Below are 72,089 nucleotides of genomic sequence, written 5' to 3'. Positions count from 1 at the left end.
ACAAAATCTTGACAAATTAGCTAAATTATTTTTCCTATTTAACAATTGAGGGAACAAAAATTCAGCTTGCCCAAGTTTTCACTGGAATTAAATGATAAAGCTGTATTTCTTATATGTTTTTGCAAGTGATAGAAAAGTATGAAAGGTAACTATATATATTCAAGCTTAACTTTTAAATTCACTTGCATTCTTGCTAGATTTCTTATGGTCTGCCCCTTTAGACTGCGAGTTCTTCATGAGCAGAGTAGAGTGGTTTTGTGTGGGATTTATATTGCTTTTTCATTTGTTTGTTTTTTTTTTTTTTTAGCAGTGATAATTAGAACACTCTATGGAAAGCATTTGTTTATTTTGAATTGCTGATATTCACATTTGTTAGAATGTATAGCATTACTTTGGAACTATAAGGAAGGTTCCAAATCTTTCTTCCTAACTCAGCCATTTTAGTGGATAAACTGAGATCCAAAAATAATTGTCATCTTCAACATCATTTAGCTATAAGTAGCAGAATGAAATTTTGAACATATGTATTTTAATACCAATTCTAGTGAAATTCTCACCCCCCGAAGGTGGTGGGAATTTCCTATAGAAGGTGGCCTATGATAAAAAAGCAGTACTTTAAAAAATACTGCTTTTATTTTACAATCAGGGAGTATATGTGCAGGTTTGTTACGTGGGTATATTAAGTGATGCTGAAGTTTGGAGTATGATTGATTCCATCACGCTGGTAGTGATCATAGACCCCAATAGGTAGTTTTTCAACTTTTATTCTCCTCTCTTCCTCCCCCTACTAGAAGTCTGTGGTGCCTATTGTGCCCATCTTTATACCCATGTGTACCCAATGTTTAGTTAACACCTGTAAGTGAGAACATGCAGTTTTTTTTGTGTGTCTACATTAATTCGCTTGGGATAATGGCTTTCTGCTACATCCATGTTGTTGCAAAGGACGTGGTTTTGTTCTTTATTTGCCTGTGTAGTATTCCATGGTGTGTATGTACCATATTTTCTTCATCCAGTTCACTATTTATGGTCATGTAGGTTGATTCCATGTCTTTGCTATTGTGAATGGTACTGCAATGAACATAAAAGGGAATGTGTCTTTTTGGTAGAAGAACTTATTTTCCTTTGGGTATATGCCCAGTAATGGGATTGCTGGGTCCAAGAGTAGTTGTTTTAAGTTCTTTGAGAAATCTTCAGTTTTCAAAACTGAAGAGTAATACTTTTAACCTGCTTATTATTTTATAACTTCTGCCTTCACTAGCTTTAAGAGTATCTTTTCTCATTGGGAGGCCAAGGTGGTATGATCACTTGAGGCCAAAAATTCAAGACCAGCCTAGGCAACATAGCAAGACTCTGTCTCTATAAAAAAAAAAATTAAAATTATCCAAGCATGGTGGCATGAACCTGTAGTCCTAGCTACTCAGGAGATGAGGTGGGAGGATTGCTTGAGCCTAAGAGTCCGAGGTTGCAGTGAGCTATGTTTTTACCACTGCACTCCAGCCTAGGTGACAAAGAGAGATCCTGTCTCTAAATTTTATTTTTTTGAAAGAGTGATGTTTAAATTTGGTCTTTCAATTGCCTTTGCCTATGAGAAACTCATCAACTCAAATTTCAGAGAGCTCCAGAAATATTTTCTAAGACAGGTTCTTGACCTTTAAATTATCTTCACTTTCCTTCTGTCAAAATTCAAGTTTATCAATTTTCAGGAGGTTGCCCCAGGCTAAATATAAGGGAAATATTTCTGCTTTAAACAGTTATTTTTTCCTTTTTGTTGTAAGAAACCTCAAGAGAAACATCACACAAACCCGGAGAAAAAGAAAATAAAATTTTCAAGTAAAATATTAGTTTTCCTAATAATTTTTACTTCTATTTCTATATAAATATTCACAAATGTGTATAGTAGACAAGAAGCTTATATATGTATAGTATACATACATGATATATGTGCAGTTAATTCTTGAGTAAAATGAGTTTGAACTGCATGGATCCACTCATACCTAGATTTTTTCAATAAAAGTTACACTGAATGTGCCTGCTTCTCCTACCTTCCTACCTTCTCTACCTCTTCCATCTCTGCCACCCCTGAGACAGCAAAAGCAACCTGTTCTCTTTGTCCTCCTACTCAGCCTACTCAACATTACAACCACGAGGATGAAGACTTTTGTGACTATTCACTTCCACTTAATATATATTTTCTTTTCTTAAAATATAATTTCTCTTCCTTATGATTTTCTTAATAACATTTTATTTTATTTATTATAATAATACATTATATAGTACATGTAACATACAAAATGTGTGTTAATCAACTGTTTATGTTATTGGTAAGTCTTTCAGTCAACAGTAGGGTATTAGTAGTTAAAGTTTTGGGGAGTCAGAGTTATATATGAATTTTTGACTAAGCAATTGATCAGCACTCCTAACACCTGCATTGTTCAAGTATCAAATGTATATCTATTTATCTAGTTTGTATATGTAAAATGTATGTATACTATACATATACAATTGCACATAAACTTTATATGTACATTTGTATGTACACATATATGTATATGTACTATATATAATCATGTTTCTTGCACTTATGTCATTATACGTCATCATGAACAAAATCTAACAGCATTATAATTGTATTTTCAGGTTTCAAGTGCAGAAAACTAAGAGAATGTATATAAGCTCAGTCTCTCAGATCCCAATCCCAATAACAACTTCAAGTCTGAAAAGATTTTTCAGTATTCACCTTTTTTCTTCTGTATAGTCATCAACCCAGGATATTCCTCTAGATAATAATAATGTTTCCAGACTATAATATTGAAAATTTTGAAAGGAGCACTTAAGTTTTTCAGTATCTATAGCACATAAATTCTACATATATTTAGCTATGGTGTTATCAACGATGATGAGAAAGCCTTATCAGAAATATTCAAGCTCCTCACAGGTGATCATAGCTGAGAAGGAACAGCCTGAAGCTCATTTCCTGAAGGTCTGCAGACTACAGGTGAAGGAAATGATTTACATTCATTCAAGTTTGAAAAACAAATGAAAAAGAGAAGATGTGATTTTTGGCTAAGCTTAAATTGTGTACTTATTTTCCTCACATTATTTTAGCCATATAACTTAAACAAATGATATACTAAAAAAAAAAAAAAAAAAAAAAACTGGGAGAAGATGAACTGAATGTAGTCCATGTAGCCGTGTGCGTCATTAAGTGAATGTCATATTAGAGCAAAATAAGCAAGGAAAAAAGGACAATAAGAATCTCACTTTAAAGTGTTTTCCTCATAAGGAAGTTTCTATTATTATTTAATGCTATGTTGTGCACTTGTTACACAAAATATAAGCAATCAGTAAGTATTTGTGGTATTAAGTAATACTTTTTTACAAAATATTGTTGACAAGAGAGAGGGAGTGATATATTTTCAACTAGAGAAATATTCCTTTCCAGGGAATTTGGTTATTTCAGTTGTTTTTCATGATAGGATTCAGATATCTACAAGAAACTGAATATAAAGAATTATCACAAGGCAGCATTTAAACACATAGGTAACATGCTTCTTGATTTGATTTGGTTGGTGGTATATGTATATGGTACAGGGTACATGTAAATGTATATGGCACAAACACAGGCATTATATTGTTTAATGACCCTTATATTTTTGAAAAAGAGAAAAAAATAGAGTAAGATTCTCTCAGAATTAAGAGCTAGTAAAAAGTTTGATCCGTATTCTAATATGCCTTATTATATGAGGTAAAAAACAAAATAAAATAAAAAAAAACAAACAAACAAGCCTGTATTCCATTGTGTTTCTCTCATAATGTTCTTTCAAAAATTTTAGAGCTTAGTTTTGTGCTTTAAATGGCTGTGTTTAGTGCAGCATCTCAAATAGAATAATCTCACTTCTGCCTTCATTACCACAGTCCTGTTCTTTCACCCACATAATATGATATAGACACTGGTTAAAAATGTAAATGAGTGAATGAGGAAAGCATTCTTGCCTACCTTGCAAAGAGTCCCAAGGAATCTTTTACTTGGAATAGTCAAGTGTTTATGAAGTGATAGAAAATGTATTAGTGTTATTCTGTTAACAATTATGAAAAGAGTAATCAGTTCGATTTCCAACTAAATATTTACTGAAGTATAATAGCACATATACAGAAAGGTAGGCAAATTGCAATAATTTTGTAAAGTACGCATTCTTGTGTAAAACCATCCAGATCAAGGAAGAGAAAATCACCACCTTTCTAGAAGCCTCTCTCATGACCTCCTTCAGTCAATACCTCTCCTAAAGGTATTGCTGTTTCTGCCTCCATAAACTAGTTTTGACTGCTTTTGAACTTTATATAAATAAAATTAAATTATAATATTTACTTGTTTAGTTTCTTTTTGTATATATATTTTTACACAGTGTGTTGCTCTGTTGCTCAGGCTGGAGTGAAGTGGTGCCTATCAGGGAAACCTGCCCCCAATATTTCAACATAGGTTCCTTCTATTTTCCCTAAGTGTTGGCTGGTCCATGAAATAAAGAGAAAGAGTACAAAGAGAGGAATTTTACAGCTGGGCTGCCAGGGGTGACATCACATATCGGTAGGATGGTGATGCCCATCTAAGCCACAAACCAGCAGGATTTATTAAGGACTTCAAAAGGGGAGGGGGTGTATGAACAGGGAGTAGGTCACAAAGATCACATGCTTCAAAGGGCAAAAAGGAGAACAAAGATCACATGCTTCTGAGGCCAATAAAGATCACAAGGCAAAGGGCAAAGCAAAGATCACAAGGTAAAGGGCAAAATCAAAAACTCCTGATAAGGGTCCATGTTCAGCTGTGCATGTATTGTCTTGATAAACATCTTAAACAACAGAAAACAGGGTTCAAGAGCAGAGAACCGGTCTGACCTCAAATTTACCAGGGAGTGGTTTTTTCCCCACCCTAATAAGCCTGAGGGTACTGCAGGAGACCAGGGAGTATTTCAGTCCTTATCTCAACCGCATAAGACAGACACTCCCAGAGCAGCCATTTATAGACCTCCCCCTAGGAATGCACTTCCTTTCCCAGGGTCTTAATTATTAATATTCTTTGCTAGGAAAAGAATTTATTGATATCTTCCCTACTTGCATGTCTGTTTATAGGCTTTCTGCAAGAAGAAAAATATGGCTCTATTCTGCCCGACCCCGCAGGCAGTCACCTTATGGTTGTCTTCCCTTGTTCCCTAAAATCGCGGTTATTCTGTTCTTTTTCAAGGTGCACTGATTTCATATTGTTCAAACACACATGTTTTACAATCAATTTGTACAGTTAGATACAATTATCACAGTGGTCCTGAGGTGACGTACATCCTCAGCTTACGAAGATAACAGGATTAAGAGATTAAAATAAGACAGGCATGGCCGGGCGCGGTGGCTCACACCTGTAATCCCAGCACTTTGGGAGGCCAAGGCGGGCAGATCACGAGGTCAGGAGATCGAGACCATCCTGGCTAACACAGTGAAACCCTGTCTCTACTAAAAATACAAAAAAATCAGCCAGGCACAGTGGTGGGTGCCTGTAGTCCCAGCTACTTGGGAGGCTGAGGCAGGAGAATGGCATGAACCCGGGAGGCCGACCTTGCAGTAAGCCAAGATAGCGCCACTGCACTCTGGCCTGGGCGAAAGAGCGAGACTCCATCTCAAAAAAATAAAAATAAAATAAGACAGGCATAAGAAATTATAAGAGTATTATTTGGGAAGTGATAAATGTCCATGGAATCTTTACAGTTTATCTTCCTCTGCCACAGCTCCAGCCAGTCCCTCCATTCGGGGTCCCTGACTTCCCACAACAGGTGCCATCATGACTCATCGCAACACCTACCTCGTGGGTTCAAGCGATTCTCCTGCCTCAGCCTCTGGAGTAGCTGGGACTACAGGTGCGCACCACCGTGGCCCAGCTTTTATTTTCTTTTATTTATTTATTTTTTTTTTTGGAGAGACAGTGTTTCTTCATACTGACCAGACTGGTGTCAAACTCCTGGCCTCAAGCAATCCTCCCACGCTGGTATCCCAAGGTGCTGGGTTTACAGGCATCAGCCACTGCACCCGGCCTCAATATAATCTGTAATGCATTCATGTTGTTGCATGTAGCAAGAGGTCATTCTTTTTCATTGCTGTATTCTTTGTATGAATATTCTACAATGTATTCATTCTTTCTTTCATAAATGAACATTTGGATTGTTTCTAGTATAGCGTTTTTACAAATAACACTGTAGATGAAATTCTGATGCATATCTTTTGGTATACACGTGTATATGCAATTGTTTTGGATAGGTACCTAGGAAAGAAACTACCGGGTCATAAGGTTTGCAGACGTTCAGCTTTAAAAGATACTTCCAACCAGTTTTGCAAGATGGTTGTAACAATGCACACTTCCATCAAATCTGAGTGAGGGTTCCTGTTGCTCCACAGTATGGTTTTTAAATTTTAGACATTATGGTGGGTATATAGTGATTTCATTTTTATTTCTCTAATGACGAATATTGGTGAGCATTTTTTCATATGTTTACTGACTATTTAATATATTCCCTATATATGCTGCATGCACAACTTCAGTCAGATTAAGTATTGCAAATATTTTCTCCAACTCTGTGTCTTGTACGTCCTCTCACCCAATGAGTTTTATTTTTTTTATTTATTTATTTATTTGAGACAGAGTCTTTCTCTGTTGCCCAAGCTGGAATGCAGTGACATGACCTCGGCTCATTGCAAGCTCAATCTCTCAGGCTTGAGTGAAACTTCCACTACAGCCTCCTGAGTAGCTGGGACTACAGGTGCTTGCCACCACACTGGGGTAATTTTTAAATTTTTGGTGAGGTGGTATTTCACTTTGTTGCCCAGGCTAGTCTCAAACTCCTGGGTCAATGCAATCCTCCCACCTTGGCCTCCCAAAGTGCTGGGATCACCACACCCAGTTGAATTTATTTTTTTCAATTATTTTATACGTAGAAAAAGAGAAAAAAAAACCTTCTTTACATGGCAACAGATAGCCATAGTAAAAAAAAAAGAAGACATCTTAAATTAATGATCTCTAGTAGGAGCTCAATAAATATATGTTGAATTAATCAATAAATGATGGCACACCTTTTAGTTCTGTTCAATAAAACCCTTATCAAAATATTTTGCCTCATTATTTTGTCCAACATAGTAACAGCAATTTTCTAGAAAAAATAATCATGATTAGGAGAATTTTTAAATATCTCAGAGGTCTATGAATTTCCCACTGACCAAAGAAGAGAAGCATGATATCATTCTTGAAAGTTTTAAACACCTGTTCGCAGGTATTTTTGAAACTATAAATCCATGTAAATATAACATATATTGTTTATTTTTAACATAATTTTAATTCTGAAAGATACAATTAAGGAAATAAACATTGATAAAAAATATTAAGTAGTAGAATAAAAAATGGAAAACAATTGTATTTCATTGGAGGTACTTAGGACTTTGGAACAAGAATATTTACGTTAAAATCAATGTTCACAATCATTCTTAAAAGATATAAGATTATGACTACTCAATTACCATTTATAATTTAAAAAATAAAACTCTTTTCAAACTGCCTGGGAATTGTACTGCATTAAACTAAATTGATTGAAACCTGGATAAATGTCTCCATAGCAAGCATGAATGTGAATAAAACACTGTATGTATGAACAATTTCTTTTGCACTTTGAAAATTGCATCGTTGGAGGAATATACATAAATCTGTATAAACAAAGCAACCATTTTAAAAAGTCATTTTAATTTGAATACTTCCTATAGCCCTTAAATTTCAATAGTTTCAGTGTATTAGGGAATCTATTAACATTTCGTCTTGTCAACTCTATCATATCATAATATATATTACTTCTCAAGGTAAAATAATAAAAAGGATCATTTAAGAAATGAGACACTCCTTAGAGACTAGCCTTTTAAGAGTGGCGTAAAATAAGTGTATCTGCAATAATTTCCCTCATATGGTCAACCACTGACATCTATTGGCAAAAGTAAGCAGGCAGGGTTTGGTTAACTTATGAAAGCAGATAAGATTTTTTTTTTAATTTTTTGTGGGAACATAGTAGATGTATATATTTATGGAGTACATGAGATATTTTGATACAGGCATAGTTTCATTTTTTCATGAATATCCACAGGCTTTTCATTCCCCTTATGCCATCCTTTCTCCCTAACTTCCCTCTCCCACTGAGTACTGCTTCCTTGACTTTTTATCTAGTGACCTCTGTCCAGTATTTTAATACTTCTAGACAATAATGCATTATCAAGTTGCCATTACATTAGCCAGCTTCTGGGGGTAACATATTTCATTTATACATTTAATAAATATTTTTAAGAATCTCTACATGCTGTAAACTGTTTTAGGTGCTATGATACAAAAGTAAACAATACAAACAAAAATCTAAGCTTACCTGGAGTTTTCCATTCAAGTAGTCAAGTAGTAAGAGAGAAAATAAACAGAAAAATAAAATAAATGGTATAGTATACCAGTTGGTAATAAGAGCTATTATATGTTATGGATAAAATAAACTGGGGAAGGGGGAAAAAAACAATTAGGAAGGAGAAGCTGCAGTGTGTTAGCCATGTTAAGTGTACTGGTCAGAGAAGCCTTCATTTGACATTTAAGTAAATTAGGTGCTGTAGTAAGCCATGGGAATAGCTAGCTGGGGAAGGAATACTCAGAAAGAAGGAAAAGCAAGTGTAAAGATGCTTAGGAATAAGGGTGCTTGGACAGGTAGGAAGGCAGCAAGTAGACCAATGTGCCAAGAGTGGAGCAAGCAAAAAGTTGTGTAATGGGAAACCATATCAGAGAGGTGGATGGGGACATATTCTGTAGGGATGCTCAGGCCACTCCAGGACATGTTTTTTTTGTTTGTTCGTTTGTTTGTTTTTAGATGGAGTCTCACTCTGCTGCCCAGGCTGGAGTGCAGTGGCATGATCTCGGGTCACTGCAACCTCCACCTCACAGGTTCAAGCAATTGTCCTGCCTCAGTAGCTGGTGGCTGGGATTACAGGTGCCTGCCACTACACTTGGCTAATTTTTTTGTATTTTTAGTAGAAAAAGGGTTTCACCAGGTTGGCCAGGCTGGTCTCATACTCCTGACCTCAAGTGATCCACCCACTTCGGCCTCCCAAAGTGCTGGGATTACCGGTGTGAGCCCATGCCCAGCTGACATGGCTTTAACTCTGAGCAAGATGTAAAGCCAAGGGAAGGTGTGAGTGGAAGAGTGATATGATCTGACTTGCATTTTAAAAGTATCCCGCAATTGGCCACACTGAGAATACACTACAGGATTAAAACCCGAAAAGCACAGAGGTAGCTCAGAGACAACTGTAGTAATCCAGGGAAGAGGCAGTTTAGGCTTGAATCAATATAATGAAGATAGAGGTGAGTGAGTAAAGACATGATTATATTTTGAAAGTAGAATCAAATAGGTTTGATAAGTGAATGGAAGGGGGAAATGAAAGAAAAAGAAGGGGAAAAGAAAAAGACTGTTAACAAAGCCAAAATTATGTCCTCTCTGCAAGTAAAGAAAAACCATAATGGGAAAGCCCGAGATTATTCTTTACTTTTCTGCACTTACATATGTGATAAGTTAATATAATAAAATAATCTTGTAACATTCTGAACTCAAAGGCACTGAATTACTTTTTCATAAGATTTTTATGGCCATGGGTGTTACAAATGGAAAAGTCCATTATCTTTTCAAGTATATTTCAGATACATTACAAAACACACGATTTGAATTTATTGTAACACTATAGTATTGAATTGTTTCCCATGAGCGTCTGATAAATATGTTTTCCAAAGCCTCTTCCTCAAGTCATAAGACATTAATTATTAGATCCCCAATTAACTATAAAATTCTAATTGATAAGACTACTTAGAAAAAATATGATATGGTATTCTAATTAGAGCATCAATACTATATCCAGATTTAAATCACTAAGGAGGTATAGACCTTCAATAACATATTTCAATACTGTTTGTAATTTGGATGCTTGATTTATTTCAAAAGTGTCTGTTGGCTAAGTTAACTGATAGCCACCTCTGCATCAATTATGAGATCCGGACATGCAATCAGCAGCTCCACATGAGACACTCTGGGTGGCACACTCTAATTTCCTTGTATTTCCTCCAACTCTTTTTATATATCTAAAATTGGCCATATATCTTCTGGCAAGTTATTGCTTTATCTACCACACACAGAACTTCTTAGAACAGTTCTAAAGTCTATCCTTCAAAACATTTTCTTGAACTTTTTGGCAAAATAATTTTTATTCAAAAATCTATCTCTTTACTGTTTTTATTATACCTTTTTTTTTATGATATTGTTTCCTTAGACAATCCAAATTCATTCTTTCCTCACCCCGACCACTATATTCACTTTAACTATATGTGCTTAAATTATTCAATTCTAAGTGAAGCTACCTTAGAAATCAATAAACTTAGTTTACAGAGTACTTCCTATGAAAATAATTGTTTAAAACTGTAGTGTATATGTGCATGTGTGTGTAGTCTTGTAAGAAGCATTCAAATTTCATTTTTCCTTTCTTGTTTCTGACCTTCCATTTCCAATATCCTTTGCCTCTCACTGGTTTGTGAATGTGCCCTTTCCCTACATCTGAAAATCTTTCAGCCTTCACCATTCATTCTAAGAATCAGCAATATGTTACATTTTTATAGAACCTTTCTTCCAGGGAACAGAGAGTGTTTCATATATATTACCACATTCATCCTTAAAATTTCTCTCACAACACCCATAGCCCTGCTTAAACTATGCTTCAGTTGAAACCTCAATCTGTATCTTTAGTTCTTTCTTCTTTGACTGCCTTTCCTATAAACTCTGTAAATCACATTTTTAGAATCCTGCATCTGTAGAAAATATGCATAATTCTGTCATTCAGGTGACCTTTCTTTCTAACCCTGTGCTCAGAATTCACCATTTCTATTTCAAAACTTTGCCACAGGCTAGCTAGCAGGCTTTAGGTTACTAAGGTCTAAATACTTCTCTCTGTAACTTCACTTTTTCTTCGTAATAGTGAAATAATCTGACTTGATTATCATACTGTGATTACCTCCTTTTTTTAACTACGTCACTTAAATTTGCTCTAAACTACATTTGTGTCCCTTTTACACTTGACCTTAGCCAAAAGGCTGAGAAGTGATTGTGTATTTTAAATGTATTTTCTATTTTCAATAACGATTAAGAGAATCATCTTCTAAATTTTATTTTTATGGTCATATGAAATTTAAGTATTAAAATAGTTTCCTTAGCAGTAATAGCTAACATGTGTTAATGTTTACCATGTAGTGATCACTTTGATAAATGCTTAGATGGTACCTCATTTAATTCTTAGTGTAATAGGTATAAGAACTCAATCCTATTTTCAATATATTACTGAGAGAAAAATAAAGGGTTTTAAAGGTTATCTTGCACAAGAATGTACATAGTGTGTAGCCGAACTCAGACTTTGACTAAAGTAACCAAAGCACATCCCTATTTGTCATTTCTGTAAACATTTTTTCTAAACAATTACCATAAATTGAGAGTTTTTAAAAAAACCTGCAACATTACTTTTTCTCAGAATTTACCAGTTGCCTATAAAAAACACTGTATTTGGTAACTTAGCTTTAGATTTGAACTGGTTCAGAAAAGTAGTATAAAATCTGTTTACTTGGACTAGACTACCACTACTCATAGGTTAAAAAAAAATCAGACTTAAAAGTAAGTCATTACCTCTAATCAGAATTAAAATAATTCATTACATTCAATATGCGTTTCAAAATGAAATCAAAATCATTACAGAGAACTTAAGAAGTAAGAGCTATTATTCCATAGAGGATTTGTTTTCTATTTTTTTCCCTGAGCTATCTAATGCCCCATTTTGTTTTTGTTTTGTTTTGCTTAATGAAATGGCATATTTATACAGTCATGTATCGATTAACAAAAGGGATACATTCTGAGAAATATGTCATTAGGTGATTTCAATGTATGAACATCATGGAATGAACTTACAAACCTAAGTGGCATAACTTACTACACATCTAGGCAATATGGCATAGCCTATTGCTCCTAGGCTGTAAGCCTGTACACCATGCTACTGTCCTGAATACTGTAGGCAAGTACTTGTATATCTAAACATAGGAAACGCATAGTAAGATTGGAAAGTACTATAATCTTACAGGATCATCATCATCTATGTGGTTCATTATTGACTGTAACATCATTAGGAGGCACAGATCTGTATTAGTGAAAGCTAGTCGGTTACATATGGCCAAATTTATTACACAGTATCAGCGTTTCCCATTGATTTATTAATTCTGAGAAATTGATCAAGATTTCTATGTGAATGTTTCTTCTCATGAAGCTTACTGTTCTTCAGTCATTTTGTGTAGCACAAGAGGGACATTAAGTATACACACACTGAGACAAAAAGAAAATAAATAACATAACTTTCAAAATTGTTTGGGTAAAGCTAACAATTATGCTAAATATTTTCCTTTATAGATGTATCACATTTCAAATACTACATACATAGCATATATTTAACAGAGTTTAGTAAAATGTCAAGTAAACCACTTAGTAAAGCAATATATTTCTTCCTGCAATAATACTTAAACACATTTGAGGCTATGTGAGTAGTAAACAGTTAATTATTTGCACTAAAACCCAAAGGTCGAGAGTTAAAATGTGACAATCTATTGAAGTTTTTGATATGCCAGTGTTACAGCATAGAAAACAAAACGTATTCAATAAATTAATCATTAATGCATCTAGATCGTAAAATAGGATGGGCATTAAAAAGATCTCACCGCAACAGCTGATGTTTCATTGATACAGGAAAGGCTCAAATAATCTGGACAGATGAAGTGGTTGTATAATATTTTCCTCCTTCACCACTTCAAGTATATCTGTCCAATTTTAGGCCCATTACTTTAAAAAAGAGACCATAGTTTGATAATTTCCCTTCACTATCTGCTTGACTTGATAAAGATGTTGTTTATACATTAAAACTTATGTCTTTATTAGCTGAAATCATAAAATAATAGTATGTAGCTTTTTAGTATTTTTTTCTTTATTATTATTATTATTATTATACTTTAGGTTTTATGGTACATGTGCGCAATGTGCAGGTAAGTTACATATGTATACATGTGCCATGCTGGTGCGCTGCACCCACCAACTCGTCATCTAGCATTAGGTATATCTCCCAATGCTATCCCTCCCCCCTCCCCCCACCCCACAACAGTCCCCGAAGTGTGATGTTCCCCTTCCTGTGTCCATGTGTTCTCATTGTTCAATTCCCACCTATGAGTGAGAATATGCGGTGTTTGGTTTTTTGTTCTTGCGATAGTTTACTGAGAATGATGATTTCCAGTTTCATCCATGTCCCTACAAAGGACATGAACTCATCATTTTTTATGGCTGCATAGTATTCCATGGTGTATATGTGCCACATTTTCTTAATCCAGTCTATCATTGTTGGACATTTGGGTTGGTTCCAAGTCTTTGCTATTGTGAATAATGCGGCAATAAACATACGTGTGCATGTGTTTTTATAGCAGCATGATTTATAGTCCTTTGGGTATATACCCAGTAATGGGATGGCTGGGTCGAATGGAATTTCTGGTTCTAGATCCCTGAGGAATCGCCACACTGACTTCCACAATGGTTGAACTAGTTTACAGTCCCACCAACAGTGTAAAAGTGTTCCTATTTCTCCACATCCTCTCCAGCACCTGTTGTTTCCTGACTTTTTAATGATTGCCATTCTAACTGGTATGAGATGGTATCTCATTGTGGTTTTGATTTGCATTTCTCTGATGGCCAGTGATGGTGAGCATTTTTTCATGTGTTTTTTGGCTGCATAAATGTCTTCTTTTGAGAAGTGTCTGTTCATGTCCTTTGCCCACTTTTTGATGGGGTTGTTTGTTTTCTTCTTGTAAATTTGTTGGAGTTCATTGTATATTCTGGATATTAGCCCTTTGTCAGATGAGTAGGTTGCGAAAATTTTCTCCCATTTTGTAGGTTGCCTGTTCACTCTGATGGTAGTTTCCTTTGCTGTGCAGAAGCTCTTGAGTTTAATTAGATCCCATTTGTCAATTTTGGCTTTTGTTGCCATTGCTTTTGGTGTTTTAGACATGAAGTCCTTGCAGAGACACAACAAAAAAAGAGAATTTTAGACCAATATCCTTGATGAACATTGATGCAAAAATCCTCAATAAAATACTGGCAAACAGAATCCAGCAGCACATCAAAAAGCTTATCCACCATGATCAAGTGGGCTTCATCCCTGGGATGCAAGGCTGGTTCAATATACGCAAATCAATAAATGTAATCCAGCATATAAACAGAACCAAAGACAAAAACCACATGATTATCTCAATAGATGCAGAAAAGGCCTTTGACAAAATTCAACAACCCTTCATGCTAAAAACTCTCAATAAATTAGGAATTGATGGGACGTATCTCAAAATAATAAGAGCTATTTATGACAAACCCACAGCCAATATCATACTGAATGGGCAAAAACTGGAAGCATTCCCTTTGAAAACTGGCACAAGACAGGGATGCCCTCTCTCACCACTTCTATTCAACATAGTGTTGGAAGTTCTGGCCAGGGCAATTAGGCAGGAGAAGGAAATAAAGGGTATTCAATTAGGAAAAGAGGAAGTCAAATTGTCCCTGTTTGCAGATGACATGATAGTATATCTAGAAAACCCCATTGTCTCAGCCCAAAATCTCCTTCAGCTGATAAGCAACTTCAGCAAAGTCTCAGGATACAAAATCAATGTGCAAAAATCACAAGCATTCTTATACATCAATAACAGACAAACAGAGAGCCAAATCATGAGTGAACTCCCATTCACAATTGCTTCAAAGAGAATAAAATACCTAGGAATCCAACTTACAAGGGATGTGAAAGACCTCTTCAAGGAGAACTACAAACCACTGCTCAAGGAAATAAAAGAGGATACAAACAAATGGAAGAACATTCTATGCTCATGGGTAGGAAGAATCAATATCATGAAAATGGCCATCCTTCCCAAGGTAATTTACAGATTCAATGCCATCCCCATCAAGCTACCAATGACTTTCTTCACAGAATTGGAAAAAACTACTTTAAAGTTCATATGGAACCAAAAAAGAGCCCGCATCGCCAAGTCAATCCTAAGCCAAAAGAACAAAGCTGGAGGCATCACACTACCTGACTTCAAACTATACTACAAGGCTACAGTAACCAAAACAGCATGGTACTGTTACCAAAACAGAGATATAGATCAATGGAACAGAACAGAGCCCTCAGAAATAATGCCACATATCTACAACTATCTGATCTTTGACAAACCTGACAAAAACAAGAAATGGGGAAAGGATTCCCTATTTAATAAATGGTGCTGGGAAAACTGGCTAGCCATATGTAGAAAGCTGAAACTGGATCCCTTCCTTACACCTTATACAAAAATCAATTCAAGATGGATTAAAGACTTACATGTTAGACCTAAAACCATAAAAACCCTAGAAGAAAACCTAGGCAATACCATTCAGGACATAGGCATGGGCAAGGACTTCATGCTTTTTAGTATTTTAAGTGTCTTCCACATAAGCTTTGAATCGTTGAAACTAAAGGCTATAATCCGGGCAGATGTGAAACTAAAGACAAATTTCCTATGCAAACATGCATACCATACGAAAGCCATGCAAATACTGCCTTCAGAAGAAAAACAAAGGCTTGTTTTATTTTTTTCCCTCAAACTGAGCTACTTTGTCAGAGTACAATTGCAAAGTAAAGATTTACATATTTTTGACTGAAAAAATAATTTCCATACCACATGTATGTGATTTCACAATGTGAAGATTTTAGGACACTGACACGAATAGGTACCAGGTCATTAAAAAAAGAGACTCAGATAGTCAGAGTTACTGTTACATTTATTATATATTTGATAGAAACACCACCAAAATTCTTCAAATTAAAACTAACTAAAATCTAAATACCTTGATTATGGAATGGATTCAATGGCATTTAGATATTAAACTTAACCTCAAAAATAATGTGGTTATATGAAGATTGTGTAGAAAAGAAAAATATATGGTAGAGAGTATGTTAATATAGAAAAGTTACCACTTGGAGAACAATTCATCTGAAAGAAGCACAGATTTTCTCATCTATCCTGTCAACAAAGAAGGAATCAAGAGAGCAAGGACAGTGATTTCCCCTGCATTGCATTTGTGTGAGTATAAAGAGATTTAAGGTTTATTATATAAATGAACTTGTTACAAAGATTAAATTGATGACATTTAGAGATAAAGATGCCAAATATTAGATCCTATTCATCAAACTCCGAGTTTGGAATCATAAAAAGAAAAAATTTTACTAGCTATTCATTTGGTAACATTTGCACAAAATAATATATTATCACAGATTGTCAGAGAACTGACACTTTGCCAACTAGTCTGATGCAAATTTGTAAAAAAGATGAACAAAGGATATCAGACTCCACAAGGGGGGAGAGAAAAAGACAAGACATAGGATTATAGAACCCATAGAATTTTACAGCTAGAAGAAATGTAAAAAATATATATATCTCATACTTTTCTCGTATCCTTTTGGAAAAGCAACTAGAACAAGTAATAATAACATCTTTCTCAAGGACACACAGCAGGTGGCCAATTACCATACCTGAAAGTAATGAATTATATAAATAAAGAAAATGTGAGAAAGATGTTATATACAGCATACAAAAGCACATTAAATATAATATTACTATTTTTATGTCTTTACTTATATATGGTTAAATGACTTGAGTAGAACTTGATAGGATAAAAGCACTACTTCAACAATGTTTAAAGTTTTAAAGATATATTTCAGTTAGTACTTTCACTATTCTTCAAATTTTATTTTTAAAATAATTTTGAAAAATGCATCTTCATACCACCCTAAGTAAAGTCTTATTAACTTATAACTTATATTAAGTTCTCTAAAATTAGTTTATATAATTTTAATTTGTAATTTCATAAAATTTTTAGTCAACATGTGCATTCACAACTCAAGATGAAATGGTTGTTACCTTGTTTTGGCATTTACTAGTACATGTATTATAGTTTATGTATAACATATTAGTGGTTTGTACCATGCCCTAACACTTATGACACCAAATGCTGGCAACCCTTTCTCCTGCTTTCTAAAATGTATTATAGTCTAAAATATTAGTAAATATTAATATATTCATCATATAATTGCCTTTTTAAGAAATCAATATAATATCCTGTTATTTTTAGACAATGTCAAAATATTGCGTTATCTAAAAAAAACCTAGTCATTAAACTTAGAAATGTCAAGTACACCTGTGAATTTGTTAAGGGGACACTATAATTTTCTATCTGATTTGAAAATAAATCAAGCAGCCACAGCATTCTCGAAGTAACACTATTAATTACTTCTGCTAATTGCCTCTGAGCAATTGGGAAAGAAGTAAAGCAATCTCCTCTGGTTTGATTTGAAGGACATCACAGGATCTCACCCCATCAGACTGCCTCTAACATTCCCTCTCCTTGGGGCTAGACTCTGTCCCTCCCAGAACAGCAAAATCTGCCAGAAGTTTTACGCTGAGCTCAACTCTCTGTTCAGGCCCTTATGCGTTGTTGTCCTCGCCCAAGATTTATCTCCCAGCAGAAAAACAGGGAGAATGTTGTATCTAAAGGAGAAATTCCTAGGTCAGATATCATTTACTTCTTAATTTTGGCTTAGTCTGTCTTTATTGATGGGTTTTATCATTCAGGGGCCATTCTAGGACTTAAAATGATACTGATTAATCTTCATACTCATCATTGCTCAAGCTTGGAGGAAAAAAAAATGTCTATTGAAAGAATAAAAAACCCTTTTTATTCAACAGTTTTTTGAAAAATAACACTTCCAAGAACTATTGCTGATCCATGTCATTATCACCATAAAAACCAGCTGGTAATTTTTACTTAGATATAAATGAAAGATGGGAATAATTTTATGTAGTCACGGTGTCTATCTGTAAATCAATAAACAAAAAGAAGGGCAGAATAAAATCCATTTTAAGAGTTCAAGAGTGGGTACAGTGGCTCATGTCTGTAGTTCTAGCATTTGGGGAGGCCAGAATGGGAGGATTGCTTGAGGCTAGAAATTCAAGACCAGTCCGGGAAAATTAGCAAGGTCCCCTCTGTACCCCCATCTCTATAAAAATAATTTAAAAATTAGCCTGGTGTGGTGTGGTGGTCCACATTTGTAATCCTAGCTACTTGGGAGGCTGAGGAGGGAAGTGTCACTTGAGTTCAGGAATTCAAGGCTGCAGTGAGCTATGATTGCACCACTGCACTACAGACTGGGTGAGAGAACAGAACACTTTCTCTAAAAATCCAAAAATAATGCAATAAGCTTTTAACACGAGAATCCCTTCCAACTTTTTTTTATATCAGTTGTTTCAAAATGTTTGTTTTCTAGGAAAATTAATCCCCCAATCTATATGTATGTGTGTACATATATATAATTTTCTTCTGCTGCTATAGATTATCCAAAAATAAGAAAACAAACAAGCAAATAAAAATTGATATTTGCAAAGAATTTTACATGCTCTTTGCTAAGGCTATGTATGCAATTTTCCAAAATGAGAGAAATACCTGAGTAATCAAGCAACCTTACCTCCATATTTTTAAAAATATTAGATTCATTGAAATGAGACACTGGTTAATTAAAAAACAAGATGAGCTTTAAGGGATGACCAGTGTTAAGTAAACTTCTGAATCTTCCAGATATCAATTGTGATTATTCAGGCTACTTTTCTGATTTTTTTGAGTCATTTTAGCTACTACATAAGGCACCTAAGTGGATAAAATTGATTTTTTGACATAAAACTTCTGCTACATTGTGTGATACATAGTAGATGTTTAATAACTGATGGTTCTCTTTCCTCTATGTGCCTGCCATTAGACTGGTTCTAATCCCAGCTGTGCAATTCTGATAAGATTATTCAACTCTCCATGCCTCTGTTTCTTCATCTAAAAATGGTGACAAAGGGGAGCTGAAGAAGGATACTCAATTGTGTTTTACCTGTGGTTGCTGGAAGTCAGAAGCCTTTGGGTAAAGGGAAAAGACAATGGGTCCACACAGTGAAGTATATTATAGCAATTAGAAGCAAAGGTCACGCAGCGATATAGATAGATCTTTTTAAAACCACAATACCAGACGAAAGACATTAAGAAACAGAAGGGTAACAACACACACTGGGGCTTTCAGAGAATCGAGGGTGGCAGGAGGAAGACGGTCAGGAAAAAGAGCTAATGGGTACTAGGCTTAATATCTGGGTGAAATAATCTGTTCAACAAACCCCCATGACATAAGTTTACCTACCTAACAAACCTGCACTTGTACCCCTGAACTTAAAAGTTAAAAAGAAGCAAAATGAAATATATCACACAATGACATTTGTTTAAGTTAAAATATTTGCATAAAAATTGCAACACACATTTTGCAAGAATACATGCACACAGATGTTCAACATCACAAATGTGGCATGGGAGGTTGAGAATCAGAGCACCTCATATAGTAGAAACTCAATAAATGCTAATCTTCCAGCACAGACCATGTAAAATGTAAAGGAACGTGTATGTGTATGTGTATGTGTGAGGGTGTGTTGTAATAACCTCTCCAGAATTTCATGGTAACAAAACACATTCAATCTAAAGCAGGGCTACCAGTGATAAAGCTAAAACCTTGCTTGAACATGACTTTTATGATTTACTACACTATTAATTTAACTTCCTACTGCTATATTAGAAGTTTCAGAAAGAAAGAGAATAAGAAATAACATGAGAAGAAACAAAGCAAATTTAGAATTAGCTAACTGACTAAAAATATTTTTATATTTTTTCAGTTTGGCTGACCTTAAATTAAACATTTGTACATTTTTATGTCTGGCAGCAACAACAAAAAAAGATTCTAAAGACTAATTATAATGCTTAAGGATTTACAAAACTTTGACTCCCCATATCATTTATAAACCTTGCAATTAGCATATTTTTAAAGGATTGACTGTATAACAGGTAATATTATCATGACTCTATATTTTTAATTCATCTAATTAAATATCTATTTTGCATTTGAATTTTCAGTTTAATGAAGAAATATCCTAATATTTAAATTCTAAAGCTAAGACTTCATGTCTTTAAAATATGTATATTAAAAGCTATTAATAAAATTAAGTCAATATTCATGACAAAATCACCCTTTTCTGTTAGATTTAGATTTCTATTCAACCCCATTTTTTCTAATAAGCACTTCTTTAGAAACAGAAAGAATAATACACCTTGATTTTCCAGAAGAAATAAACTCTTTAAAACTGTCCATCAACTAATGAAACCACCAATTTAATTGCTTTTCTCAATCTCGAGAATATAAAATGATCTAATTTATAATTAGTGTTATGACAAGTGCCTAATAAACTTAAAATGATTTGACATTAGGGCTGAATTTTCATTGGAACTGGTGGAAAGTTTTGTAACTTGGGGATTTTCTAATCCCCAGGCATATTGATGAAATCCAACTCTAATATAAAATCATCCTGATCCTTGCTGTTTTCTGATTATAACTTTAGGTACCAAACACTACAAAAGTAAATAAATTAAAAAGTTATTGACACTTCATAAAAAGGAGCTAATTCTTATTGATTTTATTTTAATGCCATTTTTACTCTTATATTAATCATTTGTATATTTATAATATGAGCATAAGTTAAAAGATGTACCATATGCATGTACAATTAGTATAAATCAAATTATTTTCTCATGAATCTGACATACTCACTCTTTGATGTATTAAAAAGAGCCCTGATCTGAAGAGAATATGATATTTGAGTATGTTTTTATTTTCAATACTTGAAATAAATCTTTCATTTTGAGTAGGTCCTTATATTAGAATTGAAAACTTTGACTAAAAAATAAAAAACAGCTAAAACCACAAATGCACACCCACAATTTCCCCCAACACACACACACTGAGATTATAGCAAGTAAATCTTCTGCAAGTCTCATTTTTAAAAAGTAATTTGATGCAGATTTTTCTTATAATATCTTTTAAACACACAATATGTTCCCAGGAAATTACAAGTGGAACGGCTAATCTAATATCCTGCCCCTTGCAGGGGACTGCAGCTGATAACTTCCAGGGAAATTGACAACTACCCAGTCTTTCCCCTCAGAACTGTACATGACTTCACAAGAAAGGTATATTCAGTTCCTTTAGAACCTGAGAAGATTCATTTGAATATAGAAGCATGACATTCAAGTGTCTGAAGTTCATTATAAATTTTGTGTCACCAGAAAAAAAATCCTATCATGGAAAGGATCAATCTAATCAATCAAATTAATTGTTCCAAACCTCAGAATATTTTTTCACACTCCCAGACCAACAGGCCCGTCAAATGCCACAGGAAGGCTCTCTTAGGAAGAAATTTATGAATTCACAGTTCTAATGAATGGCACATATGCTTTCATTTACTTCCACAATTATTTTCCCATTCTGAGGCTGGACTCATGATTTTATCCATTTCTATGTAATCAATAAACATTCTCAAACATACAACTGAAATGTTTGTTTCTAACAACCCATTTTGTGTTCTAACAATCCCCTTAATTTGTATCTTCTAAATCAAATCTCCTCATGGCATTACCTGGTTTCCCAAGTTCTTCCACTAATGCCAGACACTTCCAGCCAGGATCCCATGCTAGAGCACACCACTCAAACACCCCAACATCATCTCCCCAAATTTCACTGCCTATTGTCCTATTTGTTCACCCTTCTAAAAGGGTGTCTTAAACTGTCTTAAACTAAGATTCTAATAACTGAAAAAAGTTTTCTCTGTCAAAATAAGCATTATATAATTCCCTGATATTCTGGATTGGATTCTGAAGTAGAAAGAGGAAATCAGTGGGAAACCAGATGAAATCTGAATAAATTTCAGAGTTTAAATATCAGTGATATAACACTGTTGACTTCTATTTTGAAAAACCTGTCATGATGATGTAAAATATTAAGGGGGCGGGGATGGATGAAGCATCTATCTGGATTTTATATCATCTTTGCAACTTGTCTGTAAGACTAAAACTATTCCAAAACAGTTTATTTAAAAAATAAGTGTTGTATTTTTAAAAGAGACTTCAGTGTATTGACACAAAGGATGAGGAAGATAGAAATTGCAGATACAGTGTTAGTTTTGCAACAAGAGAAGTTTGAGATAAAGTGTAGTCACTCCTTGTTTTACCCCACAAACGCAGTTGCCTCTTTCTGCCTTTGCATAAAGTTTGGCTGTGAAGGAAATTCCATTTATTTGCATGGCATCTGCTCAGGCAACTACATAATCTCAGATTTGCTTTTCAGAGAGATGAATCCTGTTGCATTATGGAGTATGGCCTTTAGAAAGGAAAGAGAAGCTGGCAGGTGAGCACTTAAGGCTCTGTTGCAGGAATGTTAGGCAAAAGTTGTGATAGACTAGTGAAAGTAAAGAGAAACTGAAATGAATAAATCAGGAAATATGAAGAAAATATATAACATGAAGAAAATAGATAATAGCAAGAGTGAGGGAAGAATGAAAAATGACTCCCAGATTTGCTTGTGTCACTGAGTAGATGATTGAAAAATTGACTGGGAAAAAAAAGTTATAGAAGGAGACATGTGGATAGAGGGCAAAGATGATGAGCATATAGATGCTTAGATGCTTATGGAGATTTTAAGTGGCAATGGAAATGATAATAAGCTCAGAAGAAGGGTTGAACTGCAGGTGAAGACTGGACAACCATCAGCCTGAAAGTGATGTGGATAAATTTCCTGAAGATTACTCAAAAAGTTACTAAGATGATCCAAGTAGAATGCATAGGTTCAGAAAGGAATAAAAACTAAAGTTCCAAATCATATAAATGCACAGCCCAGAGATTATAAATCAGGCTATTCCTTATACAGATTCAAGTATTATGCTAAGAAATGTATTCAAAAAAGTTGTTTGTAAGGAAAAAAAGCTGATTGTTAAAAAGCTAATTTTGCCTCATGTAAATGTTTACATCATGTTTCATTGTTCATCCCTAAGAAATACCACAGTTAATAAACAAAAGCAAATACATAGCTAAATATAGATAGAAATAATACACATGTAATCATTTTTAAGTGTTTCCACAGACACATGTTTATTTCTCTACAGTCATAACTTCATGAAAACAGCATAAAGAGTTTTCTTTAATATTAAAGGATCAATGGGTCTTTTTACTAACAATATCTTTAGTTACATTTTGGTTGAAATGAAGTTAGTAAAGCTCTTGAATGACCAATTCTACAAAATATTTAAACAATTTTCTCATTAGGCAAGTTTTCACTTCAGTTTGATTACTGATCTACATTTACATATAATTTTTCCTTGTTTAGATTCCTCTGTTGAAAGAGATCTGCTTCACAGCAAGATAAGGCATTAGCAGTTACACTTAACAACGATTTCATATAGCAGTAGTTGTAGAATTGAACTGAGTATTAAGCATATGACTTCTTGTTCCCTTAAGAATAGTATTTCATTTCAATGTGAATTTCACATTGGAAAAAACTGAAATAATGATTACTTTGCACTTGGAAATCTGCACATAAAACACCAAAAATATTCACAGAGGAATCTGTGTATGTGTGTGCGTGCACACACACACACATATTATAAAATTTTGGCATTCACACACACACACATAATTATAAAACACACACACACATAATTATAAAATTTTGGCATTCGAAAACCTCCATCCATAGAAAAAAATTACATTTGCTTTATTCATATTTATTAAACACTACTCAACTTTGATGTTAAAAAGTTTTATATTGAATCTCATCAAAGGTAAGCCTACAAAGTCCATCCCAGGCCAACAAATGTCTTAGTAACATGGTAATCATTCAGAAGCTTAACTGAAAAATAGGAAATTGATGAGTCTAAGAGAAGGCTGGAAAGGTGAGACTCTATAAGCTACAAAAATCCTTTTGGTGATAATAGAGTTAAATCTTGGCCTCTTCTCTCCGTTTTTAACTTCCACTATCCTTGGGAATAAGGATGATCTGGCTTGAATATCTTATTTTAGTTTTGTTTTTCAACTTTTATTTTAGGTTATTACATTATGCTGGAGTTTGGTGTACAAATGATTTCATCACTCACGTAGTGAGCGTAGTACCCAACAGGTAGTGTCTATTTTCCCATCTTTGTGTTCACATGGACACAATGTTTAGCTCCCACTTATAACTAAGAACAGGAGGTATTTGGCTTTCTGTCTCTGAATTAATTTGCTTAGGATAATGACCTCCAGCTGCATCCACATTGCTGCAAAGGACATGATTTTGTTTTTGTTTCATAGCTGTGGCATTTTCTATGGTATATATGTAGCGTATTATCTTTACCCAGTTGATGGGCATCTTAGTTGAGTACCCATCTTTACTAATGTGAATAGTACTGCGATGAACATATGGGTGCATGTGTCTTTTTGGTAGAACAATATATATTCCTTTGGGTAAATATCCAGTCATGGGACTGCTGGGTCAAATGGTAGTTCTGTTTTAAGTTCTTTGAGAAATCTCCGAACTGCATGGCACAGAGGCTGAACTAATTTACATTCCCACCAGTGTATAAGTGTTCCCTTTTCTCTGCCACTTTGCCAACATCTGTTATTTTTTGACTTTTAATAATAGCCATTCTGACTGGTGTGAGATGGCATCTCATAGTGGTTTGATTTGCATTTCTCTGATTAGTGATATTGCGCACTTTTTATATGCTTGTTGGCTGTATGTATGTCCTCTTTTGAGAAGTCTCTGTTCATGTCCTTTGCCCAATTTGTAATTGGGTTGTTTTTTGCTTGTTGAATTGTTTAAGTTCCTTATAGATTCTGGGCATTAGACCTTTGTCAGATGCAGTTTGTGTGAGTTTTTCTAGTTTTAAATCATCTTGTAATACTAATAAAAACTTTCATTCGATTAACTGGAGATAGATCCTGCAGAAAGAATATGGATCTGTATATGTTACCTTGCAAAACAGAAGTTGTATTCTATAGGAATGATTTTAATTATTTACATTATTAAGATAAAATATGGCTCTTCTGTGACTCATAATGGATACTTGAAAGCTATGCATCCTGCAAATATTACAACTTAAATATAAGGAATATGGAATGACTTGTCTATATGGACTAACAAATCTAGGTAGCCTTTGTGGCACTAGATTTGTAAAAAGGTTTGACATGACTTTAAAATAATGATGTTTCTTTTTATGTTATACCACTTAATGATATAAAAGTTATTTTAAAATACATTAAGCCATTATGATATAAACAATGGTGTTGTATCCAGTGTTATTGAACTGGATAGAGAAAGAAAGAAGCCAAATTAGACTCTCTAAAAATGGCTAAACAAAATGTGCTCAAATTTTAACTCTACAGCTTGCTAATTTTATGACTTAAGTAAGACAGATTCCACACCTAAAAAATACGGTTAATAATAATTACCTCACAATTATTTTTAACAACTTGGAATGACATAAGGAAATAATTTTATAAATTGAAAAGTACTTATGTGTGTACTCATTATGTTTGTCATATTGCTTAATCAACATGAAAGCCAAGAAAGTTGTCTTTATTTTGATGAGTATAATTCAAGAAATTGAATATGCAAAGTGAAATACAATTTTCTCAGTTTTACAATATGGAAATGCACACAATGATAGAGTCCTGTTGAAATAAAAGTATTTTACATGCAATATGTATTAACTCAGTTTGTATTTATAATACACACAACTGTTTTCAAACACAATATTCTTCCCAAACTTTGGAAGTAGCATCTTTATGTGCCTATCATTTAAGTCAAGAAGGACAGAAATTGTACTAATCACTTGTTCACAGCAGGTAAAGAATGCCAATAAATTAATGTACCGATCTGCATAATTCTAATATTATAGATAGTAAAGTCAAAAGAGCTCTCCAAAAAGTTCTAACACACACAAAGTTCTAGGGCTCTTTTATCCTGTTTTAGAGTATTGTCAAGGATGGTAGAAAAATCCACTTTATGTTCTAATAAAATGGTTTTTCAATGAGTCCTAGAGAAGTCAGCCATTTCCTTCAAAAATAATAATAGAGTGTGTAGAAGCACATACACTCTTTCAACGTGCATCGAATAATAGAGAAATTGTTAAACATTTAACTGACCTAAGAAGCTATACAAGTCACCCAAACAGCATGTGACCTTAATAAAGAGGTGGATATTACCAAGTGGCAAAGAGCAATGAATAAAAAGAAAATAAGTGCAGTATAAAATGTGCAGAGTTCATGAAAATGACAGTAGCCTCCAAAAAAGCATCAGAAAAAGAAGTGACAACAAAATATTCTAGCAACAAGTAGGTTATAAAATACACAGATCATATAAATACAAGAAATCCAGAAAGTAAAAATCTAGTAATAATGCTAAATTTCAAAAGTCTACAAGATTTAAAATTATTGCATTTTAAAACCATTCTTATTTATTTTTTTAAATTTTTTTATTTATTTATTTTTGAGATAGAGGTTCACTCTTGTTGCCCAGGCTGGAGTGCAATGTCATGATCTCAGCTCACTGCAACCTTCACCTCCTAAGTTCAAGCGATTCTTCTGCCTCAGCCTCCTGAGTAGCTGGGATCACAGGCATGTGCCACCATACTCAGCTAATTTTTGTATTTTTAGCAGAGACAGGGTTTCACCATGTTGGCCAGGCTGGTCTCAAACTCCTGACCTCACATGATCCACCCACCTCAGCCTTCCAAAGTGCTGGGATTACAGGCGTGAGCCACTGCTCTTGGCCACAAAAAACAGTCTTACAAAGAATTTGCCACCTGGAAAGCAAAGTTCTATTAAGTAACAAACTGAGCATTTAGTAAATAAAGAAAGCCTGTTATATCCCCCGTTATATGCATGAAATGATGACACGAGGAATGAATTAATATGGCAAAAAATAAAAACTCTGACTTCTATAGCAACTGAAGATTTATAATTTTTCATGAAATGCTTATATTTAAGTCATATTGTCTGATCAAAGTGGAAACCAATAACGTTGTCTTTACTTTGAGGAGTAAAATCCATGTAATTGGCAATGTGAACAATATCCCATAGGCAAAATGAATACCATATTCTCAACTTTAAAAAAGAAGGCATACAGGGCCGCATGCGTCTCTGTCATGAACACGTGTGATTGATCCTTTAACTGTATCCTTAACCACCACATATGCATGCCAGGCTGGGCATGGCTCTGAGGGCGGCCAGGGACAGACGTATGATACAAGACTATTGGAATTAATACTAATTTCATATGTAAAATGTATTGGCTCAATTTACAGGACAAGAGGTATAAGAATTAGAGATAAAAATTAAACACAGATGGTTACCTGAAATTAGTTGATTTTATTATTTGTAGAGTAAGTGCTTAGTAGTTGAATTAATAATTTAGTAATTGAATTAATAATTTGTCTCTATGGTTCATTATGTTTTTCTAAGTTAAATGTTTCCAAGCTTCAGATAAGAATCTTAATAAAACAGGCCATCAACTATGCTAGGCCATTATATTACTTTCTTTAATCAAAATGGCAAAGAATTTTATTTTTAATGATAAAAACTCATTGTTGGAAAAGTTTAGAGAAATAGGACTTGCAAAAGCAAATTGGTAAAGTGTGTCTAATGGGAAGTTTGGAAATAATTATCAAAATACACATTGTGCATAAAATTCGACCTAGCAATCTCATTTCTAAGAATTTACATTGATATAGCTATATATGTATAAAATATGTGCACGCTAGGATGTTCATCACAGTATTACAATAGTGGATAAGGAGAAATAACCCTTAAGTTTAATAGGGGATTGATTAAATAAATCAACAAATAATTTGCAGGTGATAGCTATTATGTTCAAGAATCATATTTATTGATATAGAAATATTAAAGCTTGATATTGAAGTCTCATACATTCACATGGTAAATATGATTAAATTCAATTAACTCACTCCTTTAAAATGTTATACAATTTAAAATTATTTCTCATAGATCAACTTTACAATTCCATGAGCATTTTTTTTTCTTTTTAAACGACAAGAAGAAAATCAGGGAAGTTAGTATCACAAATAATGATGTAGGTTATAAGTTTTTTGATACAATAAATCACAAATTTAATATTAACAGATATTACATAGATGTTAGTGGCCAATATTGTCAGGTTTAACTGGAAATAAATTGATAACACCTCAGTGAATTCAGTGATACTCATTATCTAAAATATACAGAACTGATCCCACTAGTATGAGCATAAAATTCAATTACCTATTCATTTTTCCTTGGATATATGTTAGCTTCATTATGAGCAGAGATATACTTCATTTCATTGTTAATTTTGCTTCCCTAGGCCATTTCTCTGAGATTAACCAGGACTTCTGCCTACCAAAGCTACATTTTTTCTATTTCTGATTCTATTTTGAAAAGAATATGCAAGTGTCTTTTAATTTCTCTGCTTATTATTAAGAGAAAAGGGGCATCTATGTAAATTGACTTACATAAGAAAAATAAAAACATAGAACGACCTATTACTCTAACTTAAAAGAATATCTGTAACAAAGGAATTAAAGTCCTAAGGCAGTTTCATAGATTCTATGAAGAAGAGAGATGTTTCTCAAATGAGGTGTGTCATGCAATTAATATAAAACTCTACTCAAATCTGTGTGCTATAATCTTACTGCCTCAGGCAATAGTACAGATGAGAAAAGGAGGTCAGCATAGGCAGGGAAAAGTAAAAAAAAAAAAAAAAATTGAATCATGCTCCAAACCCCAAAAACCTACACACACAGACTAGATATTCTTTACCTTTTCCATATTATAAGTAGGATTAGGTATACGAGCTTATTGATTTAAACAGAAGTATTCTAATTCAGTGATAAATTTCATCTTTTATACTTGTTTATAGTAAGCTAAAATCATGTGGTGAAGAGCTCCCTAAAGGTTGAGGGAGGAAGAAAAATATAAATTTTTAAACATTTTATATTTCTACATCCAACATTGTTATTAATATTATATATCAACTGGTATTGTTATATATGAGGTAATATGTTAGGTGTTGAGAAGAATTTAAAGCTGAATAAATATTTAACTTATCCTTATGGAATAAGAAGTCTAAAAGGAGAGATAAGACATGGTCACACACTAGAAGTACACAAGATAGAAAGTGATAAAGCATATAATAGGTGTTACGAAAGTTCAGAGGAGCAACAGATCATTTCCAGTTCTGTGGATCAGAGATGGGAAATCATGTAAGCAAAGCTTTGAAATCCACGGGTAGAATTTAGACAACTAAAGACGGTGAGGTTAAATAAATTCCAGAGGGAGTTTAAAATATGGACAGATGTACGAAATGGTTCAGAATTCAAGAAAAGTGTGGGGGGGGAAGAATTTTCCTAAAGTAGAAGCTACTTTGACCCACTAAACTTTGAAATAAAATCTAGAAAATCAGGTTGAAACCAGATTTTGGCAGACATTGAAAGTCATTTTAAAAGGTTTACACAAAATTTGGTAAATGACGGAGGCATGTAAGATTCTAGGGCAAAAAAAATGAGATCTTATGTTTTTCAGTAAGACTCTTCTAAGATATGTAGGATGGATTGGAAGGAGAAGAATCTGGAGACAGTACAATTAGTTAAGAGACGCATTAATCACTAAGAAGTGAAGGCATGGACAAAGGGAATGTTGCTGGAGTTGGAGAGTTATAGATAAATGTGAGAGATATCTAAATGAGACCTGACAAGCCATTATCTTCATGTGAAGTTATGTTAATGATAACTCTGAAGCTTTTAATTTCAGTGACTACAAGTATAGTTAAGTCAAAACAAAAAATAAGGATTAAATGATAGACAATGGAAAATGAATTCAGTTTTAGACACTTTGAGTTTGATGAGCTGAGGGGTAACCAAGCGTATCTGTGCAATAGTTGGGAATGTGGCACTGAGATGTATTTTGTAATTAATTAGGAGATTATGATGTAGTAGATTGTATCAGTGCTTGTGTATGTGGTAGTAACTGAAACCTATGGTTGATGTATATGTTCTGGCTCTACTCAACTAGACTACTTTAAGAAAGACTATAATGGAACATATGAATCCTTGAATAAATAATAGCTCTACATTCTTGTTAATGTCTGGCTGTATGCAGCCATGCAAATTTTGTGGAATTTATTTTCTCCCTTGTTTCTGGATCAAAAAGTTGTAAGTGATATGATTTAAAAAATTATATTTTAAATAAATATGACTGTGGCTAGGTGTGGTGGCTCACGCCTATAATCCCAGCACTTTGGGAGGCCTAGGCAGGCAGATCACGAGGTCAGGAGATCGAGATCAACCTGGCCAACATGGTGAAATCCCGTCTCTACTAAAAGACAAAAAATTAGTGTGGTGGCAGGCTCCTGTAGTCCCAGCTACTCGGGAGGCTGAGGCAGGGGAATCAATTGAACACGGGAGGCGGAGGTTGCAGTGAGTCCAGATTGTGCCACTGCACTCCAGCCTGGTGACAGAACAAGACTCCGTCTCTAAATAAATAAATAAATAAATAAGACTGTATAATTTAAATTGACTTTAAAATATATTATTCAAAAAATTTGACATACTTGAAAACCTAATGAGTGGCACAATGAGAGTAACTTAAAAATTAAGGTACAGGTATTTGATTTGATAAAATACTAGAAGATTATGAAAATCATGAGTTAGAAAAATAATAAAACATTTTAAAACATTTACTACTTTAAATATTTTTTAAAAATTTAGATACAAGGGTCTCTACTTTTGTTAAAAGATTGAAAATGTATTTATCTCTTTTCCCTTGAGACCATTTAAAAGTAATATTAAACGAATGAACATTGCATATATCCACAATAATGAAGATATTTAGAGAACGGTCTTAAATAAAAAGAAATCCTTTTTAATTTGGGGAAAATTATTTGATGCAAAAAAAATACAACAAGGAAAATGAAGTAGAATCTTAGACTGAGGGATTACCATGGTAAAAATTACTAATAAAGAAGAAAAATTCAGGATGTTCATCTAACTGATAAGCTTAAGGTACAGAAAAAGAAAACAGAATTGAAAAGAGAAAATTATTTTTAAAATAATGAAATAAAAATTCCCAGATCTGAACATAAAGCTCCATATTTAAAAGATAAATCAACTCAGTAAATGAAAGAAGAACAATGCAAAGGAACAGAATCAAAATATCTCATAATACCAATAATAAAAATGCAAAGAAATGAGAATTATATGGGATCAGTAATCAGTAAGATTGGATAGAAAAAGACAGTGGAGCAATACCATCGAAATTATAAAGGGAAATGTTTTTCAGCCTAAAATTTAATCCCTGCCAAACTGTCAATTGAATATCAATAGGCAAAAAAGTCAACCTTGTTCGAAACTTCACACCTTATACTTAAAAAATTAGTTTTAAATGAGTCATAGATTTAAATGTAACTCTAAAATGGTTAGAATATAACAGGAGAAAGTATTTGGGATCTAGGACCTGGGGAAGAGTCATTAGACATGACATCAGAAGCACAATTCATAAAAGAAACAACAATAAATTGAACTTTACCAAAATTAAAAACCTTTGTTCTGTGAAAAAGCCTGCTAAGAGAATGAAAAGGCAAACCATATACTAGGAAGTAATATTTGCAAGCTGCATATCTAATAAAGAGTTCATATCTACTATACATAAAGAATTCTCAAAACTCAACAGTTTAGCCAGACATGGCGCCTGTGCCTCATACCTGTAATCCTAGCTACTCCAGCGGCTGAGGCAGGAAGATGGATTGAGCCCAGCAGTTCAAGGCTGCAGTCAGTGAGCTACAGTCATACCACTGCATTCCAGCCTGGGTGACAGAGCGAGATACTCTCCTCCTATCCAAATGTCTCAAAAAAAATTTTTTTTAATTAAAAAAAACACCTCAACTGTTAAAAAAAATAATAACAACTAACAATTCAATTAGAAAAAAGGTAAAATACAAGAGGCACTTCATTGAAGAGAACATAGATGGCAAATATCACATGAAAAAAGGGTCAACTTCACGAGCTGTTAGGGAATTAAAATTAAGACCAAGATGAGTTATCACTGCTGATCTATTAGAACAGATAAAAATATGTTTAATGACAAAACAAAAATCTCATTAGGATGAAGAAACAGTGCACCTCTCATACACTGCAGGTAGCATATAAAGTGATAGTCTCTCTGAAAATAGTTTGGCAGTTTCTTAAATACACACACACACACATACACACAAACACACACTTACCATAGGACCCACCAATTGTAATCCTACACATTTAATCCAGATAAATAAAATGTATGTCTATACAAATACCCACACTATTCATAGCAGCTCTATGTGTCATAGATCAAAACCCCTAAACAAGCAAAGTGTCCTTAAGTAGAGAATGATTAAATTAACAGTAATACACACATACTATGAAATACTACTCAGCAATAAAAAGGCAAGGGCTAGTTACATGGGAAATGATGTGGATTAATCACAAGAACATTATGCTGATTGGAAAGAGCCCATCTCAAAAGGTCATGTAAGGTATGATTGTATTTTTATAATAGTCTCAAAATGATAAAAAAAAATAAAAAAGAGATGAGTGGTTTCCAGGGGTTAGGGATGATGCAGAGAAGGTACTATAAGGGCATAACATGAGGGAGATCTTTGAGGTAATGGAATAGTTCTGTGTCTTGACTTCATTGGTGGTTATGCAAATCTAGAAATGTGATAAAATGACAAAGAGCAAACACATATACCCCAGTGTCAACTACTGGTTTCTTACTGTACTATAATTATATAAGATGCAAACCATGCCAACCACTGGGATAGACTGTGCAAAGGGTCTGAAACCTGTCTGTTCTGTCTTTATATCTTCCTGTGAATATATAATTATGTCAAAATAAAAAGCTGAAAAAAGTAAAACAAAACATGTTTTATGACTTAAAATATAATTCAAAATTATTAATCTTTTGGAAAAAGTCTACTTTAACATGTGGCTCTCTAAACACATCGTGATTATAAAAAGATGTATATACAGCATTGTCTTTGGGTCTGCATGCCTTTGCTAATCTAGGCTACATTTCTAGATAGTGAACTTTTCAACATAAGTGTAGTAGAAAGTATATTTGGACTTAAAGAGACCTGAGCTTCAATTCCACATCCAGCAGTTATTAATTTAAAAAGCGTACTTGTCATGTAACTATGAGTAAAAAATCTTAATGCTCACTTTAGGTTATCACCTTTAAAGAAGAGATAATAAATAGTTACATGCTATTACAGTCAAGATCAAATACAGTTTATGAAGTATTTTCTACTATCATTCTTCCATTTTTGTTTTAGAATTGAATTATATTCTATATTGGGATTCTATATTGAATTCTATTTCAGGAAGAATTAGATCTTTTCATAGGACAATAAGTACAATATACTTTTAAAGTTATATCATGGAAGGTCACTGGACATTGTTTCTATTTCTAGCTTAAAAACTTGATAAAATAAAAAAGCGGCCTCTGAATTGTGTTGTAATATATGTAAGAAACTTGGGACACAAAAACACGGAAAAACACAGATGCTGAAGAGAAAAGAGTTATTGGAAATAAATAATGAATCGCAAAAGTTTAAACAGACAGTAGGAAATATGTGGTATTTATGAGTGTGTATATTTAACTACTAAGAGAACAATCCCACAGAATAAACAGCATGAAGCACGTGAAATCATTTGTTAAATTTGCAAAAGAATGTGCGTTCCATCTCTCTTTTTCTCTTTCTCCACTTTCTTTCCCTTCCCCCAACAAGATTGGGTTGACACGTCTTTTAAAATAAACCATAATCCACTTATCACTTATGTCATTACAAAGCTTGAAAGTCTGCCTAATGAGTTTGCACAAATCCTCTTTTTAACATGTATTTCATATACTCTTCTAATTAAATATGTATCACCATATCTGGACCTATAAATAACAGTATTAAGGTATGATCCTGAATAAACCTGTTCGTTGTATTATTCTCACAGAGCTTGGCTTCCCTAAAAAAAATCATTTCATAGGTCATCAGGATAAAGCTTGCTACTTTTATTCTTTTGTTGCAGCAAAGGATGAACATAATTTGAAATTTTAAATCATGAAAGAAGATGGATTTTGGAGTCAGTTAAACCTGTTTGAATCCTTTCTCCACCACCTAAACTAAGTAACTTTTGGGAAGAAGGAAATGATTCTCTGAGCTTATTTTCTCTTAGAATTTTTATAAGAATGAAATTAGATACTCTCTTTAAAGCTAGTATGCAGTGTGTTGCACGTGATAGCAGCTTACTAATAGAGATCACTGTCGTTAATAATTTACTTAAGAACCTCTTCCTCATTTTTGGTTGCTCATTTTTTTGAGTGTGTTCCTTAGTTTTACATATTGTTTTTCTACCTATCCATTTCATTTATTCTTTTTGCAAATATTCACTGGACATTCATATAGTGCCAGGCACTACGCCATATGCTGTGAGATGTACAAGACTGTGTCTCTACCTTAGATAAGGAAAAAGACTGGAACACTGGATATTGCAGTAGAAAATACGTAGTCAGCAGCATCGCAATGCTACCGACTGAAGGTTATTGACAGGTTGGTTCTTTGGAGAACACCAAAGGCTTCTAAGAGGGGATAATTTTTAAGCTATGCCTTGAGAAATTACAGAAGACCAAAACTGGGTAGAGAATTCCAAGTAGAAGAAATTTCATGAACAGAAGTAGTTATAAAACAGTGGGACTTTCAGGGAATACCAGGCAGTCAGTGTGTCTGAGAGGGAAAACAAAAACACAAACACCTGTGTTTTGGAAAAACAGTTTACTTACTACCAGGACAGCATTTTGGACTTCTAGGTAATCAGTGGGAAATCAACAACAAAAAATTTTTTTAGTTGCTGTTGAACAAAGTATATTTGTTGTAATAGCATCCAGATTAACAACTTGTGTAATGTTCTTCCGTGTAAAGCATATTATCTAAAAATCAATTAATTGAAAATTAATATATGTATGACATTTCGGAATTTCCTGTAGCCAGTCTATAAGTCATGCCTAAAGCACCACTAATCAGAAGATTAAAAGGCTCAGGCTGGGCACAGTGGCTCACACCTGCAATCCCAGCTCTTTGAGAGACCGAGGCGGGTGGATCACCTGAGGTCAGGAGATTGAGACCAGCCTGGCCAACATGGTGAAACCCCATCTCTAATAAAAATACAAAAAATTAGCTGGGCACTCTGGCGGATGCCTGTAATCTCAGCTAGTTGGAAGGCTGAGGCCGGAGAATCACTTGAACCCGGGAGGCGGAGGTTGCAGTGAGCTGAGATCGCACTATTGCACTCAGCATGGGCAACAAGAGTGAAACACCATCTAAAAAATAAATGAAATAAAAGGCTCAAGTAGTCAAAGAATGATAAATTCAATGCAAGACGTGGTTACTGTCTGATTCCTGGCAGTGCACATATTAGATGACTTCCTGCCTTCTTTATACTGTTAAAAAGAGAGTTATTTCAGCAATAATCTACATATTAAGAGAAACCCACTTAACCTGTCAAAAAAATGAGTGGTTGAATATCCCTAAGAATCAAGCCAGGTATTTTATAATACTTGCAAGAAAGAGTGAATAGTTTTTAATTGCCATTTTTCCTTCTCCATTTAAAAAAAATGAAGTTTACAAGTTAAGGGTTAAAAAAAAATGATATGAACGCAAACTGACCATGCAGGAGGAGATACCTGGTCATGAAGAAAATAAATAAAAATAATCTTGTTATGAGTTGAGGGGAAAAAAGTGATTGGCTTGGTGAGAATTTTATTTGTCTTTTTCCTTTTCTATTCAGAATAGTTTATAAATAGGATGGTACAAGTTATCCATAGTTGAAATGTGGATATAGTTGCAATAACACAATTAAATAAACTTTAATTTATATCATGGCTTTGACAATTTATTCTAGTAATATATTATAAAAGATACTGAGCCATTCCCTTATAAAATAGTCAACGATCTTGTATGCTATACTTAAAATGTATTTGGATGTAATAGACACATACAGCTCAAATCTGTGTTACTTCCATTTTTTATTAGGCATCAGTGCCCCAAAATATTAAGAGACTCTTAGTACCATCTCAAATATTGTACATTTTTAAAATGCTAGAATTTACAAAGAATCATTCCTCTCAGCATGTCAACATTCCACTACCCAGACTGTGATGCTACCTAATAGAATTGTGCTACTACCCAGACTGTGGTATTCCATTGAGCTAATTTCTTGTTAAATTTTTTATTAAAAAGTTAATTAAAAAATTTGGCTAAGTGTGTACATAGACTTCAGTTAAAATACTCTTTTTAAAATTATATTACTTAGCTTTATCAATATCTCCCATGACTGCTACTCTGCCTTGCATATTTTTGCATTGAATACTGAGGTCTTCACTAGACAGTAAAGACAGGAAAGGTTAGCTCAGGAGAATAGTTTAATGGATGCTGTGTATACACGATGGCAACACAGAAATGTAGGGGAAGGGGTCAATTAAATGATTATTTATCTTTGTGTTCGAAAAATATTCAGCTACAGTAAAAGAAAATTGCAACAGATCAAATGATAACAAATATGATGATGACTATGAGATTATAATGTGGATTTAAACATTCTCTACCTCCCAAAAGCTGATTTTTAAATTTATACAACACTTTTATATCTATCATACTATTTTAATTAATTCATTGAAGTATATGAATTCACTAAAGTGAAAAAATGTTATTTACTTTTAAAACATAAGAAAAGCAGCATGATTTATAGTCCTTTGGGTATATACCCAGCAATGGGATGGCTGGGTCAAATAGAATTTCTAGTTCTAGATCCCTGAGGAATCGCCACACTGACTTCCACAAGGGTTGAACTAGTTTACAGTCCCACCAACAGTGTAAAAGTGTTCCTATTTCTCCACATCCTCTCTGGCACCTGTTGTTTCCTGACTTTTAAAGACACACGCACACGTATGTTTATTGCGGCACTATTCACAACAGCAAAGACTTGGAACCAACCCAAATGTCCATCAATGATAGACTGGATTAAGAAAATGTGGCACATATACACCATGGAATACTATGCAGCCATAAAAAATGATGAGTTCATGTCCTTTGTAGGGACATGGATGAAATTGGAAATCATCATTCTCAGTAAACTATCGCAAGAACAAAAAACCAAACACCGCATATTCTCACTCATAGGTGGGAATTGAACAATGAGAACACATGGACACAGGAAGGGGAACATCACACTTCGGGGACTGTTGTGGGGTGGGGGGAGGGGGAGGGGGATAGCATTGGGAGATATACCTAATGCTAGATAACGAGTTGGTGGGTGCAGCGCACCAGCATGGCACATGTATACATATGTAACTTACCTGCACGTTGCGCACATGTACCATAGAGCCTAAAGTATAATAATAATAATAATAATAATAATAATAATAAAATTAAAAAAAAACAAAAACATAAGAAAAGACATTTTTACTTACATCAGAAATCTTGAACTTCTAAATATTTTATTTTACTAAGGCAGATATTTCTTTGACTATCAATGATAGTACATGTTCTAAGAAAACACAAAGGAAATACATTTAGGACATACAATCATGAAGTGTGACTAGCAAGTAATGCGACAAATTTGTCAACAAGCATACTAAGAACTATACATCCAAATGAGCATTATATTTCCAAGCAGCCACTTTGGGAGATCAGACACATTTCAGTTGTATTGCCATTGCTCAAAACATTTCTAACTTCTCCATTAGAACCGCTCTCAGAAATAATTGACGAACCATACACAACTCAGGCTCATTGCTTTATAAATTGAACCTCATATAGCAGTAACTTGAGGCAAAGCAGAATCAAGAAAATATAATTTTCTCTTCCCATTTGTTTATGAAAAGAAAATTAACTTTCAAATTATTTAGTCCTAAAATAAACCACTTATATAACCCTATTATATAAATCTAAGAAGACAATTGTAAAAAAATAATTACTCTTTCCTTTCCTATTATAATTTGAATAGAAACATAATATGGGTAAATAACAATCAATGCGATTTTGTGGTGAACTGTTCTGCTCATCTGATCTGATTCTTGTTGATCTTCTTTGCTGTGACCTGTGCAAGAGACCATCTTAACAAATTTCACAGTATTTTATTGCTCTTCATTCTCCTTAACCTTTGTCACCTCACCTCTTGATCATTCTTCTTCCCAATAGGCTGTGAACAGTGTTTTTAAAGGAAATTCCATGCCACAGTGTACCCTTAACTTTTCTCTGGCTTATTGCATTAAATCTTCTTCCCTAGTTCATTTCCCTTTTCTATTCCTAAAATATAAGTGTTACTCTACGTTCAGCAGTCACTAAAGTATTTAAATATTTATTGAATAAATGAACATTGAAGCCCTCAGTTCTCAGCTCCATTTCCTCTGTCATTTCACCTCTTAAACTAAATCTAACAGATTTAACTATCACTACCACTTAAATACCAAGTTGCCCCCATTCTATCTTACTCTAGCCCTTCCCCTTTCTAGTTATGCAACCCTAAGCAAGTTATTTAGCCTCTTTGAGTCTTAGTTTCCTCATATTTAAAATATGAATAAAAATATTGACTATCTCATAGAATAATAACCAAGGAGATAATGCTCAGAAAGTTTCTGACACGTATGTCTGAAGTATTTTAACTATTATTGGTTAAAATCCTCAATTATTTTAACTGTTATGGTGTTTTTCCCACAAATCTTTTATGACATTCTCACTTGGATGTCATGCAATCAAATCAGCATTTAAAAAAAAAAAAAAAGAACATTGTTTAGCACTTGTATCAAGATAAAATATGATACTTTTGCTTAAATTAAATTATGCAAGTACCAGAATTAAGTTCTTATTAATTTTTTTATCCTATCTTTAATGATGAAGTAGAAACAGCAGTAGTTTCTTAGGTTAATAGAGGGGTCTCATGTAGATTTAAATGCTCTATATTGTCTTTGAATATGCCTATGAAATTACTATGACCTCTGACAGGAAGGTTAAGCAAACCATATCTAAATGTTCTACATATCTAAACTTTGTTTTATGTATTGATTTTCCTAACCCTGTTTTTTTAATGGATTGCCATGATCATGAGTGGAATCACCATTCTTTCTAGCTACCAGATTTGAAATCTGTTCCTTTGACCCTCTTAACCCCATCTCCTCTGCACAGACATAATACCACTGATGTTTACTGTCTCATCCATCTGTAGCCACCCTTGTTCTCACATGTTTGGACCAGCATACTATACTTTTTAAAAACATTTTCTTAAACTTTGTTTTGCAATTTCAAGGAGAAAAAACTATGTTACTTTTTAAACTAGAAAGTTGACTGCAGAGTCCAGTTTCCAAAAATATTATAGCTCTAAAGTGGTTTATGAGTAAAATTTGTGTCATTAACCCATAAACTGAAAAGAAATACCTTCTATGATTCTGCTAATTCCCCTTTACTTTTTAAATTAGTTAATTAATTTTGTAATTGACAAATAAAACTTATATAATTGTTATATATTATGGAGTTAAACGTGATCTTTAACTTTCCCATCTGCCTGTCAGTCTTCCAATTATTCCACACATACTCTCATCATGTTAATTCTCCAGAATGACCAATTTTATACTGTCTGATTAAAGTTTTATATTCCTCCAGCACCTATCTATGATTTCTTGTACAAGTATTTAAAAATATTGCAGAATAAATCTCATATCTTTCCACAGAAATTCCCATTGATGGCATGACAGTATTGTCCATAAGATCTCCCATATTATTATCTTTACCACGGTTCTCTGAATGTCAAATGAGGAGAAAGGAAACAAAATAAATAAGCATATATAAGTAAACCTATGTAAGATATGTTGGCTTGCTGTATTTTCTTTCAATTTCACAAAATACCTTTGTGAGATAGGTATTATCAATACTATCAGTAGCAAAGAGACTCAGAAAGGTCAAGGTTATTGTCCAGGATGAAGAATCCATATTTGCATATGAACTTGTTATTCTTGTCTCAAAATTTATGCCCGTTTTATTACTTACCTCCCTTCTTTTATGGAGGGTTTTAAAGAGGGGAGTTCCCTAGATGTATTCATTTTCTATTGCTGTTGTAAAAAACTGCCACCAACTTATTTGCTTAAACAATATACATTTATTATCTCAGAGTCCAGGGGACGCGTATTAGTCTGTTCTCATGCTGCTGATAAAGACATACCTGAGACTAGGTAATTTATAAAGAAAAAGAGGTTTAATGGACTCATAGTTCCACGTGGCTGGGGAGGCCTCACAATCACAGCTGTTGAAAGGCACATCTTACATGACCGCAGACAAGAGAAAGAGCCAACCAAAAGGGGAAACCCCGTATGAAATTGTTAGATCTCATGAGACTTATTCACTACCACAAGAATAATATGGGGGAAACTGTCCCCATGATTCAATTATCTCCCACCAGGTACCTCCCACAATACGTGAGAATTATGGGAGCTACAATTCAAGATGAGATTTGGGTGGGGACACAGCCAAACCATATCAGGACCAGAAGTCCAAAATCAGTCTCACTGGGTCAAAATCAAGGTATTGGCAGGGTTGCGTGCTTCTGGAGTCTTTGAGGAGACTCTCTCTTTCCCTGCCTTTTTCAGGTTCTAGAGGCCGCCTACGTTCCTTGGCTCTTAACCCCTTTCTCACATCACTCCAACATCTTGTTTTCATCCTGAAATATCCTACTACTAGACGTTAATCCTCCTTTCTCCCCTCTTAAAAGGTCCCTTATAATTACACCCCATCCACCAGGATAATCTAGGATAATCAACTTCTCTTTTGTCACATGAAGTAATATATTCACATGTTCCAGGCATTAGGACACAGACATCTTTTCAGGGAGGGTTGTATACTTAGCTTATCACACTGGGCATAAGCTCTGATAATGGAGCCTAAACCCATTGGACCAAAAGCTGATGGTATTTAGATGTCCCAACAGTATCCATATGGCAATCTTTTGTCAAGATACATTGTATGCTATAAAGCATCATTCAGCCTAATAAGAAAGCTTATTTCCTCACCTGCTCATTGTATTATGAGGCTTCATTCTGATAAATAAAATCCAATTATTAGTTTTTTCTAAACAATGAAAAGAAGATTGAAAGGAATGGAAAGTGCACATTAAACAAGTAATAATTGTGGTTTGTGGAAGGATTTATGAGAAAAAGCATGCTTGCAATTGCACTAAACTCAAAATAGAAATTTAAATTTTTGTTTTAACATTTTAATGTAAAATAAGCTTATTCCTGGCTCCTATTTCTTAAAGACTTTGCATTGTTCTTTTTTTTTTTTTTTTTAACCAAGAGGGTCTTTAAATTTTGACAGTGTATTTTCCAAACTGTACTATTTTCAAGCATATATTATAAAATTAATACTTCATTATTCCCCCTGAGCAAAACAAAAAGTGAAAATATGTTTAATGATTCAGTTTTTGCTTATCATAAGAACATTACTTAATGGTGCTTGCATTAAAAAAGGGATTGAGCTAATTGATGATTTCCCTTCTTAATGATACACTGACTTTTTAGGTCATTTCTTCTACTTCTCTCAGTTTCATTAGTCCAGGGCCACTGATACTAACCATTTCTACAGATCAACTAGGGCATTTCCACGGTAAGTCAAGGAGAAGAACATTTTATACCTTCTTCTGACTCCTTTCTTTCTCCCACCTGAAAAATTGTCAGTCTTTCAAGAGTTTTTAATTGACATTGAGGGTCATGAACACATACCAGTTGAATTTTACTACCAAAGAACTGTATTACATTGAGATAAAAGCTTGACAAAGCATGAAGTTATAAAACTTTAACTATAATTAAAATTGCCAATATACGGTCTTTGTTTTGATAAATATATTAGCCTTGTTACATTAAACATCATATTGCATAAAGAAATATTGGCATAAAATGACATGAGATCCATGGTTAAAAGAGAGAAATGTATGTTATTAAGCCATAAAAACTGCGTAAATTTCAAAGAAAACTGCAATGTCTTATATTAGAACATTTTAGTTCAGAATAAAATTGCTTAAACAGTTAAACATATATAGTTGTTTAAGATAAGTATACTAAATGTAGAGCCTTCCTCAGATTCTCTGAAAATCAAAGAACAAAGGAAAACAAAATGATCTCTTAGGCAGATTAAAGACTTAAAGGTGAATATTAATTATAAATATATATACTTATAATATGTATATCATTATATATTGATTTAACCTCCTGTGAACAATAGTTGTCTTGCAAACAGATGAATATGAACTTCAGAAAACAAACTTTCAGATGGAATTTATTTCAATTACGCCACAGACTCAGAGAAATGTCACATTTATTCAAAGAGTTATTTATTACTTAGAAGTTTAAGTGCTTTGACCAATGAAAAGTTAATAACAAAAAGAAAAAAGCTGAGAATAGCAGGATTTAAAGAATGCCAATTTGCAACCCAGGGGATAGGTATTTGCATACTAATTGTAATGTTCCTGCTGTCACATTACCTTCAGCTTGAAGATCAGTCAGAAAGAGAAACTCGGCATCATCTGTGACAGACAGTGGAACGAAAAATGCCAGTGAAGTGAGTGCTGTTTCCAGCTATTTTTATCTCAGAAGATGTACAAATGAAACACTTGAGTCTTCTTTTAGTCTCAATGTTTTATTTCCTTCATTTATGATAAATACGCTAATTGTTGTCTTTCTTCCTGATTTTTTCTCCTTTCTCTATTGATTTCTTCTTTTCGAAAACATGTCAAGAATTTGTGGCTTACTTTTGCACTTTATTCTTTATGTGGGCTAAAGAAAGGTTATAAAGTGGAGATAGACCACTGAACTTTATGTAATTTTTTTAAAATTATGAGATGAATTAGAGACATAATATACATGATCCTTGCAAAAATTATCACAACGTTTATTGAAAAAATTTTACATGGATATTAAATGCTGGGTAAGGAAGCAGCTGTCACTTCCTGGAGCACATGGACTCCTTGCTTGCATTTTCCATTCTCCAGCACACTGTTAATTGAGTGTGAACAGCTAAGTTGTTGGATTCCACATTTTTTAATGCAATACAACTGGTTCTAGCTGGCACAATTAGCAAGATAACTGGTAGCTTTCACGCAGTTCCCATCTGGTCTGGCTCTTCTCTGGACGTATAATATGGGTACTGCTGGCCTTGATGGCACTTGCTTAATGAAGAAAATACAAAGGAAATCAGCCAAAACCCCATGAAATACTAAGTGTAATTTTGGCTTCAGATACACAGTGACTTTTCATGGCAAATCATACACAAACAAAAACTTACTCTGATTATGCATCACAATTTTACAGGAAATAAACACAGAAATGAAAAGAGCCAGACAAAACTTCTGTTAAAATTCAATAAAAGGAAGAAAAAAAGAAATGAGGGAGTGGCCATTGTCCATTTTTTCAGAGAGCACATATCAAGTAAAAGTCAACCAATTCAGTAGAGTTTAAAATTAACCACCCTCTTTTTTCTCCAACTTTTATTCAATAGATTTCTTTCTTAACATTTATGTAGTTACATTTTTTAAAAACAGAAGATGATATTTCTTACTCCCATCTACCATAAGAAATGCCCTATTTTTATTTGATAGCGTACAAGCTTTAAGAATTCATGAATAATATTGTTCATGAATTCTTAAATTCTGTTTCGTGTAAACTTTCAGTTGAGCAGCTGGTTACCACAATTTAACTATTATTTAGAGGAAATATAGTATTTCTATGAAGTATGATAAATCTCTATTGCAGAAAAAAAAACACTTTTTAGATAGTTATTATAAATGTTCCAAAACATGAATAAAGTACAAATATATATGTATTAACTCATCCATTTAAGAAGTATGAAATAACTTGGGTTAAAGCAGACGCACTTGTGTTTCAATTCTAACTCTGGCCGTTACTGTCTGTGGAATATTGCACTACTTATTTGTATCTCTGAACCTCTTTACTCATTGGTAATATTGGAATAAAACAGACTGCTATTTTCAAGATTAAATGAAGTAAAGTCTATGATATACTTAGCACAATGTGGTATACACTGTAAACATCCAATACATAGTTGTGCATTTTAGTGCTATTATAAATATTGTATTTCAGTTTATTCATAGATACCATCAATTTGCGCTTTCACAGAATTACAGGAAACTCCAAATTTTACAAATTTAACTGGCAACAAACAAGCATTACTCCTTAAAATAGTTACATTTCACCTAATTTCTGAAAAGTAAATGCTGTGTTACCTCCAACTCTTTCAACATCTCAGATAGTCAAAATTTAACCTTCTGGATAAGAAATAGGCTATAAAGGAATGAGCTGAGGGTATTCCAGGCATCGCTACACACCAGCAGAGGTACTCCTTCAGAGCCGATGGGCAATTTTTTTCTCCTTAAAACAATGTCAGCATTTTGTGGACCTTGATTAATACTAGGATATACCCATATAACTAATTCTATTATATTATCCATAGCATTCCATGTCTATATCTATAAAATATCTGTAACATTTTAGCATCTCTCTGTAATTCAAAACATTAGGAATTTTTATTTTATCCTTGGTTCTGCACCATCTCCCACACTTTGCTTTCTTTCTTTTACTGTTTCTCTACATTAATGAAGACAATACAAATAGCTATTATTTATGTAAACACCTTCATTCTATAAATACTCCTTTATATCCAAAAAGATCTTCATGGAATATGCCTTTTTGCTTTTGGCTTAAGTAAAACCTGTCTGTCCTTAAAGGACACTGCCTTCTAGAATGGATGTCAGCTATTCTCTCCAACCTCACATACCTCAGAGTTGAGAGTGAGGTCCATGATGATCCAGTGACGTTTTCACATTATTTTTCATCTTCTCTTGCCCAGAACACTCTATGTCTTTGAAGCTAATACAATTTAGCTATACCTTTCAATACTTTTTATCACTGTAATTTATCAGCATCTTGAAGGCCATTTACCCTCTTCCATTGAAGGCTTTAATATGTGTCAATATTTGGGGTTTGGTCATCCATTGTTTATTTGTTAATATGTTCAATATTTCATAGACCAGGCACACTGTTCTTGGTGCTAGAAAATAACATTTAGTCCTGTCATCAGATAACTTACATACTAATGGGAATATAAATGTTCATCTTTGAATGAATTTGTCTAGATTTTATTTTTCAGTTTTTCCTGGATGCCTGTTCCTCATTCAAAATGGGCATCCCGCATGGCCAGGTTCCTCTCTATCCTATTCATTAGCATATGTTCCACAGGTCTAAGTAGCTTTAATCTGAATACCCTGCTAACAACCAAATTTTAGTATACAAACAGGAATATTTTTTAAGCATGTGTATTTTAAATGATCGTATAACTTTAGAATTCCTACAAAATCTAATATTTGAGTTATATGAAATATAACATAAGCTTATTTGAATAACAGGTTATAGAGTACACAAAATCTCTTAAATGTAAAATTAAATCTAGCATTGTGTCTCATCCTCCATTTATGAAAGACAGAAACTGAACAACCCAATTTTTGTGTCTATTTGAATGAAAAAAAAAAAAAAAAACACCATTTCCAAATGGTTTCCCAGGTGATCTGTGTCCCCAAGATTTAGTAAGTCAAGGAAGAAAGGGAAGTCAGCCTTTCTTCACAACAGGAGAAGGAAATTTGAGATTGGAAATGTGAGTAATGGAAAATAGTAAAATGAATTTTTAGCTACATTGTCCTCTGTATGTGTCTTCAATGAGGATGACCATTATTAACTGAAGATGCAACTACAAGTGCATCAGTAGAAGAAGTACAATCAATCCTAGCAAAAACTATAAAAACTGCAGCAAATTACAGGAAGTAATACAGAAGCATAGGAATCACTTCACACTAGTATATTTAAGATTAGTTATCTTGCCGTGCAAATACAAAAGTTTTATAAGAATTGCGATATATGAGTTTTTCTCTATTTTATTATTGGTAATTTCAATACAAACTTTAAATTGGACCCTCTCTTTCCATAACTAAGTCATTTGCACATCACAGCTACATAATCCAACGTGGTTTTATTTCTGGGCAGCAGATGCTTTCTATGAATAGGGGCTTATTTCATCAGGATCTTTGTTTATTAAGAGGAATAATGTATGATATATTTGCATCTCAGAAAATTTATATCTTAAACCTGATTTATTATTTCTACATCACATCCCCAAAAGTAACCTTCTTCAGAAGACTTAAGTCTACAAATTTTTTGACTGCTTTGGAAAAGATATTACTCTGTCTTGACAGATTCCTAGATTTAAATAAATCAGCTCAGAACTAGAAGTATACCAGTCTAAAGAGAAATAAAAGCTGCCTCAGAGTAGGTAAAGATGTTTTGAAATATTACAAATGAAATGTTTTCAAGTTCATCACATGCTAGAAATTCTTAAAACTTTTTTTAACTTTTTTGAGATGCATAATTATGAAATAATCTTTACACTATAAAAATTTAGAAAATAGTTTATTCATCACCATTGCTATCATAACTTTTTGACTAGAGTAATGTCACATAAATTAAGAAATAATACACTCATAGTTGAAAAGAAATTCACCATTGATCCACAGAACCGATATATTTTATACTTTTATTAGAATTTAATAATTCTCAAATATTATTAACACTGTCAGGTAGATTAATAAATAATTTGCTGATGTCAAATTACATCCCACTTTATGTCACTATAACTACTGTAAATAGCATTGTATAATTTTTTGACATTTGGCTGTTTGATTAACAGCATGAAGTCCATTTGAATGACGTAATTCAAAGTACACATAACTCGAATATTATTATTGGTTAGAGAAGAAAAAGATCACAATGCTATTGTCAAGGTTAGATGCTGTTTCTACAGGTCACCAACTGCGGAAACAATGACATGGTCTGAAAATATGGACACACTTTTAGCCAACCAAGGTAAGATCTAACTAATAATAGGCTTAAAATACAATCATTAAATATAAATTATTAAATTCTGAAAGTTGGTAACATCATAAAATATGAGTTTAATCAATGAAGTATAAAATTATTAACAATCATATATTCATAAAAATCCAAAATCTAAATAGAATCAGGATGCGGCTAAAATAAGTTTATAGGAACTCTGCACATTGAAACAAAAGGAAAATTCAATCTAGCAAGTGATGTTTTCCATTTCCTTAGACTCACTTTAACTTTTTTTATTATTTTTTATTTTAATACAGAGTCTCACTCTCTCTATCAGGCTGGAGTGCAGTGGCATGATCTCGGCTCACTGCAAACTCCACCTTCTGGGTTCAAGCGATTTTCCTGTCTCAGCCTCCTGAGTAGCTGAGATTACAGACATGCACCACCATACCCGGCTAATTTTTGTATTTTTAGTAGAGACAGGGTTTCACCATGTTGACCAGGCTGGTATCAAACCCTGGCCTCAGGTGATCCACCCACCTCAGCATCCCAAAGTGCTGGGATTCAATTCAGGTGTGAGCCACTGCGCCAGCCCTAGGCTTGCTGTGTGTGTGTGTGTGTGTGTGTGTATATATATATACACATATATATATATATATTTTTTTTTTTTTGAGACGGAGTCTTGCTTCACCACCCAGACTGGAGTGTAGAGTATAGTGGTGTGATCTCTGCTCACTGCAACCCTTGCCTCCCGGGTTCAAGGGATTCTCCTGCCTCAGCCTCCCGAGTAGCTGGGACTACAGGAGCGTGCCATGACACCCAGCTAATATGTGTATTTTTAGTAGAGACAGGAGTTCGCCACGTTGGCCAGGTCTCCAACTTCTGACCCCAGATGATCTGCCTACCTTGACCTCCCAAAGTGCTAGGATTACAGGCATGAGCCACTGCGCCCAGCTGCCTCACTATAATTTGATCATGACTGCCTTTGGTACAAGTTGAAAGAAACATACAAACTGTTGAAAAATTTGAAAATTTAAATAAATCACTTGTTTCACATGTACTGTTGGTCAAAATAAAAAATATTTTAAAGTACTTTATATCAACTGTGTTGTTCTCACTTTCAGTGAATATGAAAACATATTTAAATGTATATGTGTGTATTAATATGTATATGTGTGAATATGTATTTATAATTGATAGAATGGTTCAGTAAGGCAATTTTGGCCAATTATAAATGAAACATCCTAGTCTTTAATAAAATATCTTAGTCAACGCAACTTATATACAAAATAATCATTTACAAAGGTATAACTTCTGTTTGTGTTACAAATAATCTGCAATTCTATCTCATCTGAAAGGGGAAAAATGACACTGTGAAACACAGAGAGAAAATGTTTATAATATATTATTTGTATAAATCAAATGGCATTTTATTTTAAATTCATAAATAAAAATTAGAATATTAGAAAAATATAAAACACAATAAAGCTGAATAAATTCACAGCTGCTTATTTATGTATAAAATTAGATAGACTTAGATGAATTTAGATACTATAAACATATTATTTCTAAGTGACTAATTTTTAAAGTATAAACATCGAAGGATCCACATAACTTCCAGAATCCACCTAAGAGCATATATTAAAAAGATGTGAATATGGAATTGCAGTTTATTAAGTGTTAAATGGTGTATTTCCTTTCTCCTTAAGTGTATAACCAATGGGACAGATCAAGTTTGCTAAAAGGCTCACTGAATTATTTCTCTGTGTGTTGTGACTCAGAAGGCTCCAGAGTGGTAGATGCCCATACAACAGTACTACAGAGGAGAGGCAGGAAGGGTAAGATGAAGGCAAACTGGTTCCTCTGCATACCCTCTGGGATTTTATATTTCATGCCCACATGAAATAGAAAAGTCATATATACATCTGAACAGTTGTTCGGTTTTGCTTTTTATAATACCAGAGAAATGGCAATAGTATGAATGCTTTTTAATGCTTTAAACAGCTAAAGGACTCACCAAATTACCTAGTTATTTTTGTTGATTTGCAGACATACTTTGCATGTACTAAGCATAGGCATTAGCCTAGTTTTCACCCCATAATGCTAACATATTCTATTTAACACCCTTTGTTGATACTAACCAGTAAGCATTCCATTCTATGGAGAGTGCCCTCAGATAATAAGTTTAATTTTATGTACCATATTACTTTAAAATCATTTGGCATCTTTTGAACATTCAAACGATATGTATAGGAGAGTAAATCAACAAAATATCATGTTCAAGATATAGATAGCTAGCCCCAGGTTTAGTTTTTTAAGCTGTTTATTTTGTTCCATTGGGTCCTAAACCAAGCTACAGGAGGAGGAAAGATAGTAATTTTTAGTTGAGAGTAGCCCATCATTAAAAGTGGACAGCAAGAGAAAATAATAATTGTATCTTGATCTCTAACTTCCCATCTCTCTGGGATGCGTTTAGAAAATCCTCCTGGGGACAAGCTCCATATGCCTTGATGATGCACATATAAAATATTGCCAGGCATGAATCTACAATATTCTTTCTGTGTTATTAGAGAACACTTTATTCTCTCTATAAAAATACATCTTAGCATAAATTCTGTTTAGATCTCTGAAATTTCATCATTGTTTGAACTGAATTCAAGACAAATTTTAATTGAGTGTTACTAAGAGGATTTTTATAACCTGAATTGGTGTCACAGAAACTTCTTGAACGTATTTTTAAATGCAAGGACCGTGAAGTTAATTGAATTTTTATATAGTTCTCATATATTAACTTCATCCACACTCTCCAGTATTTCAACCAAGAATTTTAATTGGTACCTGATAACCTTTTGCAATTACTTGTTATTTCAAACTTATTTCCAATAACTTTAAAAAAAATCTGTTAAATCTATTTTAATCCAGTGTTTTTAGACACTTTAATTCTGCTCCAGGAAGTCCTTTTCTATTTTATCTTTATAAACTTCACTTTTGCATTCTGCGGGCAGCAACCCATAAACAACGGACTTAAGCCTTTTTTCATTCACTTTTCTCTTATTGTTTTCTATTTCTTTAGCCAATTTTGCCTATCCCCTGCTTTTCCATAAACTTCTTCTTCCTGTACTTTGGAGCTTGAAGGATTAACTCCCTCCACCTGCAGGAAAGGAGCAGCTGCTTGGAGCACATGCAAAGGGGGCCTCCCTGGCAGGTGAAGGAGAAAACCACCAACGTTTTGGAAGGCAAATTTCTCTGAGTGGAAAAAGTGCTGACGTGTTTTACTCCTCAGAAAGATATACATTCTCAAAAATAGAGACAGCCAGCAAAAGGGTGCAAACTGTGACACTGAATAACATGACCTAAATGTATCGGTTTAGTTTTGTCCACAGTGGGAATGTGATAATGATCTTTCTGACCTGTTGTCTAACTAGAGGCACTTACCTTCTCACATAAGCTCTGGATATACCAAAGAAGAATGTTTCCTGGCCCGTTTTGATGAGGAAAATAGAGAAGGAAAGGTCTAAACAAGTGGTCACAATATCAAATATCTTTAGGAGCAAGGGATATAAGTGTAAATTTGACTGAAAGTATGATAAGGGAAAGAAGTGAGACTCATGGGAATCACCGACTGCAAGACCTGCCTGTTGTTATTACATTTAAAAGAGCATATCATGATCAAGTGAAAGCAAACATGCCTGTGAATAAGTGAGTCCATTGCAGTTTCTGATCTAAAGTTTCTGGAGAAGTACATGCTAAGGATAATACCTGGGAGGACGAGGAAAACACTATAAACAGGTACTACAAGGGAGAATGGGAAGCATCAATGTTTTCCTTAAGGAAACATTGGAGAAAAACCCTACGTATTTGTATTTACCTTATGAAATTAAAGTTGCTTATCGCCACATAAAGGGGAGAAGCATGCACATCAGATATGTTGCCAGTTACTTTCTTGGTTTTGAGATTGAGTTGGCCTATATATTTACCCAAAACTAATAAATGCTAGCTCTTCCTTCTTTGCTTTAAGCCCAAACCAATACAATTTAACACTTTGGCATCAAACTTTGTTTCTGCACCAACTCATAGCAACAAAGATATTCTTACTCTGAGTTGAGTATAACGTAATTAATTTGACCTGAGCGTAGTGCAATAAATCTTAAAAGCAAAATCCGTGGGGCTTCCTGTGAAGTAACTACCATCAAGATCTCGTAAACATAACTTTGAGATTTCTCAAATACAGAAAGAAAGAAGTACAGGTTTTCTTTGTTAATGAAGCTAATTGTAGAAATATATATGCTATATATAACACATATATAGCATATATATAACACATATATAGCATATATATAACATATAATATATATAACATATATAATATATATAACACATATATAATATATAACGTATATTATATATAACACATATATAATATATAACGTATATAATATATATAACACATATATAACATATATAACATATATAATAGATATAACATATATAATATATATAACACATATATAGCATATATATAACATATGTATGCTATATATGTGTTATATATGTTATATATATGCTCTATATATGTTAACAATTACTGATTGAAAATAAAGTTTTTTAAAGTCAGCAACTAAAACATACATTACATTTAGGTGGAATGATCAATATTTGCCACTGAATATCCAGTAAATGCTCATATTATACAATGTACTCATTTTGGTCATATTACTACTCTGTATGCTATTATATAAAACTTTTTCTCATGTATTTCATAGCTGGTCTAGATGCTTTTCGAACATTTCTAAAATCAGAGTTTAGTGAAGAAAATGTTGAGTTCTGGCTTGCCTGTGAAGACTTTAAGAAAACGAAAAATGCAGAAAAAATTGCTTCCAAAGCCAAGATGATTTATTCTGAATTCATTGAAGCTGATGCACCTAAAGAGGTGAGTGAACTACTTCAGAATAGTGAAGAGTCATCCTGTAACAGATCTGCTCCGAATTAGAAGACCTTAAATCCATCTAAAAGATAATCAAATTCTCGCTATGTGTTTAAATGGAAAATGTCAGTAGATTCCAAGAGAAATTCCTTAAGATGACTCTCTTTTCTTTCATTGATTCAGTAAGTATTTTTCAACACTTATTATGGGCTAGGTATGACTAATATTTCTGTCTCTTTGGAACAATACTCAGGCCCTTGAAAAATAACGTCAAATATCTCAAACAGCGCTAAAGTCAACCCAATATAAATCCTACTTCAAAATGCTGTTGAATTTCCAGTGTAGTTTCTTGCTTTTATTTTGCCAAACTAGGAATTAGACAAAGTCAATATGGATACATTCTTGAATATTTAAAAACAAATTAATGTGTGGGGATTAATTTAAACAAATTAATATGTTGCTTGCCTTTATTTCTTTGACGGTAAAATTGAACCAAAGATGTGGGGCTCTGTATCAAGTGACCAGGACTCACCTGTGCTGCATAAAGATCAGGAAACTAGGAAGAGCCTTGGGGAGAAACCTGCAATGACTCTGATAATAGCCCCGCAAAAGTGTTTTATATGTGGAATATCTCATTTACAGTTGATTTAATTTCCAGAGCCAAAACCATAATCATCTTCAAATCCTTTTAAAATTTTAACTGTAAACTTTAAGCAATTTACATTTGTAAACTGCTTTGGATTTCTTGCTGAATACGTTACATGAACAAAGAGTGTTAATGTATAAGTAACCTACAAACAGGAAGCTCCATTAAACTACTAGTACCAAACCAACTACTATTACCAATCATCTTTCCTACAGAGGTGAAATGCTGACATCTTTATAAGTGACAGTTACTATGTATTCTGATCCAAAACGAGGATTCGTGGTATGAGAGGATGGTTGTTCTTATAGGAAAAAAAGATAGACTAGATGAAATGAAAACACTTTCAGAAAATGTGAGACATAAAGTTAGTTACCGTATTACTAATAGTTCAAGTTTTAGATAGACATTAATTACTGCAGCTTATATTAGTCTAGTATAACATTAATAGTCACGTGAACCACTGAAGCATGGCCTGGAATTCATGGGGGTGGAAAAAGAACTTTAACTCCTGTAGAGCTATTTCAACATTTATTTCCAAGTCATCATCTAAGAATCAATAAATAATTCTGGAAAATTGAAAATGTTGCATGTAGGATTTGTCAGGTTGATTGATGTGTCATTTTGCTTTGAAATTAACCCTAAAGATATCCTACTTATTATTATATTGGTCTGAAAAACATATTTTTTCCTCCTTTATGAATTCATCTAATTAATAGTAGTTGCTTTAGGATAATATTTTGAAACATTGTGTGTGAAAAATCTTCTAACACAAAATGCCATCTTTTAATTATAGCTGAATTTAAGGTTATAATATATAATAAACCATCAATTTTGATAAAATAGTTTTATTTATTTTCCTAACCTTTTCTTCCCAAATTAATTTATATTGTAATAATTTAACTAAATAGTGTAGCTATTATTTTGGGATATAAAACTTCACAGCTTTTTATAGATTGTACATCTAATTAATTTTGATAAAACAAAATATAATTAAATTGATGGCTGCTTTCCAAGTAATAAATTATAGTCTTTCCTTGAAGTGTCTCTAAAAATGCTTTTAGATATTACCAAATTAACTGAAAATATGCAAGTATAAATATATATACCCCATGTTTATATATACATATATATATATGAAATACTTATTCTGTTTCCCATCATTTTCTATTAGTTGTTTCCTATTCAAATTACTAAAGGAAGTTTGCTTGTTCTATATTATACTAATTGCAATCTTCAAGGTATTTCTCTATAGTTCATCAGTTATGTGTTAAATATAGTGATACTATTAGTATGTTTATTCATTAAACTGATTTTTTGAATATCTGTTCCCACAGTGAAGTTACAGAGTGAAAGAAGAGACTGACACATAATAAAACTAGTCAAATACACAATGGGTGATATAATAATAAAGCTTCATTTAAAGTTCATTATTAGCACGGTAGGAAAGAGTGATTTAATCTACCTAGAGAGTTAAAGTTAGATTTGCAGTGTGGTTCACACATGAAAAATGAGTCATATTTTATGAAAAGAATGAATGAAGAAACACTATTCCAGCACTGAAAGCACCAATGTATAAAGCTGCCTAGCATTTTCCAGAAATTGCAGGCATATTGATATTGCTAATGTGAGTAGAGGAGTTGGGGATGAGGTTGGATAGGTAGGCAGCAGTGGGGATAAAGAAATGATGGAATGTATTCTAGATATATTCAGTAGGCAGACTTGACAAGACTCGGTGACATATTTGAGATGGTTGGAAAATATGATTTGCACAAGTGGAAAATTAAATCAAGAATGAGATTTATATGAGAATATTCTCCGTTTTTCTATATTCTATATTACACTGTAGTTGTATAACAGACTCTTACAAAGAATCTAAATTATAACCAGTTTCCTTGGTAAAATAAAGAACAACAAGGTCATGTTACTCATATGCCTATTATATTCCGTTTACTTTCTTTTCAAAGTTTTATACCTTTATTTCACCTATTTCATTGCTAACATGACTTAATAATTATTTACTGATGCAATTGGGCAATTTACAATTAAACTATATGAAATTTACTAAATTATCCCTGACTATAAATTGACTTTACTAATGGGTATCAGTTTCCTACTCTAATAGGAAAGACTATATATTGAACTTTCAGGTCTCTATGAGAGATGATAATTTCAGCTGGATTTTATGTCCTCTCCTTTAAAGTGTTACATTCTCTCTGGTTTCCAAATTAACAGGGTGTTAGTATGATGTAGCAGAAAAACTAAAGTTTGGAGCTATCTAGACCTGGGTTCAAATCCTGATCCCTCACTTGTGTAATTCTGTCATAAGCTATTTATCTCTCTGCCTCAGTTTCCTCATCTGAAAAAGCATAATGATACATTTACATAGGAAAAACGAGAATGATACATGAGATTGTGTCTAGGGTTTACATCATGCAGGATGGTTTTTAAGGAATGTTAATTCCTTTCTTTCTTTAAACAAGTCACGATAAGTGCTATTGAAACTAACTATTGAAACAACCCTTAGTTTATTTCTAAGAACATATGTAGATAAGCAATGTTAAGACTTGAGAGAAGTGGAAATGTGAACACTTATTATAAAAATGGGTTTGCAAATTGCCAGGTCCAAATAAAAAGAGTTGCTCATTGAGTAAATTGTACCTAGATGGCTTCAGGAGAAAATATAGCAGAAAAAAAAATCATGACCCAAGTATTTTGACTAAGTGGCTTGAAAATAAGAAAATTATTAGAGAAATAGATATTTTTAAAGTATCTCTACTTTGTACATACTAATAATGTGGGAGTGGCAAAGAAAAAAATTCTTAAACTTGTACTTATTTTTGCTTCAGCTTGGATTGCTAATTTCAGATTATTGAATTTTCAAGAAAATATTACTTAACTTTGAGAAAATAATATTTGAAAATTTTAATAATATTTTCATATTCAGCTAAGAAATTAACATATTTAAAATTTATATTATATTTATGTCGTCATTCCCCTATATTGAAAAGAAAGTCATAGAGGATGAAAAATATGTCATTAAAGGGAAATTTTTAATGTTGATTGTCATTCTATGAAATTAGAAAATAGTATCAAATCATATCATGGTGTAATGTTTAAAAATTATATAAATTCAATTTCACACTGTCAACAATCCAGGAAAAAACACATTGGTAGTTTTTTAAGCCAAAAAACAGCAGAAAATGTTTAATTCTTAAATGTATCTACCAAATGTGAGGACACTATATCTCATAAAACAAAGAAGAAATTATAGTCATAAAGGAGAGTACATCTTCACGTGTCTGCGCAGGACACTTTTTAACATTTGTGTTTGGCTTTTTACTTTTATTTTTGATGCAGCACAATGTTGCTTATTGAGTCACATTATCTTTCACATCAATAAATGTTTTTTATTCTGTGCCTAGTCACATCCTTATAAGATAAAATCCCTCCATGGAAGAGAAGCTCAGTTTAGGCAGGAAAACAGATAATAAACACGTAAGTATAACACAATGTGTTGCTGTGCTAGGCAGCTCTCGATAACGAAATGTAAGAAAATAAATAGAAACCTTAGTTTGACTCTAAAGAACTTTTCAATATAGTTGGGTTAAAAAATAAAGTGTATAGAACTAGAGAAAATGGCAAAGCAACAAATGATTAAGTGCAAAACAAAGACGAAATTATTTTTATGCTACCTGGAAGGATATGGTGATTAAATACCAGTGAGACAGCAGCATATTGAGATAAGACCTTCATTATAAATAAGGATAGTTTTAAACTGAGTCTTAGGGGAAGAAACAGATATGAGTTGTTGACAGAGAAAAGCCCATGAAAATAGGCATCTAGGAGCATTTTATCCTATTACTGTGATGCCAATTTGTAATCTGCATTTTATATTCGTATTTTTTCTTTGCATTTTTAAATGCCACTTCCTGTATATGTTGATGTTATTTTGCATAGCTTATTTCTGCCCTACTAGTGACTGTTAGCCAACAGTGCTCCCCCAACTACAGAATCATCTCTGGATATAATGTGCTTGCTTATTTGTTAATTTTCTAGGTTTTTGTTCATTAATCAATACTTGAATACTTACTATCTGCTAAGCATTATGCTGGTGCAGCTAAGAAAAAGACAGTCATGGTCTCTGAGTAGATCCTTCCTCATATTCTGGTAGAAAGACACCAGATAAAAAATAATAATTATAATAAACTTCCATGAGTGTCCTAACAAGGAAATATAAGGTGAGATGGTAGTTTGCAACAGGAAAATCCAAGTCTAGAGGATCAGGGAATGTATTTCGAAGAAGTAACTGGTAAGCTTTGACCAGAAATTTGACTATAGAGGGAAACAAGACAAGATGGGAAGAGAGAAGAATAGGAGAGGAAGAGGAAGAAGAGCCAAGCAAAGGACTAGCCAGTGCCTAGAAGACTGGTCCAGCAGTGAAAGAAGCCTACTATTGTGTGTGTTCAAGTATAAATTGAAGTTAACTGCACCTTCTGGATCCCAGTGATTTCCACATTTTTATTCATTCCTTCTTAAAGACCTCTCCTTCAAAAGAAGAAAGGGAGAACAGAAAGAGGGAGGGAGAGAGAAAGAGAAAAGGAGAGCTAAAGAAACTATAATATCTGTACAGAGATTTTACATGGATTATCTCGTTTGGTCATCACGTTCTCTCTCTTAGGGAAGTATTACATTCATTCACATTTTAAGGTGGAAAATTGAGGCTTAGAGATAAAATGATGAGCCCTGCAGTCATTAAGATCCATGGAGAGGGAGGTCTTCAGCCCATACTTTTAAGTTTCAAATTTCTTCCCCTAGATCTACCACTAATTTGAAGTGTTTATGACATAGCCTGGGATACTTGATGTTTATGATAAAAGTAGAAGCATAAAATTATCTAGTCACATACAATATATCTTCCTATCAACAGTTTTATTTCTCTTCTCATATTCTCTCCAATTTGTGTAACTTCTTAGACTATGAAGCCTAGATTCAAATATGACATTAGAAGGAAAAAAGTGTCAGAAGTATTTCTTCTAATAATCTGCAGAATCATTCTGTGCTTCAAAAAATAATTTCTGCGTTTCAACTCAAAAACAAAAGGCTCAGGTGTTCTTTACACTTATGTGTCTCTGTGCCACTTAAAATGATCTTAGTTTAGCATGTTGGGATTGGTGATGGAAACAGATCAATCTGATTCCCTTTCAGCTGCTCCAGTGTAGCTGTAGCTTTTGTAGATCTATTTTTAGCCATCCGTACACGTTATGATTTCATATGTGTCATCTCCTTTATCACCACAGAAATCGGAGAAGCATCTGGTTTCTATTCAGTTCTATCTTTGCTTTGACTACTTGTCTAATTAATCAGGATGCTTTTGAATTATATTTCTCTCATTTCTCTTTCCCAATTTAAGGTGTTAATCTTACCTCCCACCTTGTATCATCTATTTCTGCCTCCAAAGCCAATGACAACAAAAGGATACAGTCTTATGCAGGGATGAATTCCTTCTAGATGTTACAAACTTTGTTATATTCAACTTTAATAGCCATCTTTGAGAATACATTTTAGGATATTCATTTGCTTTTAATGATGCCAAAATGAAGTAATACTTGAGGTGTTAGTGGTGATTAAAAGAATTATGTAACCAAAAACATTATTATAGATGGCCTTAATTTGAATAGTAATTTTAAAGCTCGGTTGTGAATGAGGTCTAAGATGCTGCCGGCTACATTTTTGTAAGGCGTTTTACTTATGCATGCACACACCCTTTGCATAATGACAGTCTCCTGCTACACTATATATTCTAAATGAGGAAAGGCTATCTAATTTGAATATGAGAGCACAGTTGAAAACTTTTCATTCAAATTATGTAAAAATACATAAAGCACAGATTAGGGTCACAAGAGAGCCAAAAGGTACATTTTAAAATGTATTCTTTCTGCTAAAGTAATTTATTGAAAGCCAAAAGAATTTAAGACTGTTGGTGTAGAGAAAATAAATTTGGTTTGCATCACTTTCAGTTAACAAAAATCACATGTGTATCAAAATATCCTGGGTCTTCCTAATAAAATTGTTTTACACAACTACCTGAAACATCATTCATAAAGCAGTCATTTTAATGCAATGGATTGTTGTCAATGTCAGTTGTGTCAAGACCTTTTCAAAACTGATGGGATTTAAAAGCCTCTAAATGGTTGTGATGACATCTCAGCTGTCATTTTCTAAGAACCACAATCCTGTGTCTTGTTTTCTAAGATTGGCAGTGTAGTGGTTTCAGAAATCTAAGATAATTTATGACCTTTTGAAAAATAAGCAAATAAAATATTATATTTCACAAACACAATATTGAAAGTCATTGAAACCAAAGGGTATCCTACAAACAATACAAGTAGCTATTTATGTCAGTAAATAAAATACATACGGCACTGTTTTTTTGATTAATTGATATAATGTTCAGCCCACACTCTGTAGTTCATAGTTAGAGATGCTCAGCAAAGTCTAAGCTTCTCTGTAGCTTCCAAGCGTCTCAGGAGTGCCTTCAACATGCAACTGGCAAGTATGAATTTCTAGAGTGTCACCTCCTGATGGAGTCCCACCTTCAGTATACTTCAAACTCAGTATTTCATCTGTCTTACTTTTAGAGATAGAAATGTATCCAAGTATCTTCTGGTAGAATACAACCAAAAATCACATTTGAGAGGAGTGCCAAGTTGGGAGTGCAGTTCACAGACATGTCCCAAGGAGTGACTCTATTAAAGGAAGAAATATGTATGTATGTGTATGTATATATATGTTTATATGTGTGTGTGTATATATATATATATTCCTATTTACCATTCCAGGTGCAAGTCTCCTCTTTAATATTTCAGAGTTATATAGAGAGAGACAGTTATATATAACTCTATATGTAACTTTCTCTCTCTCTCTCTCTCTATATATATATATATACACATATTAAGTTATATATATTATTTAGTAAGATATATATGTCTATCTTACTAAAATTTCGAGGGAGTTGAAAAGGAAAGATAAGGCACTCTTTATAGCATAGTTCCATACATCACCAGAATTGACTTCTGGGGCATTTAACAAAACATATGACTCCCTCTTAATGGAAATACCTTAAACTGGCTTCTAGGACTGGATTTCTTTCTCCCCTACTGACTGCTCTTTCACCATTTCTTTTCCTGTTCCTACTCATAATCCAACATGTATTATAATGAGAAGACACACTCGTCATCTATTTTCTGCTTCCACTCACTCTCCTGATGATCTCTTCTAGTTCTATGGCTTTAAAAGGGAATCTCAAACTTAACAAATTTAAATCTGAGTCCCGATTTCCTGCTCAAAGCTTTCTCCAACCCAAGTTCTCTCTATCTCTGTTAATAACCACTCTGTTCTTCCACTCTTCTGGCTAAATAATTTGTAGTCATCCCTTGGTTCTTCTCTTTCTCACATACCCTATATTCAATCCATCAGCATTTTCTGTCATCTCTTTCTTTAGACTATTTCTAATATCCAGCTATTCTTAAAAAGATATTCTCCCTTGCCCTAGCTCATAACTATTCAATCACAAGTCCCATTCATTCTACTTTCTGAATAGCTTTGAAATCTATGTACTTCTCTTTATTCTCTGTGACATTACCAAACCTAATTCACCATCAATTGTCCTCCTGATCTCCTGGCGTGGTATCCTAATTTTTCTTTCCTTCACCCACAGCCAGCTATTATACCACACGTGAGCCAGAGATGCTTTTTCAAACATGTGGTTACATTAGTCCCTTACTTAAAATTCTCATTGGCCTCAGAATAAATAAAGAAGTCCTTAATAAGACCTACAATGTCCTACATGATTTGGCACTTTTATGCCTTTTGTGATTTATCTTTCTTCTCAAAACCCACAGGGCTTCTTCCAGTTTACCATTCCATGTGCAAGTTTCCTTTTTAATATTTCATAGTCATAATATTACTTGAAAAATCAGCTTAAAATTTCATTTCCTTCAGAAAGCTTTTCCTTAGGGAAGCAATTTTTTTCTTTTGGGTTGCTTTTTCAAAATCTGATTTCTTGATTGACTTTTTACCTTAATCATCTTTTATCTTCAAATCCTAGCACAGTTCCTAAGCACCTACTCCATAAATACTCCAAATAAATAAATTGAAAAAATTACTAAAAATAAAGTAGATAGCTTTCCAAAATATGTTAAGACTCTCCCCTCCACCACCAAATGAGGATAATATTATCCATCTTATATGGGTGTGTGATATTTAGCATAAAGCAGCCATATGAAGACTTAGCACATCAGTACTAATGTTTAATTAAAATAATATTATATACAGTTAAAATAATCATTTTGAAGTATCCTTATGATGATTTTAGAGTTGATGTTATTGTTCAAAATACTTTGCCATGGGAGAAGACAAAATCACTAAGGAAAAAGTCAAGAAGGAAAAGACTTAAGGCAGAACTTGGAGAATACATACACGCTCTGCTTGTATTTTTCAAAGACCTGTGGAGAATAAAAAATTAGTAAAAGAAATAGAGAGAAGATAGTAAATTAAAGACAGCTTAATTCCACTTCATGAACTATTGAATCCATCTATAGTGACAAATCTTTCTCTGATAATCACATTGAATACTTAATATTATCAGAAGCTTTTGTATTCAAATCTGTTTAAAAAATCAATTCTGGAATTTTTTTTTCTTTTTTTTGACGGAGTCTCGCTTTGTCGCCTAGGCTGGAGTGCAGTGGCACGATCTCGACTGACTGCAAGCTCCAACTCCTGGGTTCGAGCAATTCTCCTGCCTCAGCCTCCCGAGTAGCTGGGATTACAGACACCCGCCACCACGCCTGGCTAATTTTTGTATTTTTAGTATAGACGGGGTTCCACCATGTTGGATCTGGCTGGTCTTTAACTCCTGGCTTCAGGTGATCTGCCCACCTCAGCCTCCCAAAAAGCTGGGATTACGGGCATGAGCCACCATGCCCGGCCAATCTTCTGGAGATTTTTAAACCAAAATTGAATATAATATAAAGGAAATTATAGTAACTTTCTTTCTGTGAACAAGGAAGGCTTCTCAGAGGATATTCAACTTAAGGTAAATGATAAAAGTGGAAGACAATCTGTACAGGATATAATTAAGGGAGCAAAAGGAATTTTAGATGGTGAAATAGTGTAAGCAAAAGTTTTAGGTAAAATATTCACTTTGGGAACAGAGAGTAATCCAGTTTATGTATATCAATAGGAAAAAGTAGAAGTTGATTTCAAAACAACATATTAAAGTCAGGGTGTGAAGAATCTCAAATGCCACAGTGAGATGTTTAACTTTTATGTTATAGAAAATAATGGGTTTTCAGCTGAATTTTTATATGATAAAAGTTATATTTTGGTAAAACTGGCTTAGTAATATTATTTATTGTGTTCAGAAGGGAAAGATACTGTAAAAAGAGGTATCAGATAAATGATAAATTCCATAACTTAGGGGAAATGTTGGTTATAAAGCCCTAAGCTGGAAAAATAAGAGTGAGAATGAAAAAGACCATTGTGAAATTAGAAAATAAAAAAAAGAATTTACATGCATATGCGCATGTGCACACGCACAAACACACAACATAAGTGATCAGAGAAAAAAGAGGTGTCAGAGACAATTCCTATGTTTCTAGCTGGAACAACTTTAAGAAATATAATTACATTTACACAAACATGGAGGTGTGATGTTTTGTCACTGACATTAAGCTGAATTGCCAAGACACAGCTTTATAAGACTACTGATCATCTCCTGAGAACAGTAAACCTGCTCATCACTTAGCTACCAATTGCTGATGCTGGCAGTTCCTTGGTAGGAAAATAGGCAACTCAGAAAAATGACGAGCATAAGTCGGAAGTACAAGGTTAATATATTTCAGTAATAATATTAATTAGCATTATTATGTTGAAATTGAAGAGTTCTCTCTAAAATTTAGACATGATTTTGAACAAATATTGAACCATTATTTCACTCGCTTATACATGTATTTATTGAGTTCTTACAGTGTGCAAGGCATAGTAAAGGATGTTCAAAATGTAAATATCATCTTAGCAATGCAAAATCCCTTAACAGATCAGAAAGAAAAAAAATCCACACATAAACTTCAATGTTAGGTGTTAGTTAAATTTAGTCTTAAAGACAAAAAGACTTGTGAAAGACTTAGGATAAAAGGAGTGACTTTCAGTTTGATTGAGATATTATGAGAAATGTTTAAAAGTAAAAATATACAAGAAATGTAAGTGGAATTGTCTAGCTTGATGGGAATACAGGGCAGACATAAAAGAGAAGAAATGTGTAAGTAGGTATTACATTGTAAAGGCCATGAATGTCAAAATCATGGCTTTGGACTTTTTAAGTAGGAAATGGGGAATTATTATAGGTGTTCAGTTACAACAACAATAATAATAATAAGCTAGCACTGTTTGGCAGCCACACCTTGGCCATGCTGTCAGTAAAAAACTCCCTTGATGATTGTCTAAACAGGTTAGTTTCCTCTGCTTAACCACTAGGGGAAATACAAAGTTAGACAAATCACAGATGATGCTGTTAAAGACTTAACAATACAGTTTAATTGAAGAAACAGGCTACATATATTCTCATATTCCCACAACACCAGATAAGTTTATGAAACAGACTATAGTAGATGTTTAAAAACCACTACAAGATCTTGATAATAGCCACTATTGATTCCCACGATGAGGCAGACACTGTATAGGTTCATTATATAAGTTGTTGTGCCACTTAACTGCACAAAACCTTTCAGTATCTTTCTATTGCTTCTAGCAGGAAAATAAGAAGTCCTGAACACAGCACATAAGCTCTACAACACCTAGCCTGGATCTCCTTTTACAACATTATAACAAAAATTCCTTGCTTACACCCTACACTCTGGCTCTCAAGGTGTAGTGGCTCTTTAGAACCTAACAATTTTTTTCTTGCATTAGGGACTTTGTGTTTATTTGTTTATTTTTTCTGCCCTAAGTGTTTTTCCCCAGATTCTTAGAGCAACATCTTCTTCTTATCTTTCAACTTTAAATCTAAAACATTTATTTAGTTGTTGGTTTTGTTTCCCCAAATACAGCAGCATCTTGTACATAACAGACACTCAAAATTTTTTGTGAAATAATAAATATATGGATCATCCTGCTTTAATTCTTATATCACTGGGTCAAAAACTATCAGCAGCTTAAAACTGAAGAAGCAGAAACTCAGAAATATTAAGCTAACTCACCCAAGGTCACCCAAGCCCTAAGTGTTAGAGGACAGACTTGAAAAGGATCCCCAAGTGTTTCCACTGCCGTGCACCATCTTCCAGTATAATAAATGGACAACTGATTCCAGATTTTCAGATCTTTAAGATTATTTTGGCACTTGTTCTGGAACTTTGATGAGGGACTCAAGAAGGTAATCAAAGGAAGAAAAGTGGAGGTATATTCTGGGATCATGAGTAGCTGAAGTTCCAAAGGAAAGGAAAGATCTATGAGCAAATAGTGGCCTTTTGATGATTCTTTTCAAATTACTTTTTTTTATTCTTTTCTTCCTAGAATAATAATATTAAAATAGTTTGGTATTCTTGTGTCATTTAATCCTTAAAACATTTTAAGATAGGTGCTATTACTATTCTCTTAGGTGCTATTACCATTCTCTTTTACACTATGGAAATTGAAAATTAAAGGAAATTATAAAAACTGTTGCACTCATGCAAACAGCAAGTAAGTAGCTGAGGAGGAATTTGATTGCAGGTGTCTGTGCCTATTGTTTAATCTCAATTTAGTGCACCATAAATTGTCATTTATAGTTCCAGACTCCAAAATTCTAACATTTTTACCATCTCCTGCATTTTTCCAAGGGACATTTAAATTCCATTTAACAAATATTTATTGATTGACTATTATGTGGTAGGTATTCTGCTAAGTGCTAGAAAATAGGATGATGAATAAGACAGATACAGAATCCGCCTATGGTGAGCTTTTAATTTTAAGATTAAAATCTCTTTTGAGGACAGGTATGATGGCTCATCCCTATAATCCCAGCACTTTGGAAGGCCGAGGCAGGCAGGTCATCTGAGGTCAGGAGTTCAAGACCAGCCTGGCCAACATGGTGAAACCCCGTCTCTACTAATAATACAAAAATTAGCCAGGCGTGGTGGAGCACACCTGTAATCCCAGCTACTAGGGAGGCTGAGGCAGGAGAATCGCTTGAATTTGGAAGGCAAAGGTTGCAGTGAGCCTAGACTGTGCCATTGCACTCCAGCCTGGGCGACAAGAGCAAAACTCCATCTCAAAAAAAAAAAGCTCTTTTGAACTTCATATTTTCAGTTTAAGTTAGATAATTTGGATATACACTTTTCTGCTTCTCAAAATATATCCTGGAATATGTGAGGATCTTAGTATCTCCACAAGAAGGTTTGGAGCATTTTACGTATTTGCAGGTGAATGGTGTGTTTCAATGTAATAGATCTCCATTAGATCTCACTGGAAATGCCTATGTGTGGTAAAGGCAAAGAAACAGGGAGATTATATGTAGATATATGTTCTGTGGGAGAGATGAGAATCAGTAAAGAGGGGATGTTATTTGATCCATTTATCAAATAAAAAGAAACACAAATTAGAAAGAAAAGCAGTGTTGTGAGGAACAAAGGAAAATATGGAGAGTGGGAATGAGTTGGTATATTCAAACCTAATAAATTCTAGAAACAGTTCTGCCTAGGAAAATTACATTTTATGTACTCGGGTCAAAGTGTTAGAAAAGAAAAGGTAGGTGAAAAAAAATGTAAAGTCGTAAAATATCTTGCTTGCTTTTTCACTTTGCCTTTTTTAAAATAAATCTCAAAATAAGGTTTCACCACTGTTTCTTGTCAATGCCACCCCTCTCAAGCATGGAAGAAAAATAATTAAACCAAGCATGTGTTCTGCATTCTAGAAAATGAATACATGACCTTTCTGCTGTTTTACATCAGATTAGCTTTGTGTTTAGAAAGAATTTTAAATAATATATATGTATAAACTATACATTCTTTGATTAAACTAATTCAATGATATGCAACCTTATTTTCCACAGATTAACATTGACTTCAGTACCAGAGACCTCATCTCAAAGAACATTGCTGAACCAACACTCAAATGCTTTGATGAGGCTCAGAAATTAATCTATTGTCTCATGGCCAAGGATTCTTTCCCTCGATTTCTAAAGTCAGAGATTTATAAAAAACTGGTAAATAGCCAACAGGTTCCAAATCATAAAAAATGGCTCCCTTTTTTGTGAGGAAGGTCAAAGTTAACTAATTAATCACTATACTTCAGGGCTACAATATTTTAAATATACAAGCACGATGCGTTGTCTTTTGTTTTGTTTTTAGGATTTAGAAAACATCTTTTATCCAAACAGATGAATAACGTTTTATACATCAAGCCTGAATTTCTAACTCAGTTGTTTAGAATGTATTTGCTTTACCAGCTATTTAATCTCCTACTGGGGGAGTACAAAGAAAGTTTATAGAGATACAATATAGTCTTAAACCAAAACTGAATATTCTTATTACATTATAATGTAAGGAATTATACATATCTTCACATGGCAGAATGAATGACTTTTGAGCATCATATACACAATTTTAAATACCATTGCTTTATTCAAAAAAATCTCACTTTTGTAAAAAGAGAATTTCTGAACCAAAATACAAGCCTTCATTTAATATATTTAACTGTTTTTCTTCTACCGTTTCTTTCCAACTATTTCTAATAATGTGGTTATGAAAACTGCTACACCTCTCAAATTATTTTTTTTTAAAGTCACAGGAATGTATATGCATTTATATGTATGTCTTGAATGCACCATGGACCAAAGTTTTTCAAAATATATCACTTGGCTCAATTCAATGGCATCACATATGAAATGTGATGAGTTATGTATGAAAAGGCCTCAAGGGTGGGGAATACTGATTTTCTTATATTAACAGAAATATAAAAGAAAGTGGAAGACTAAGGAGCATGGATAAATCCTTATAAGATGAAGTATATAGCAAGTCATAAAATTTAAAAATTTGCAAGATTATCTACTCAATTGTGGGGAAGTATCTATTCACTCCTTCAGCACTGATACTTGTTTATAAAACCCAAACAATTTTTAAATGCATTTATTTTGAGATGTCCCTAAAGTTGTTTCATTCTATATGTAAATATCTTGTGATAAATACGAATAATTTCATTTCAATATGAGAAGCTGTAAAGATTCAACAGATCTCCCACGTTTCCATTTTCTTTGCACAGATTTATTTATCTGTATTGATATTTCTACTTTTAGATTGTTTGAACATTAAAAAATGGAGGAAAAATAGCATGGCTTATTTTATGTTTTCACAAACTACTCATTTGATAGACAAAATTTTGTCTTCCCTTCGTCATGAGAAATAAACATTTAAACATATGCAAATGGAATATTCCCCGTACATTTGCAAATTCTTTAAAAGAAGACATAAATAGAAATTGGTTGTGAAGCATTCAATGTGCCTTAAGGTGCACTTAGTGGAAAATAGCTACACTTTTTAACATTTATTCTAGAGATTCCAACCTTAATTCACCTCTATTTAAATGGGAAACTTCAAAATTATTCTCGGAGAAAAAATTGACTTTTGAAGATAAAAGGAACCTTAGAAATTAAAATCACATTCCCACTTTTAGATATGAAAAGAAAAAAATCTCAGAAAAAAAAGCACTGCTCTGACCAGTGCTTTTCCCACGTGGGCTCCCTGCTCTGACAGAACAGTGTAGTCCCCTCTCCAATTTAGAACTGTTCTGAGGTCTGGAATCTAAATTCCAACTAATCCTCAAATGCCCAGACATGATCCCTTTCATCAGGTATTTCAATTTTCTCTTTCCAGTCAGTTTGCAACTTCTTTCTCGTTACCACAGAGTAAGACTTTATGTTTAATGATTGCCTCTCAAGTTTTCTCTAATGATGTGAAAGAAGACACAAATCAAACTTTCACTACCTAGAAACAGTAGGTGCTTGATAGTACCTAAAAAAATATGGCTGGTGTCAAAATGGTTTGTTGAAAATTGGATGTTAAATGACCTCTAATAGAATCCCAGCCAAAGACCCTCAATAACAATATTTACCTCCTCAACTCACTCCCACCCTAAGTGACAATTCTAGGTATTCTGATTAAATAAAAGAAAAGAAAAAAATTGCAGGTTTTTGAATACTTATCAGTCAGGATTTTTAATAAAATATCAGATGTACATCTTACACACGTGGTCTCTTTCATGCCATATGTTATTTTATTTCATCAGTTATCATCGATGAGTAATTTTATGGATGAAATTTTAAGTAAAAAAAATTAATTTGCAAGAAATGAATAACAATATTAACATTCCTGAAAATGTATTTAAATATTCAATGATTGTTTAATGCCATTTCCTAAAAATGTTTCCATCAACTTTAAGAAATGAGGTGCTAACATTAAAAACTAAGGTAAGCAGTAAAACATTAATACAATTACAAGATATTTAAATAGAAATGACCTTCAAATTGTAAGATTTTTCCAAGCACAGTGCTTTCCACTTTCTTATAGTTTCCACAGAATGTGTTTTAATGAAATTTCTGCTTGCCCTCCACTAGTCAGACCTAAGGAAGTAAAATGGTATATTTCTAAGTTAATCTTACCTTTTTAACAATGAATTATGGAGCTATAATCCATGAATTTATCTAAAATCCTTTTGAATTTATTTGTATTTCAAGTATTAATAATTCCATCCATAATGATTCTTTTAAGTTTATATGTAGTTTCTTATATTTGCCTAGAAAGGATCTATTTCTGCCTCAAGATATAATCAAATTTTTTTCTAATACTATATTGTAAAAATCTAAAATCTTTAGGGCATTACAAACATAATCTCATCTCCAACTTTGCCTTCCCAAATTTGCTTTTATTTCTTGGGTTTTTCTTCAGTCTGTCTATATGTAGAATTCATTCTACCCACTTTCATTGTTTTAGTTACTTTGCTCTACAGTTTTTAAAATTCTGTGTGGTGTAGCAACTATGTGTACTCAGGATATTGTTGATGAAAACACATATTGATATAATAAAAGGAGAGAAAAAAGTGTTTTCAGTTTCTTTTCCAATATCCCTTCTAATGAAGCTTAGTATCAACCTGGCCTTTTATACCATAGTAGCATTCTGGGCCATAATTTTGGAAAATGGTCTAGATTTCTTTCCTGAAATTTCAAGAAAAGTTTAGGTTCATTATCCTAGACTTGAAATTTAGATTGAACTTTCTTTTCTTTGTCTATATGGAAGATAATTAGCCAATATTCCCAATCATGTAGGCTATGCCTAACATAAATAAATAATTATTGGAAAACTTAAGAAATTTATTCTAAAAACAGAAAATTCTCCTTAAAAACAAAACCAGACAAGTTGGTCTCAGTATCACTAGTCTCTGCACATTTATTTCCTACGTAAAAATTATATCTTTAGTTTTCACTCACACAATCCCTATATAACAGTTTCACCCCAATTATATCAGATGTGGGCCTGATTTGCTTCCCAACCACACGGCCAGGTAATTTATTTCAGGGTGATGCCAATTAATTTAAAGTGAAGTCATTTCATAACTGTGAGAAAGGTGGGATGTTGTCACAGCAGTAATCAATTATTATACGAATAAAGAGTCACACAGGCGAGCTTCCTCTTATTGTTTTGTCAGATTTGCCACTGCATTTTAATGGGCAACAAACAGGAATGAATATTAAGTGATAACTTATTTACCTAGGCTATGCCATTTTGGAGAAATTTTTATATGTTCTGTATAAATACTACTTATAGAGTGTGTTGAAATATGTATAATTCATTCTAATAATAAATGAACATATATTAGTGTGTTTCCAAGTATAACAGAAAGTGGGAAAATAACATTTACTTAAAAATGCATTTTTGTTTTTAAGAAATCACATTAGCCTTTCTTTTTCTTTTGTTTAAGAAGCAAAAACAGGGCTAGATATCTGGAAAAGAAAAAAAATGTATATATATATACACACACACACATATATATATATATGTCCAATGAAGTTTAATCAGATTATTGGGTAGCCATTGAGTATTTATGATTTGTGTTATATCTAGAATAAAGTCAGCTATGAGTATTTCTAAGAAAAAAAATTGCTTTATTCAATGCACATTGTTTTCTTGGGTGATGATTGTTCAATTATTCCTGGAAGTTTCACATAAAACATAATTTCATTTATTTCTGTTTTCACAAATAAGGATTTTAAAGCAATTAATTCCTTATGAATATGATTTGAGTTCTTTGTCTTAATACTTTTATTTCTTTTGTGCATTTAGGAAAATAAGCCGTAATAGTTAGATCATTAATATTATAAATGATGATGGCTTAGAGAAAAAATATAATAAATAGCAGGCTCTTTTTAAAAACTAACATGAAAAAAGTTAATTTTTTAAATTATATTAAATATTATTGTGTTTATTTCTTATAGATTTTAGTTAAAATATCTTATTTTATAGTGTCAGTTTTAGCCTTAAAGAAGTAAATATTTTGGTCATGATACCTTTAAATTGTTGTTTTTATTGCAGTTTCCAAATATATCATGTTTACCCCAAAGATATAATCATGAATTCAAAGTTATAACAGTTTTTTCTTACATATTATGAGGAAAAGACAAAGAAAATGCCTATTACTTGTTAGAAAAAAATAAATTTATTATTAATCACTCAAAGTAATGTTTAATATCTGAACATGAATCTTTTATGACAACATACCATAATCCAATGTAAAAGACCAAAAACACTGTAAAGGAGATTTAAACCATTGGAGTTATCACTGACCTGCTAAAAATTTTCTTTTAAAGTATTGTTTGCTGTCCAATGATTCTCTAGATTCCTTTGCAGGTTTATTTGTTTTTAACCTAGAAGCAGTCTTTTAAAAGAATAAATAAACCCTAACACTAGAAGGTTAAAGACTGATTTAAATTTCAATCCATGAGTCCTAACTGTGTTTTAAATTAAATAATATAGAAACTACATCTGGGAAAATGGCTTTTAAGTGGTAGAAGCCAGTGGAAATTAAATAGTATTATTACATAGTAGCTTAAAGTAAATTTAGAACTTTGTTGAAAAATCTGAGGTTACATGCATATATGAATATACACATATATTTACTTAATGGACTCTGTTTCTATTTAAATTTCTGTTTTTTGAAAGTGTTAATGGCATATATCACCTGGCTATTTTTAAGTCTGTATAAGTTGTGTTTCATAATATCTCCATTTCAAAAAGGATTAAAGCCTCAGAAAAACATAAAATGAAATCAGCGTTAATCAAATCGGAAGATCTATTTTCTAAATCAATAACTTTAAAAAAATAGGCTAAATATAAGTAGAACACACTTCTTATTCCACGATTAAAATGCAGTCATTAGCCCTGACATGTGAATGGACATTTCTTAACTCAAGTTTGAAGGACTATGACTATAAATGCCTAAGCATTTAATAACTACTGTCTGACTAGTTGAGTTGTAAGAATTTCTCATTGAATTAACACTTCTGAGGTAGGCAATGTGGAAAGACAAAAAAATATTTTTATAAGTCTTTCCAAAGTGTACAGTAAGCTGAAAAGACAGCATTAGGATAACAGCTCATAGTTCAAAGTATTTTCACAGAAGAAAAGTAATTCTATTTCCACATAAAATATACAACTAAACTACAGCATAAATGTTAATTGCAGGATAGTGTACATGGATATAAATATTGGTAATTCATATCACTATGTATCAATGTATAATTGTAAAGACATAGACTAGTTAAACCAGAGTCAATTGAGACTTCACAAAGAGAAATTGTAAATTGATGTGTGAAAAAAATGCAAAGAAGAGAAGGAGAGAGCATGGGCAAAGCATGCAAAAAGCATATGAAACCCCAGTCTAGTTGTGGAGTCAGCACTCAGAATCTTACAGTAGTTGTCTGAATTCTTTACTTGAGAAAGGAGAAGAGTTCAGCTATTTAGAGCAAAAGGTACACCTGCTCCCCCATGCCTTCCGAATGCCTCACTAAGTGCACCCTGGATCTTTGGGTTGATTAAGGAGAGAAGAATCTCCCTGGGAATGGGCTTTTAAACTAATTAACCCCAATCAGCAACATTGTCTATTCAATTATTTATGTACTCATTCATCACTGGAACCTATTTATGAAATGCGAACAAATTTTATTTAAAAAACATTTATTTTGAAATGCTTCTAAAATGGTTTCTTTCTATAAATAAATATCCTTTGATAAATAGGAAAAAATTTCATGTCAATAGGAGAAGCTGTGAAGATTCAGCAGATCCTCCATGTTTCCATTTTATTTGTACAG

At 33.2% G+C, this 72,089-nt stretch overlaps 1 protein-coding gene across 3 annotated transcripts; it reads left to right on the top strand.

Moving 5' to 3' along the window:
• The first annotated feature begins 16,144 nt into the window (after nucleotides 1–16,144).
• On the top strand, nucleotides 16,145–68,812 carry RGS21 (regulator of G protein signaling 21). Of its 3 annotated transcripts, none has more exons than XM_054439477.1 (5): nucleotides 16,145–16,258; nucleotides 42,722–42,792; nucleotides 47,083–47,159; nucleotides 51,893–52,059; nucleotides 65,784–68,812. In XM_054439477.1, the coding sequence occupies exons 2-5, from the start codon at nucleotides 42,782–42,784 to the stop codon at nucleotides 65,985–65,987; spliced, it is 459 nt and encodes a 152-aa protein (XP_054295452.1). In that variant the 5' UTR covers nucleotides 16,145–16,258; nucleotides 42,722–42,781; the 3' UTR covers nucleotides 65,988–68,812. The 3 variants fall into 3 exon arrangements, with proteins under 3 accessions (XP_054295452.1, XP_054295463.1, XP_054295471.1); XM_054439488.1 differs by having other exon boundaries at nucleotides 16,158–16,258; nucleotides 47,098–47,159; XM_054439496.1 differs by having other exon boundaries at nucleotides 16,158–16,258; nucleotides 46,984–47,159.
• The last annotated feature ends 3,277 nt before the right edge of the window (nucleotides 68,813–72,089 follow it).

Source organism: Pongo pygmaeus, chromosome 1 (assembly GCF_028885625.2).
Source record: "Pongo pygmaeus isolate AG05252 chromosome 1, NHGRI_mPonPyg2-v2.0_pri, whole genome shotgun sequence".
Taxonomy (NCBI): Eukaryota; Metazoa; Chordata; class Mammalia; order Primates; family Hominidae; genus Pongo; species Pongo pygmaeus.
The sequence above is the reverse complement of the archived record's forward strand: the minus strand, read 5'-3'. Positions and strand labels throughout refer to the sequence as shown.

Excerpts from the sequence above, each read along its gene's own strand:
- RGS21 (XM_054439477.1), top strand. Across the intron at positions 47,160-51,892 it reads CACACTTTTAGCCAACCAAG|CTGGTCTAGATGCTTTTCGA; the intron begins GTAAGATCTAAC and ends TGTATTTCATAG. Across the intron at positions 52,060-65,783 it reads AAGCTGATGCACCTAAAGAG|ATTAACATTGACTTCAGTAC; the intron begins GTGAGTGAACTA and ends TATTTTCCACAG.